At 35.1% G+C, this 70,295-nt stretch overlaps 8 protein-coding genes and 3 pseudogenes across 12 annotated transcripts; 6 read left to right on the top strand and 5 right to left on the bottom strand.

Annotated features, from left to right (window-relative positions):
• Positions 1-1,855: 1,855 nt before the first annotated feature.
• On the top strand, positions 1,856-1,956 carry LOC147918644 (small nucleolar RNA R71; annotated as a pseudogene).
• Positions 1,957-14,932: 12,976 nt separating this feature from the next.
• LOC104772364 (heavy metal-associated isoprenylated plant protein 33) lies at positions 14,933-17,836 on the bottom strand. Of its 2 annotated transcripts, none has more exons than XM_087504339.1 (4): positions 17,530-17,836; positions 17,195-17,318; positions 17,016-17,091; positions 14,933-16,892 (listed from the first exon to the last, which is right to left on the bottom strand). In XM_087504339.1, the coding sequence occupies exons 2-4, from the start codon at positions 17,222-17,224 to the stop codon at positions 15,169-15,171; spliced, it is 1,830 nt and encodes a 609-aa protein (XP_087360465.1). In that variant the 5' UTR covers positions 17,225-17,318; positions 17,530-17,836; the 3' UTR covers positions 14,933-15,168. The 2 variants fall into 2 exon arrangements, with proteins under 2 accessions (XP_087360465.1, XP_087360466.1); XM_087504340.1 differs by having other exon boundaries at positions 17,396-17,695.
• An 8,623-nt stretch (positions 17,837-26,459) lies between these two features.
• On the bottom strand, positions 26,460-28,697 carry LOC104770245 (putative E3 ubiquitin-protein ligase LUL3). The gene is made up of 3 exons (XM_010494646.3): positions 28,006-28,697; positions 27,027-27,498; positions 26,460-26,801 (listed from the first exon to the last, which is right to left on the bottom strand). The coding sequence occupies exons 1-3, from the start codon at positions 28,548-28,550 to the stop codon at positions 26,682-26,684; spliced, it is 1,137 nt and encodes a 378-aa protein (XP_010492948.1). The 5' UTR covers positions 28,551-28,697; the 3' UTR covers positions 26,460-26,681.
• A 269-nt stretch (positions 28,698-28,966) lies between these two features.
• On the bottom strand, positions 28,967-31,452 carry LOC104770244 (uncharacterized). Its single transcript, XM_010494645.3, has 9 exons — positions 30,974-31,452; positions 30,595-30,656; positions 30,321-30,375; positions 30,095-30,193; positions 29,915-30,001; positions 29,716-29,832; positions 29,527-29,619; positions 29,415-29,445; positions 28,967-29,296 (listed from the first exon to the last, which is right to left on the bottom strand). The coding sequence occupies exons 1-9, from the start codon at positions 31,067-31,069 to the stop codon at positions 29,088-29,090; spliced, it is 849 nt and encodes a 282-aa protein (XP_010492947.2). The 5' UTR covers positions 31,070-31,452; the 3' UTR covers positions 28,967-29,087.
• A 535-nt stretch (positions 31,453-31,987) lies between these two features.
• Positions 31,988-34,121, bottom strand: LOC104770243 (uncharacterized). Its single transcript, XM_010494644.3, has one exon. It carries the CDS (start codon positions 33,815-33,817, stop codon positions 32,141-32,143), a length of 1,677 nt encoding a protein of 558 aa, XP_010492946.1. The 5' UTR covers positions 33,818-34,121; the 3' UTR covers positions 31,988-32,140.
• Positions 34,122-36,309: 2,188 nt separating this feature from the next.
• Positions 36,310-39,196, bottom strand: LOC104770242 (UPF0613 protein PB24D3.06c). Its single transcript, XM_010494643.2, has 9 exons — positions 38,552-39,196; positions 38,156-38,232; positions 37,951-38,056; positions 37,735-37,827; positions 37,581-37,646; positions 37,295-37,440; positions 37,073-37,181; positions 36,891-36,955; positions 36,310-36,677 (listed from the first exon to the last, which is right to left on the bottom strand). Exons 1-9 carry the CDS (start codon positions 38,840-38,842, stop codon positions 36,530-36,532), a joined length of 1,101 nt encoding a protein of 366 aa, XP_010492945.2. The 5' UTR covers positions 38,843-39,196; the 3' UTR covers positions 36,310-36,529.
• A 6,343-nt stretch (positions 39,197-45,539) lies between these two features.
• On the top strand, positions 45,540-48,200 carry LOC147918643 (uncharacterized). Its single transcript, XM_087506516.1, has one exon. The coding sequence runs from the start codon at positions 45,637-45,639 to the stop codon at positions 47,938-47,940; it is 2,304 nt and encodes a 767-aa protein (XP_087362642.1). The 5' UTR covers positions 45,540-45,636; the 3' UTR covers positions 47,941-48,200.
• Positions 48,201-54,131: 5,931 nt separating this feature from the next.
• LOC104770241 (adenylate isopentenyltransferase 5, chloroplastic pseudogene) lies at positions 54,132-56,153 on the top strand (annotated as a pseudogene). 2 transcript variants are annotated; one of them, XR_015592069.1, is made up of 2 exons: positions 54,132-54,404; positions 54,538-56,153. The product of XR_015592069.1 is annotated as an adenylate isopentenyltransferase 5, chloroplastic pseudogene, transcript variant X1 (transcript). The 2 variants fall into 2 exon arrangements; XR_015592070.1 differs by having other exon boundaries at positions 54,133-54,404; positions 54,535-56,153.
• Positions 56,154-59,008: 2,855 nt separating this feature from the next.
• LOC104770240 (organelle RRM domain-containing protein 2, mitochondrial) lies at positions 59,009-60,506 on the top strand. The gene is made up of 4 exons (XM_010494638.3): positions 59,009-59,377; positions 59,456-59,524; positions 59,810-59,916; positions 60,163-60,506. Exons 1-4 carry the CDS (start codon positions 59,131-59,133, stop codon positions 60,262-60,264), a joined length of 525 nt encoding a protein of 174 aa, XP_010492940.1. The 5' UTR covers positions 59,009-59,130; the 3' UTR covers positions 60,265-60,506.
• Positions 60,507-60,635: 129 nt separating this feature from the next.
• LOC104770239 (uncharacterized protein At5g19025) lies at positions 60,636-63,034 on the top strand. Its single transcript, XM_010494637.3, has 2 exons — positions 60,636-61,779; positions 62,777-63,034. Exons 1-2 carry the CDS (start codon positions 61,061-61,063, stop codon positions 62,820-62,822), a joined length of 765 nt encoding a protein of 254 aa, XP_010492939.2. The 5' UTR covers positions 60,636-61,060; the 3' UTR covers positions 62,823-63,034.
• On the top strand, positions 63,013-65,391 carry LOC104770238 (pentatricopeptide repeat-containing protein At5g19020, mitochondrial pseudogene; annotated as a pseudogene). The gene has a single exon (XR_015593717.1). The product of XR_015593717.1 is annotated as a pentatricopeptide repeat-containing protein At5g19020, mitochondrial pseudogene (transcript).
• The last annotated feature ends 4,904 nt before the right edge of the window (positions 65,392-70,295 follow it).

Raw genomic sequence — 70,295 nt, 5'->3', positions numbered from 1 at the left:
AGCAATGTCATCTAGATGCTCAGCTTTTTCAGCAGAAGCAACCAATGCTCTCTCTAAAGGATCCTCAGGATGCAGCTCCTGGAATATCTCCTCAGCCAGATTAGACAATGTGTCTACATAGAATGTCTGGCCATCAATGGTTGGCCTTTTAACCAGCTTCTCCATGTCAAAGCGCATTTGTAAATCACCAATGTTGAGACCAATCTGACCCTTCTTGACATCAATTATAGCTCCAGCAATAGCTAAGAATGATCTTCCCAGAATAAGAGGGTCCTTGGGTTCCTCCTCATACTTTAACACCACAAAATCAGTAGGTATCAAGCACTCACCAATCTTAATTGGAACATCTTCAAGAACACCATCTGGAATACGAACGGACCGGTCAGCAAGGATGAGAGTGAGCTTAGTAGGCTGGAAGTCTGTCATTCCCAGGCTGAGTGCTATTGATCTTGGCATGAGGTTGACACTAGAACCAAGATCACACAAAGATCTAGCAAATCTGTCAGTGAAGATAGTGCAATCAAGAACAAAGCTCCCTGGATCAGGAAGTTTTTCTGGGATCTTGTTCTGAATGATGGCACTGACTTGGGCTGATATCATCATAACTCCTTGCTCAGCATTAAAATCCTTGGTTACCATCCTCTTGAAATATCTCCTAAGCATTGGAGAAGTCTTAACAGCATCAACCAAAGGCACTCAAGAATAAGCTTATCCATCATGGCTTTGCACTTGGCATCATCTAGCTCTTGTTTAGACTTCCTTGGATTCTTGGGGAATGGAACCTTAGGTGTGTAAACTCTTTCTACAACTGGAGTAGAAGACTTCACATTCGCAGTTTCTGTCCGTGGTTGGCGTCGATCGATGCCACCTGGTTGGTGTCGATCGGCGCTTTGTTCTGGGATTTTGTCCGAAACTTCGCATGGTTTGGGTGTCGACCGATGCCTATGTGTGTCGGTCGATACTGGCTCAGCAGAAACATCCTCTTCGTCGTCTATATCAATCAACTCCTGTAGATCATCAGTTTGATTCTTATGGGGTATAGGATGGAGTTGTTTGCCACTTCTCAAAATCACTGCATTGCAAGAATGTTTAGGATTTGATTCAGTTCTTGAAGGGAGATAACCTTCTTGCCTTTTTACAGACCCAGCAGTCTGCGCAACCTGACTTTCCAGCTTCTTGACATGGATGTTCAAAGCTTCAAACTTCCCATTAAGATCAGTGTAGACATTATCCAGCTTCCCATTGAAAGTCACTGTCATCTGCTCTTGGCCTTGCAAAAGCTGCTCAAGCATAGCTTCCATCTTACTAGTTTCAGCTGACTTAGGAGGTGGAGACTGATATGAGTTGTTTCCATAAGTCCTTGTGAATCCACTGTTTTTGTTGCCGCTTCTGATATTCAGGTTTGGGTGTGAAACCAGAAGAGTTGCCCTGAAAGTTACTGCGCTGGCTGTTTCCACTGTAAGGCCTACTACCTTGCTGATTTCCAAACATCTGCCCCTGATTCCCACAGACATAGTTCACCTCCTCTTCCTCATGATTTCCTTGATCAGATTCTGGCTCATATGACTCAACTTCAGCAGCAAAATGAACAGATTTCTTACCCACAAGGAGATTATGCACAGAATCCAGCTTAGCATTAACAGAAGCTAACTGGTGTGAGTCATATCCTCCATGTAATCTCTTCCTTTCAGCATCTGCTCTCTTAGTACTATTGCTAGCAGCTAAGTTCTCAATCAACAATTCAGCATCTTCTGGCATTCTTGTCTTGAAATTCCCATGACTTGCAGCATCTAAAGCCAACTGATACTCCCAGTCACACCCTCTGAAGAAGATACTTAGCAATTGAACTCTTGAGAAACCATGGTGTGGACAGTCCCTTTGGTAAGCCTTGAATCTCACCCAAGCTGCTTTGAAAGCTTCATCTGGTCTCTGCTTGAAGGAAGACAACTTGATTCTCAACTCATCTAACATTGCATCATCATAGAAGTGGTTGAGGGCCACCTTGACATCACGCCAGCTTGTCAATGATCCAGCAGGCAGCTGTTTCAACCATTGAGATGCCTCTCCTGCAAGTGAGTAAGGGAAGAGTTTGCAGAAGATGTAGTCCTCAGTTACCCCATTAGCCTTGATGCTAGTCACCAGATCCTCAAAATGCTCAATGTGATCCAAGGGCTTCTCATTAGGCAAAGCAGAGAAAAGTCTCTGCCCAACTAGTTGAAAGTATGCAGGTTTCAACTCAAAATCATTCCTCTGAAAAGGGGGAGGAACAATAGCAGACCGGTTCTCATACACCAGATCAGCCCGATTGTAGTCAGCAATAGTCCTGATCAGATCCCGGTTGTTCTCCTGTCGTCGAACTGGGTTCTGTACGTGGTTGGCAGCTCCACGCACGTCTGCAGGTGGGTGTCGATCGATGCCACCTGGTTGGTGTCGATCGACACCAAGATCCGGATCATCAACGACACCAGCTTGCTGGTTCACGACAGCCTGTTCGTTGACAACAGGTTCAGGAATCACGTTTCCTTCTGCATCAAGCTTTTGGCCCTGCTCATTGCGCAAGTGGCCCTCTTGATCCCTCAAAACACCAGCCTCATCACGCATCAGAATGATCGTATTAACCATCTTCAGAGATTTAGCTGCTTTTCTGTTCTCACGCTCAAGTTTTCCCAACTCTTGGTTTGACAAATTCACAGTAGGACCAGACTTATTGCTCCTTGTTCGAGGTCTAGGAGGCATGCACCTGAAACACCAAAGAGAAGAAAAACAAAAACGTGTAAGTAGAAAATAAAAAGGAAAACTTTAGACGAAATTAAAAACTTAAATCTAATGGTGGATCAGAGAGTCCCCAGCAACGGCGCCAAAATTTGATAAGCTCAAATTAATCCCTAGAGCTACTCTCTCAAACAAGAGATCACTGCAGTACTTAGGGGTTGAATCCACAGAGACTCAAAATCAAACACAATAGATTGTAAAGTTTTGTAAATTATGCTAAACAAGTTAAATTGAATTAAAATTAAAGCAATGCAAAAATTTAAAAGAAAGTGTTGTAGATCCAGAAAATAAAAAAAGTTAAGCCTAGGGAATTTCTCAGGAAATTATGAAATATTAAATCAGATAAATTAATTAAGGTTCAAGCAATAAAGATCAGATCTAGAACTCTAAACTTTTGGTAAATTAAATCAGTTCTCACTGCAAATAATATCTAAATTTAAAACCAGAAAATCCAAATCTCTTTGTAAAATTCTAAGTAATAAATCAGCTTTAAAAACAGGTTTAGATAAGTTCACAGAATTATTAATTCAAATCTCTTTGTAATAAACAATTCTGTTCATCAATGGTTTAATCAGGAAAACAATTATATTCTCATATCAATTTATTTCCCTAAGATAACAATTCTAGGTGATCAATCAAGAATTATTGTGAAGAACAACCAAGGATGAAGATCATAAAAGATTAAGAACCCTAAAAATCTCAGATCTAATAAATCATAAAAACCCTATGAAAAACCCTAAACTTAACAGGCAAATTACTCAGACATGTTAAATAAAACACAAATCATAATTCTGAATAACATGAATAGATATTAAAAGTAAAAGAGGGAGTTCAAGAAATCTTCTCTCTACAAAGAATTCAGATCTATCTCTCCCAAAAGCTCTCAATATCCTTTCTCTCAAAAACTGCTGGAAGATAACTTAAGGGTTTCTAAAATCCAAAAACAATATATATACATCCTAAAATATGTCCAGGGGTTTATGTTGCAATTATAGAAGACTTTGGGCAAATTTGTAAAACTTCCAATTTCTTGTTCTCTCGTCGGGTAAACATTAGTGTCGATCTATGCTCCTTTATGTGGTGTCGATCGATGCTAGTACTCTGATCCGACTCCAACTTGATTTCCTTCGGTAAAGTGCTCCAAAATGATCCAAATTGTTCCATATTGCTCCATCCGTGCCAAATTCCTAGATAACCTGTAAAGACTCACAAATAACCTAGAGACAAATCAAAAGACTCAAAAAGCACACTTATATCACGGTTAAAAACCGTAAAAACCATGATATATCAGTCCCCATAATCACGCAACTTACCAATTTCTTTAAAATGATCATATACTACAAAACCACTAAACGGAAAACATTTCTTAAAATTGAACAATCATATTAAATAGGGACATAGACTAAGGAACTATTCCAAATTTATGTTCTTCTTTCAATAAAATCGTTAATGATGGATAACTTAATTATCGATAATTAATTACAAGAAAATTCAGGAACTTAATACAATTCATGTATGCTCATTTATTTGCAAAAGATTTGATAAAAATGTTACCTATATTAACGATAGAAAAATTTACAAAATCTCATGAACTTACCATATTCCAGTTTGATAATCTATTTGCAAAATATATTCTAGGTCTATTCTAAATAAATGGGTCTCGAACTATAAATAGATGGCCATGCGATTATCAGTATAGCGTACAACAATATACTCCATACATATTCGGACCTTTAAAAAAATGGCTGCAAATAATGGAATCACGAGCCTCACCAACATTAAGCCTTTCAAAACGACTTGGATCGGAAGATTCAAGTGCGGATTATTCATTCGTGGAGGCAGTATACTAATCTCACCGGAGAAACCTTAGAAATGTCTTAGCAGATGTTAAGGTAAGCTTATATTCATCTATATTAATCATTTATCTATATATTTATAATTGTTTGACACATTGATGATTAGTCTGATTAACCAAGTTACTATGTGATTGTAGGGAACTCTTATCCATGCGACTGTAAAAGAATATCAAATTAACAAGTTCCACAAAATGATCGTGGATGGGGAATGGAGATTTATGGAGAATTTCCAGTTGACTAAATCGATGGGAAAGTTTAAGGCAACAAACCATGTTTTCAAGATGTCTCTCACTAACACAACAATCATCATTTTGTTGTCTATTTTTTATAAAAGATAGTATGATAACTCATGGTATTTGTATTGTACACTGCTATACAAAATGTAGGGAATTAATGAAGTGATCGTGAACGTATAATATTAGCAATGATTATGATGTGTAGTGTAACATCCTCGATCTATTTAGAGGATATCACATCACATGCACTTCCACGACATATATTATATAACTATTCTAAATTAATAAGTCACTTCAACAGATATTTCAGAACAAATCCGTTATTCCGAGTTTCCGACTGTTATATTAAAAAGTTATTACGATTATGTTTAACATCATATTTATCAATAGACCATAATCATGCTGAGATTGTAGTGTGAAGAAGTGACTCAGCATTTCATTATGGAGGAAGATGTATAATTTTAAAATATTTTCTTAATATATGTCTACTTATTAAAAATGCTTCCATTATCATAATATCTTTTAAAAAGAAAATTAAAATAAAATAAAATAATTTTAGAAAACAACCCTGCACGTACGTGCGGGTCTGAATCTAGTAATATATAATTGAGAAGCTTAAGTATGAATATATCTAAATACTTAAGCTTTTTTTTTTAATGAATGTGAAATTTATTCAACCAAAAAACTCTTTGTTACAAAATATGCATCTTTAGATCAAGATTTTATTTGAAATATATTTTTAGAAGTTTTAGATAAGAATTATAGAATGATTAAGTCTCTCGAAACAAAGTTGTTCATGCATGTATATAATAATTCAATTACAAAATGAAAAACCTATGTGAAGTATTAAAAAATCAACGTCAAAATTATATTTTTCAAAATTTTTACAATTTAAAAAAATAAAGATAAACTCGACACAAAAAAAAACAAATTAATAGCACAATTGCTTAGAAATTGGTAAACCATAAGCCCGCGCATAGCGCGGGTAATCATCTAGTTTATACAAATAATTTATAAACTTCATCTTGAAGTCTAAAATCGAGTTTGACATACATAATTGTTAAAACTAAACAATTTTTTAGTGCACACAAAATCAGGATTTGCTTCTTCAATTTCTATCACCAAAATATTTATATGGAATTTCAATGTAGAAAGTAATACAATATTTGGACAACCCTTTATGCTAGATACAATATATGGATTTAATACACAATAAAATCAACTTAAACGAAAATGAATACAATCCAACTAGTTTGAGTTATATGAATTATGTTATAATTAAATTAAAATCAATATGATTTTTTCCATTTTTGTTTATATTCATCCAGAAACAAACCAGTTGTTCTACATAAAAAAAAATAAAAAAAATCGAACAGTATCGGGTTTTGATGGAACCAATACAAATTGAGGAAGTTTTTCAGAAACTATAATGGCAGCATTTCTCCGACTACGGACTGTTGGACATCCATACAGAACATGAGCTACATGTGTCTAACAGCGCATTATGTGGATGAAAATTGGAAGCTGCAAAAAAAGATCATCAATTTCTGCATAGTCGATAATCATTCTGGTGATACAATTGGTAAAATGGTTGAGAAGTATTTGGTTTTCTGGGGAATCAGAAAGGTTTTCACCATTACAGTAGATAATGCAAGTTCTAATGATCTTGCATTAAAATACTTGAAAAGAAAGTTGACATCATGGGGAACAACTATCTTGGATGGAGAATTTCTGCATATGCGATGTGGAGCACATATTTTAGGTTTGATTGTGGGAGATGGTCTTAAGGAGCAACATGATTCAATCTGTAGGATTAGATCAGCTGTTAGGTATGTTCGATCTTCACCTAGTAGGCTGAAAAGGTTTAAGGAGTGTTTAGAGATTCAAAAGGTTGAATCAAAAGCTGGTCTTTGTTTAGATGTTGAAACAAGGTGGAATTCCACATACATGATGCTACAAGCTGCTGTTGCTCTTAAGAAAGAGTTTGATATGCTTGAGATGGAAGATGAGAAGTATGTTTCAGAGCTTACAAGAATCTGCGAAGCTGTACCAAGTGAAAGTGATTGGTCTTATGCAAGTTCATTGTCTGATATATTGCAATATTTTTATGATGCAACTGTGAATATCTCTGGATCTAAATATGTTACTGGTAATACATACATGAAAGAGATATTCGGAGTGGGCTGGATGATTGTGAAGATGAATGCTATGGAGGATGAGAACAAGAAAGCTATGGCCGAAAAAATGAAGCTGAAGTTTTATAAGTATTGGGGAAATTTTGACAACTCAAATATGATGATCTATGTTGTTGCAGTTCTTGATCCGAGATACAAGATGAGATGGGTAAAGTGGATGATTGAAGGTACGTATCCTTCTTATGAGGCTAAGTGTTTGATTGCCAAGATCACAAATGCTATGGATAGATTATTTGAATATTATTCATCTTTGCAATCTCAAGATCCAATATTTTCCCAAAGTAAAGGAGGTTCAGAGCCACATTCTAAGCACAAAGATAAGAAACATAGACTCATGGAGGAAATGTTTGATGATGCTGAGGAAAGTGAAGAGGCTGATGTTGTGAAATCAAAGATAGAGTATTATTTAGATGATATTCGGGAGGATAGAAAGAATCCAAGTTTTAAGATCTTAGATTGATGGAAGATAACCGGTTCTAAGTATAAGGTTTTGTCACTAATGGCAAGAGACTTGTTGGCCATACCTGTGTCAACTGTTGCATCTGAATCTGCATTTAGTGCAGGGAGTCAAGTACTTGATCGGTTTTGTAGCTCCCTAACACCAAGAACTGTTGAAGCTCTTATTTGTACTCAAGATTGGTATCGTGCTGATGATGCAGATTTAAGAGTAGAAGAACATCTTGCCGAGCTTGAGAATATTGAATTAGGTTAGTACCTTTTTACTCTTCCACTTTTATGAATTTGTTATAGTTTTCAAATACTAATAGTTAATTGTTATCTTATACAGAGGTGGAGTCTCTAAGTATACATCCATGATCATATTTGAGGATTGGTAAGTGTTCACTTCACTTGCTTTAAATTTCTACGAACTTGTGTGGAAGATGAGAAGAATCAAGAGAAAATCTAACGAGTACTAATCATAATTGATTGTTGAAGTTTCCATGGTTACACTTAGTCATTTGAATTTGATTTTATACTTGATTCTATTAGGATTATGCAGCAATGTGTGTTCAGTTTTGTTCTTTGGTTTGGAAAATGATTAATCTTTCTCTCTTTCTTTTGTCAGATTATAAGACGGATTTAAGAAAAGAAATGAAAGATGTCACTTGAACTTTTGTATTTTGTATTTTTCATCAATTTTAAGCTACGTTATGAACTTTTTAAGCTTATTATGTATGATATTAATGAATTTAGGATTTAAAGACTATATTTTTTAGATATTCGCGAAACGAATATCCGAATATCGGATATCCGAAATTTCGGATTCTAATACGAATACTAAATACACGAATACCTGAAACACGGATACGAATACAGATACCTGAAAAAAATCCGGATATTCGCTCCGTTTACAGGACTAAATATAATATATTTGTCTACAATTCAATAAAATACTCCAAATAAGGAATTTAAGTTATAAAAAAAAAAAGGATAACTCAAATAATAATAAAACCAAAGAATAAAAAGAAAAAGTGAATGTCTACTTGTAGGCATGAAAATATAACGGTGAAATAGAGAAACGACCTCGGAAAATAAACAATCACACAATTATGTCCAAACACATGACATTAAATTGCGTAATTTTGTTTAGCTTTTGCCGGTCATTCGATGGGAGGAGGAAAAATGTTTAGCCGTTGAAAGATTTGGTGAAAGGATAAACCGCAAGCAGCCGATGAATGGACATTGCCATGTGAACATCACTGACACTAGACCGTATTGGGTCTTGAGCCATCTCTACTTCGAACTCTTCACTTTGACTCTTACAAGTCTTACTCTTCTTTTTAACTCACTTTATCATTTAATTACCTTTAAACACCTTCACTAATTTCTTCTTCTGTCTTTTCTATATATATAAGTTTCCCTACACCCTCCGGTACTGAACTCATTTTATTCTGATTATATCATACAGTTGTCTATTTTTTAATCTTCGTCGTACGTTTTTAATATTCTTGCAGTTGAATTACCAACATGTGATTTTTAGTCTAGTCTTTGTAAAATCCACACGAAGGACTAAAACAGAGAATATTTTAATCTAAAGATTTGACCGCAACTTGAGTTGACCATTTTAAACTTTTTTTGCCTTACTTTTTTTTTTATGGTTTCATTAAGAACCCTAGATTAAAATCTATTTTATATTTGTATAACAGGAAATAAAATAACATACTACTATTTTTAAGATTTTCCCCCGAATTTACATGCAGGCAAACAAAATGTGCCTACAATAAAAAAAATCTTAGTTAAAAAAATCATAAGAATTGTTATTTAATATTTTTTAGATTTTAAGAATAAATAAGTTATATATCTCATAAGGAATGGCTAAAAAGGCAGGAGTGGGGTGAGAAAATTAATAAAACAAAATAAATAATCTATTTAAAATGCAAGATATTTGATGGGAATTGGGTGAAGTGAACTCTGACCTGTTTTGTTTAGTTATATAAATGTTATCCTATCTTTCACGTGGTGCTACCAGAAACATGTCTGGGGTTCGATTATGACAATTTCAACTCATATACATGTAACAATATTACATATAAGAAATAAAAAAAATCCATACTAATATATAAATTATACGAAAAAAACACAAAAATGAAAGGATTGGTATCGACCCATTAAAAGCCCACTCACAAAGTTGAATCAATCATATGCATTACAAGGACAAGTCTTTTCTGATTAGCTTTTTTTTGGATCATATGATAATTGATAGTGTGTGTGTTGTGTGTGTGCACTATTACATTAATTTGCATATATTTATACATAAAGAATGCATGTTAATACATAAAAATCAAATTATGATTAGTATAGAGAAAAAAAAGGCTGTTGCAACATTCTGGGCTCTCAAATGAGCAATATCTATATCTCCATATTGACCCACCAAAAAATCTCACTGTCCTCTCATTATTATATATTTCATGTATATATTCTTATCTAAATTGTTTGCTAGTATTTTAATTTTTTTCCCTTTTGCCCGTGACCCGTTCGTGTCCTGTTGCTTTGATTCCCTCAGCTCTCTTACTTACACACATACATGCATACTTAAAGTCGACCATTACGAAATGCACGTTAATGAGTAATAATAATGTACTACATGTATGAAGATATTGTAGTACAGTCTTGAGACCATCTATTTTCACATTGATATAGTCAAATATAATTTCTCGTATTAGTAGATTACAGAGGCGACTGAGATATCGAATATTAACGTGCATTGATGAGACTGACATTGACCGAGAGCTTGAACAAACTATAATACAGTTCTGTTTTGTGTTTTCCTAAATAAATTCGGTTTTGGTTTTGTCTTATTTATAACAACTTGCTAAAATACTTGTCTTAATATTTATTTTCTTCAAACGAATGAGATCTTGAAATGTGAACTCAAACAAAAACTAATGTAAAAAATCCAAAGTTTCTAAAGAGGTTTAAGTTTTGTAAATGGTTTAACATAAAGTTATAGTTCTGTATTCATCATTATTCTGTTTGTCTTAAATCAAAACATCGATTTTAGGCGGGCACATATTTTGGCTAATAGTAGTAATACATGACATTGTCGGTCCACCGTTTTCGAATGTACTACTAATCAAAAGAACAAAAAAATTATCTATTTTCAAATATATATAATTTTATTTATTATTTATCCCCAAATATATTTGAAGCACGAAGATCATAACTTCTTTTACCTATAGGCCCTATACCATGGACCGAACGGCTACATGAACTACGTCAGGATTATAAATGTCATAGGTTTTTTTTTCCTATTTGGATGGATTTTATATACACCATATTTTATTTTATTTTTATAACATGGCTTTTCTTATATTCGTTTAGCTTATTTTGAGTAATTGGATACTATTCCGTTAATCTGTGTATAGTTTTCTTTTGCCGTTAGAATTCATTTTCCCGCGCTATCGACTTGCACTCTATGAATTGTGAGTCCACCATGTTAAGCGAAAACTCGGGAGTGCAAAATTCTTACTCAGCTTTTAGCTAGTGTTAGTGTGCATTTACATAATCAGACAACATTTAAAAGCTATTCTTGTTATTTTTTTTAATAAATCGCAAACATAAAGAGAAAACAATACAGAGTTACAGACCCTAAAAAAGATAATTGAAACAGTCAATAAGTAGTAAAGTACATTAACAAAATACTAATTTAATTGAGATTAATAAAGAAAAAAATTGTAAGAAAGCGTGTGGTTCAATTATTAATAGTCAAAGACTTTTTAGCATACTTGCTTAGTTGTTTGTCAAAGTGGTCTCTGCTTTGCTTCTTATATCAGCTTCACGTGATCCATTTAATTTTTCTCTTTTTTTCTTTTTTTCCTTCTGTCCGAAGAAAGTCAACATATTAATAACTTTTATAATGGGAGGGGGTAAGTATATGTAAAAGCTGTCCAAATTTGAGAAACCAAAAAAGAAAACAAAAAAAAGAAAGCAGGAGGTGGAGAGTGCACTAAAAATTTAGATGTTATTTCAGCGAATAATTGATTTTTATTTTGTTAGGTTTTGATACGACAACATTTTGCGATAATGCGTTTACGAAAACAGAAGTATGCACTGACCATTTTGGGATGGTTAGAGAATATTGACGAATGCTAGTAACATGTCAAGGAGAAGAAGTTAGCTTTGATAAAAGGAAGGTTTGAACTTTTGCGCAAACTATATAAATTATGGCAAACTCGAATCCAAATCCAACTTACACAAGTTTGTTAATCATTATGTATATAACCACAAAATCAAATTCAGACTAATTTAAAAAAAAAAAAAATTCTGCTGTTACTTTTGTTAATCATATTTGTATGTTTTTTTTCCAGAAAAGAGTGAATTTTTTTTTTTTCATAATATTCGGCAGAGTGTCCCGATTGATTTGTTGTCAAAACGATTTACAGATCCTTGAGTTTCCAAATAAGACAGATTTGACTTTTGTTGGTTTGTAATATTCCCTTCTTACATCATCGGAAACACAAATGAGCCTCTCCATGTGCTCACTTCCCTTCTCCAATAATCTCTTTTCGGGGCTCTCAATATCACACACGCTCTTTCTGTTTCTGTCACATCCATCTCTATTTTTTAATGTCTGTGTACCCACAAAAACAAAATTAACTTATTGCATGTCCTTTTTTATTATCTCGTTCGTATACATTATTTACATGCATGCCAAAAAGGTCTAGTATATATGATGATCAATAAAAAGAACTGATGTAAGTTTTGATCAGACATGTTAGAAATCTTCTACGTTTTGCATTTTTTTTTTTCAGTCTTGACATTTGACGAGGTAATTGGAGCTATTGAAAAAGATGTTTACTTGTTCAGGTTTCTGATAATATAATTGGTTAGAACTTACGAACCATGTAAAATGGGGAAAAAGAATGACTATTTATTTCAAAAACAAATGATCAAATTTAGGTTAATTAACGAATAGGTGGAATTGGCTATTGCCCGCAATTCGATTGGTCTGCAGGTTTTCATGGTACGACTAGGGAACATTTGCGTTATTTCACAAAAGCTCCTTTTCTCTTTTCTCTTTTTTTTTTTTTTCATTCTGTGATTGTAATTATGAAATATACCAACTTTATAAATTACGTGGCCCCTCTTTTCTTAAAGAGTAGTAGTAGTATATACTAGTACTATATATTTACATATACAATACTATAATCAAAATGTCCTTATTTATACTTTACATGTGACATGACAATTATGGCATTTTAACGGCGTTAACCAACAACACATGACACATCAGGTCATCATTCGCGGTTCGAGCGGTTTCGTAACCGGCAGTGAGGGAGAGGAGCCAAATGTAGGGTCCTACAACGTACGCGTCTCCTCGACAGCCGAGCCCTTCCCCTCTCTGGCTCCATCTGAGAGGTCTTCAATCGAACGGCTGTGATTGCAGACGTTATAACTCTTCAAATAATTTAATCGATGATGACTTGGCTTTTTCCTTATTGGACGGTTCCGAACCGACTAGATCAGCTTGTAGCAGAAGCTGAACCACGTTGGTTTCATTTACTCTTAGTTATAATAAAAGTATTGCCATAACTTCATTAACAAGTTAATTGATGACAAAACTATGCTGATTAATTATACCTTTTTGTGACCAAACATAACATTTGAAGTAATTCTAACATTTTGTGATATTTTGAAAGTTAAACTCACAGCTGTATCGCTACAACTTCATTCTTTTGTGATATTTTGATATTTTTAATTTAGACCAAGTTTCCTAAAGAGCCGATTTAACTAAACATTCTTATTGTAACATGTGAACACTCGGAAGATTCACTTTTTTCGCTTTTGGCCATGGCTAAACAATGAAATGAAATAATACCAAGGGACAAACTAAAAACTATGGGACCCAAAGAGAAAACAGGGAGAAAAAGATGGGTTGTTTTGTCAATATCCGTAACGGATTTTTTAGTTGGTAAATAAAAGTGGTAACGCTAACGCAGTTTTTACGGAGTAGTATGGTAAACTAGTAAGTAAATCGCCGTGAGGATAGTGTTTGGAACTGCAAACAAACAAAGGGATGATGAAACAAGTGTCGGACCTCGAGCAGCCTGTTTCTGATGATGCCTCAACTTGTCTTCTCATTTCAACACTCTTCTTCTTCTTTTTTTTTTGGTCCATAAATTACTACGTACTAAGAAAACAAACCAGTGTTAATATGCTTTCCCATTCTAGATATGCAAATTGCGGTGTACGAGAGTTATATTTTTTTTTTGGGAAAACAATAAAATAACTTTAAATGGAAAGATTAAAAAAAAAGAAGAATACGTATGAAAGAAGCAAAATCTGGACGAATCCAAAGCGTCTTCTTAAATAAGTTTTGTGTGTAACTGTCACGTTAATAAAAACATAAAAAGCATAAGAAAGAAGAAGAAGAAGGATAAGAAACGTGTGCTGAGTCTGTGTCTCGGTGACGCCAATTACTACATAGCTGCCGCAAGCACATTAAATCTCACTTCTCTAGGTCCCACTCATCGTCCATCATCATCATGTTGATCATTCAGTCATACATCATCATAGTCCTAACATATGATGATGATCATCTTTTGTTTTCATTCGTAAATTATAAGCTTTGACTTGCTAAGAGATTAAAACCGGCAAACACAAAAGATTGGCTTATTAATATACGTAGACATCATCAACCTAACGTTTCCAAACGCATCCTTGTGCCACGACCAAAACTTAACACGTCCCTTTTGCGGTGTGGTGTATATATAGCGAGTAATGCAAATATGAGGAGGGCTAAAATGGCAAAAATGTATTATTACTACTTTTAAAAAATAAATTTACTTAAACAAAACAGTCTTGAAAAGCAAAGGTTGCCATCCTATTCCTCTCACAATCAGCGTTTCATATTGTCTCCTTTATTTTTATTTAAATGCAACTGATCTGTTTACTTTTGTCCTTGTAATCTTTTTTCTTTTTAGAAATCTATTCAAACCTAATAATAAAAGTGAAAAAATATTAAAGCCAATTGGACAAAATGATCTAAAATAAGAGTGGGTGGGACACAAGTCCAATTCCATTATTATTTTTTTGCTCAGTTTGAATAAGGGAAGTAAATAATTAATTAATTTAAATAGTTATTCAAAAGCGTCAATATCACTAATTGCAGTCGGATTTTATTTTCTGAAAGGGTTTGGTATCTAGTAGTATCTACCAAACTTGTTCATCGCAATTGTGTATATTCTTTATAATTTAAGAAAAAAACCAAATATCATGACGAGTCACAGAACTTTAGATAAAAAAAATATCATTCCAGTATGGCTTTTATTTTTCTATTTTATTTTTCTGAAACATATAAACAACATATGAACACACTAGGATCTCATTAAGAAAGTAAGAACCCAGAGAAAAAAAATAAACAAGTACTGAATATAAAATATTCGTTTGATTTTATATTATGATTCTATAAACTTACTTAAGAACTATCACAAATTAAAAGAAAAAAAAAAATCCTAATATAACTTAGGATCGATCCGTTGGAGGAAAAAAAGAAGGATTCTAAGAAACCCCCAATGATTATGAAAAAAAAGAAAAAAAAACCATTTCCATGTATAATCACAGACCGGACACAAACTATGGAAAGTTTTTTGTTGTAGTTGTTCACATTCACATGATATTGCAGCTTGATGTGTTCTCATCACTGAAGTAATCAGAATACTGGTCACCATTGTGAGGCGGATACGGGTGTTGTTGTGGATACGGGTATGGATACGGGTATGGATGTTGTTGGTGCGGTTGAGGTGGCATATAGTTTACAGCTGGCGGTGGTCGAGCGTACATCATCGGCTGGAACCGCTCATTGCCCATGGCTCGTTGCTGGTTCATAACAGCGGCTAAGTATTGTTGTTGTTGCTGCTGTTGCTGTTGTTGCAAGTAGGGATTTCCCGCCGGCATTGGGTCTTGTCCACCTCCGCCGTTGCCAGGGACTTGACCTTGGAAATATCCTGGTGGTGCTCCTCCGGATGGACCGCCGCCGCCACCACCGCCTGGACCCATTGCCGGTAATCCTTGAACTGCCTGCATATTATTACCCATTGGACCAGGACCAGGACCACCACCCATTTGTGGTAGACTACCCATTGCTCCGCCCATTGGACCACCCATTGCACCGCCCATTGGCATACTCATTGCCGGAGGTCCTCCATTGCCACCACCGCCTTCCATTGGACGGAAACCCGGCGGGAGTCCTCCACCCATGGGTCCTCCTCCGCCGCCACCTCCTCCACCGCCTTTCTTACCACCGTTAGGGCCGGCATTCATCTGACCACCTCCGCCACCTCCTTTGTTACCGTTAGGACCGCCGCCGCCACCTCCGACCATTTTTCCATCTAAGGGATGTCCACCACCGCCGCCTTTACCACCGTTCTTCCCTCCGCCTTGGTTCTGATTAACCATATTACCACCGCCACCGCCTCCTCCACCAGGACCTCCCTTCTTACTACCGTTTCCTCCGCCACCGCCAGGCATTTGAACAGGGAAAGGCATACCTTTACCTTCAATTTTACCACCGGCGGGTCCAGGACCACCACCGTTTTTATGAGCGTTTAACATCTGCTGAGCGTTAGGCATCATCATGTTCGGCATCATGTTATTAGGCATCATCATGTTACCACCAGGACCACCGCCCCCACCACCCATCATAGGCTTCATCTTGTTAGGCGGAGGTGGGTGGTCGTCAAACTCATCATCCTCCAAATCGTCATCAAACTCGTCGTCATCTTCATCAAACTCATCATCGAACTCGTCACTGAAATCATCCTCCTCATCATCATCTTCAGGAACATTGAACTTCACAGCCTTCTGATTAGGATTAACAGGCATCTGAGGATTCTTGTTCATAGGAACAGGGCCAGGACCAGGACCTGGACCACCCTTTAACTGAGGAGGAAGCTTCAGATCTTGAAACCCTTTCATCTGCTGAAGTTGTTGTAGCTGCTGAAGCTGCTGAGGATTCAACTGCTGCATCTGTTGTGGAGTTAACTGCGGAAGAACCATCTTCGGTGGCCCACCACCACCACCGCCTCCGCCTCCTCCTCCTCCACCTCCTCCGCCACCCCCACCACCGTTCTTTGGTGCTTTGTTGTTATTGTTACCACCGGGGGGATTACCACCACCGCCTTTGCCGCCGTGATCAATCTGCATGCCTTTGAACTGATTGGCCAAGTTGGGTTGGTTCTGATTGTTGTTGTTGTTATTCGCCTTTGGAGCTCCTCCCCAGACTTCGGCATATTTACCAGACTTCAAGAGCTTCTTGATTAGAACTGATGGGTCTACGTTTCCAGATACAGTCACTTTCCCTTGCTCTGCGTCTATCTTTGTCGTGAAAACACCTAAAGATCATCATCAACAAAGGACTTTGGAGTGTTAAAGTCAAATCTTGATGACATAAGATTTGGTTTTTCAAATTTAAAAGTCAAAATTTTTGGAAGATTATGTTTTTCTTGTTTTCTCACCTTCAATTTTCTGCAAGATTTTCTTCACTTTCTGCTTACAACCATCACAGTGAATGTTCACTTTGAGAACACAAGTCTACACAACAACCAACAACAAGAAAAAGAAACAGAGTAAATTATCATGTTACTTGTAAGAATATACTATAAAACATCAAAAGAAGTAAAGGTAATGAGCAAACCTGGATCTTCATAAACTCTTCTTTACTCATTTTTTTTCTTGTAACTAGTAACGAAAATTCAAATATATCTTACTGTTGTTACTAGATCTGAGACAAATCCTCTGGTTTCTTGAACGTTTTTAATCTGCAAGAACAGAGAAAATGTTACTAAAAGATGACAGATTTAGGAAGAAAGAAGTAAAACATCACACATGTTTATACATTTTCTGAGAGGAAACGAATATGCTTTTTGAGAGAAAGAAGTCTACTTTTCTTATTGGCTATTTGCTATAATGCTATGTAAAGAAGACCAACTATGCAGAGAGAAGATTTTCAGAAAAACAGAGGAGACTTACTTGAATGAAGCAAAGAAGAAGAAGAAGAAGAAGGAAGAAAGAGTTTCAGACTTTACAGTAAGTTTGGTGAACATTAACTTCTCTACTTCATCTATTTCAGAATGAGAGGGAGAGAAGAGAGAGAGATAAAGAGAGGGATGATGGCAAAGTTTGCTACTTCGCTCTCTATCTTTTTTAAGATGGGCTTTTAATTTATTAGTAGGAGAAATGAAGTGAGTGCAGTACTCTTATTTTGGTGTTTATATATTTTTTTTATTTTTTGGTCATTATTATAATTTAATGGTAAGAGATGTGAAAAGTAATTGTCAAACTAGATTAGGAGTATGTGTCATTTAAAGTAACTAGTTTAGGAGTTATTATTGATTGGTATCACCGTTTTTTTAATGTTCTAAATCCGTATATATTAAATATATCTTCTTTTTCACTTACACAAATTTTAAGATTCCGAATATAGTATAGAGCCTTCTTTAATTTCAGAAACTTAAAACATGGATTTTATGATTTTAGTTCGTTCAGTGTTAGTCAAAATTAGTAACTGAGTGCATATGAAATATAGTGATACAATTAGAGAGTGAAAATAAACTATAACGGACAAAGGAAACGTTGGAACTTGGGGCTAAGAACATTATGTGAATATTCATAACATCTCCTATATAAGAATGTGCTGTTTAATTTAATTTTTCACTTTATTGGAATATTAGCTCGGCTTATGTGGCTCGGCTTGGCCTCAACTAAATAAATAGTAATTGTTTATTTGGCATTAAATTATAAATATTTAGATTAATTGGATTTCTTGATCACGACAATAAGCCGGTTAATTTGACGTTACTATGTGATGAAAAACGTGAACTTGTTTCCCTTTATTCCTTCCGTATAAACCGGTCCTAGGAATTTTGCTACATTAAATTTTGGAATGATCTTTTTATTCTTTCTACCACAATAAATTAATTTCGAAACTTTCATAAAAAGTTTTTTAAAAACCAATTATTCCTAACAGTCTAATTAAATATTTATATTTCATTTTTAGTTTTCAAAAGTTTAATTAATTAAAACGATTTAAAAATCTAAACCAGAAACGGCATGTATGATCAACTATAAAAATGTTCCGATCTTTTGTGATAACATATCCGTTTTAACATTCTTTCGACAAGAAACAAATAAAACAAAAATATGTTCCGACATTGTGTGATAGCGTATCCGTTTTAACATTCTTTCGACAAGAAACAAACAAAACAAAAATATGTTCCGACATTGTGTGATAACGTATCCATTTTAACATTGTTTCGGCGATAAACAAACAAACAAAAATATGTTCCGTTATCTTGTGATAACATATCTGTTTTAATATTATTTCAGCGATAAACAAAAAGACAAAAATATGTTCCGTTAGTTTGTGATAACATATCTGTTTTAACATTCTTTCGACAAGAAACAAACAAAACAAAAATATGTTCCGACATTGTGTGATAACATATCCATTTTAAATTCTTTCAACAAGAAACAAACAAAATAAAAATATGTTCCGACATTGTGTGATAATGTATCCGTTTTAACATTGTTTCGGTGATAAACAAACAAACAAAAATATGTTCCGTTATCTTGTGATAACGTATCTGTTTTAATATTATTTCAGCGATAAACAAAAAGACAAAAATATGTCCCGTTAGTTTGTGATAACATATCCGCTTTAACATTATTTCGGCGATAAACAAACAAACAAAAATATTTTCTGTTATTTTGTGATAATGTATCCGTTTTAACATTATTTTGGTATGTTTGTTATTTTGTGATAACGTATCTGTTTTAACATTCTTTCGGCGATAAACAAACAAACAAAAATATGTTCCGTTATTTTGTGATAACGTATCCGTTTTAACATTATTTTAGCGAGAAACAAACAAAATAAAAAGAAAAAAACATGAAAAACCTTTTTAAAATCTTTTAGACTTCTCTAATTATTTTAAATAACATAAATTAAATTCTAAAATTTGTTATCTGATTATTAATACATAAGATTTTTTTAAAAAAATAATGAGAGAAAAAACGTGTAAATAAAACGTTATGAACAAACAACAAAATTTGGCTAACACACCGTCCCAAGCAATGTTTCTAGAAATGATAAATGTACAGGCAACTTTTAACTTATAACACATCACATAGACACCATTCATCAATATTGATACATTTAATACCTAGAAAAATTATAAGATAATAATATGGTAACTATATAGGCTTAATATAATCAAACAAGTCATTTAAACCATTTTTTTTATAATATTAATTATGGTTTTATAATATATACTAATATGTTTTTACATATATATATTTTTTTTTGTCGGCTATCTATTCTCATTGATTAACCCAATGTTGGGCATAATTTTATTACCATAATTAAATAAATATAATGTATTTATTCAATGCATATTTTGCTGGATAAAGTCAACATAAACATGAATTTATCTTGGCTAAAGAGAATCTTCTTGATTGGTTCAACGAACTGAGAATCTCGCGACTGACTCTACCACGAGACCGAGAATCTCGCGACTGACTCTACCACGAGACCGAGAATCTCGTGACTAACTTCATCAGTAGACCAAGAATCTAGCGACCGACATCGTTAATGGACCGAGAGCCTAGTGACCGATTTATTGAGGATAGGGTCGGAAAGCCCCAAGAGAGATCCTAAGGGATTAGGGTAAAAGAATCTCTATATAAAAGAAGAGCAGCCTCCACGAGAGGATCCATCGAGAGCAAAGCAAGAGACCTAAAACACAAGACACACGACTCAACTCTAGAACACATCTAGGGTTTATAGATTGATTCGCTGTGCCTTGAATTCTTGTATTGGAGCTCGAGACCTTGATTAATAAAAGCAACTATTCAACATTTGTTTTTTGTTTCCGTAGTCTTTAAACGAATCGATTAATTTTGCCCAAACACCCAACATGGGTAAATTACAACAGAGATATAATGTGAATTTTCAGAGTCCAAACCCAAATACAAAGCCCATAACATAAACCCATACAAATAATACAGCAGATAAGAACTTAGGTTTAGAGTGGACACGTGGTAGATACGTGTTAAACGCAAGGATGTGGTGGAAAACAACCGACTCGAAAGTCCGCACCGTTGTTCCACCGGAGCTAAAATCCAATCGAATCTGAAAATTTTCTAATGAGAGAATCATCCTTTTTACCTCAAGATTCCAGCAGATTTCAGCATCTCACTCCGAATTTCACCAAAAACTTTTGCAGTTTTCTTCTGAATATGAAGAAACAGAGGTCCAAAAATCTTCAGATCCGTTAACTCTGGAAGACGCGAGAAGATGAAATTGCCAAATTAGTCGCAAACTTCGCTCTCCTAATTTGTTCTTCACCAGCCACGAATTCCCCTCATCACGATTCACAAACCGAAGGAGAAACCATCATCCAAAGCCGATAAAACGGCTACCAATATATGGTATGAGGATTTACTCTCCCTAAGAATGAGATCGAGCAATCAGAAGATCCAGAAACTCCGATCCATTTCTCAGCTTTTGCCTCTTCAACTGGTAAAAGAGGTTTAATAAGATCTGCAAAAGGAGAAAAAACAAAGAAAAAACTAAAAAAAGATAGCCACAAAAGCTAAAATACAACTCGCACAAAGGCGAAAAAGAGAAACCGGATTTAGCCGGTGATAAAAGACCGACGAACAGAATCGCCGGAAGTATAAAACAGAGCTTTCTCTCTCTGAAAGATGTTAGAGAGAGAAGAGAGAGATATGTTTTTATATATATTATATTAATTATAATTTTAACCTAATATGTTTTTTTTGGGTGCAAAATACCTAATATGTATGGTAACGATGTAATTATGTTTTAAAAAAACATAGTAGGTGTTGAATTGGATCACGCTCAGTCCATCACATATTTTTTGTCAACAAGATACAAAATTGACACAAACTAATCAATGCTAAAGAATATTATCTACATATGTAACTAAACGCGATACATAGCGAACACGCTTTATTTCTGGTCATTTTAAAATTCTGTTATTATTAATAGGTATAAAAGTATATTTAAACAAAATAAAAATGTACTAAAAATAGATATATGTAAATATATGATTTCTATATGGGGTTGCAAGAAATTCATTTTCCTGCAAAAATTAACCTCCGTTATGAAAGAATCATGAGAAACTCTTGACGTTTTAGTCCTTTGATTTGGTTTTCATCCGGTTTGATTTATGGTCGAACTATATATATTTGGATTAAAATTATATAACACATGGACTTTTCAGACCGGCTCAAAACATGGAGTGTCATGCAGAAAAAGGTGGAGAAAATAAAATGAAAAATTAAAGCAAACAGAAAAAACAACATAAGAGTTCTTATCTTTCTGGTTTGATTTATATGACTGTATGCCCCAATCATGATTAATTTATTTTTACGATTCAAAGAAACTATTGACCATATCGATTCACATACTCTTAATAATTTGTCGCAATTATATCATATCGCGCATGGCTTGTTTTTTCAATCATTAACAATATACTCGATTTGTGTATTTATTTCGTTTCATATAAAAATCACCACGGATCAGGTTTGGTAATAATAGAAACTAGCCAATACATTTACTCTATCTAAAAATCTAAACAACACCCATAATTGGAGGGCACTATAAATCTCTAATGCTTATCCAGTTTTGTAATGATATATAAGATCTATCTATAAGAAATAGAAGGAGTAACATAAAAAACTACAATAGACGATTTAACTACGATATATATATGATAGTTTCCCTTTCCCACACGAAAACTATGTCTGAATTTTAATTTTTAGTCTATCAGTACGTAGAGCAGCAATAACATTTTGGTCGACAATGTATATCTTCAATAATTTAGTAAAAGTTAAAACATGAAATAGTGGGACCAACTAGATGAAAAAATGACAAAATTAGTTAAAGAAAGAGACACGTTAAGACTTAAGAGAGATTTGGGCATAAGAATATGGGGGGTTTAAATTTACTATTTTTTGTCTTAATGGGAAAAAAGAGATTAACCTTAAATAATGAATTCAAAAATGCTACTATATATATATATATATGTTGTTAGAAAGTAATAATGACTAAAAAGAGAGAAAATAGTGGAAAGAAAAACATAACAAAAAAAGGTAGGGTTGGGTAAATGATGAAGGCCTCACCCTTACGAGTTAACATAATCACGTTTTCGGCCGCATCAGATTTTCTTAATTTTGGTGTTATTAAGCATTTATTTTTACTAAGTTTACTCACTTTTCTTCTACGCATATATCATTATTGCCCTTTGTCTCAAAAGCCTAAATTATGTAAACATGGCATGAAACACTCTCCCCTTATTTTAGTTTTCCTTTTGGCTTTTAATTAAAATAACACTATAATTATACTCTTTTCTTCCTTTAAAGATTTAACTGTTTGACGAAAAAAAGAAAAATTCACTAGTGATACCTGTCAATTAGTAAAGTGAATAAAACCAAAAATTAGTAAATAGAAAAGAAAGGTTATGCACACACATGCATACTAAAATTTACAAATTTCATGATTTTTTTTTCTTTCTAATTCATATTTAATTTCCAAACGCCTAAACACGGACTGATATCAGATATGAGCATGTTCTTTGGTCTCATAACTATACATTTTTTTGGCAAGTCCACCACGAATTAGTTGTTTTGGCCAAATCCCAAACCACCAAGTGGTTCATGTAGAACGAATTTGTTCGTAGTAAAAACCAAAAATTGAAGCATTGAACATGTGTGAACCTGAACTTACGTCCTAACCCAATTCTAACAAGTAACTACCACAATAATGCTACCAACGCATGGGTTCATTTTAACTTTGATAATTTTATCATACTTGCTTATTGAATATACATTTTTAATTAATGATACTTATCATATATACTTGCTTATTGAATAATGAATATACATTTTTAATTAATGTACATTTGTGAAAATATCGTGTCGTGTGCGTGGTAGAAAAATGGTAAAACCAACAAAATTTATTTTGCGGAATATCTATTAAACGGGACTAAAACTTAAAGCTTTTCTCAGTTTGAGTATCTAAAGTACTTTTCTAATTTTCTCATTGGAAAATTTTCCCGTAAGTATTATGGTCAAAGACAAAGAAATAATAACACCACGTACATAATAAAAACTCAAATCCTAAGAGTGGAAACTATAAGATGTTAACTAGTAGTAGTTGTTAGCATGCGATTAATATGATCGTACCATTAGCTAACATAAATGCATATTACATGGAAATGATCATAAACCCAAATTAATTTTGTAATTAGGTTGCTCACGCATTTTAATTATATCCGACGATTTTCTTACACGTAAACTATAGGTTTAACGTAAACTATAGTTTGTATGGAATATAGTCATATATGTTTTATATATTCCAACGGACGAGATACAAGGCATGTTAGGGGGGGGTGTAAAGCAAACAACAAAAATGTGAAAACGTTACTCGTAAAAAATCTAGTAGATATTTCAGTGAGAGTAATTTGTAGTTTTGTACCATATAATTGGATAGGACAAAAACTAAAGTTAACTCGCATATCTATTGTATGATATAGGCCAAGTCTTTTATAACGAAAGGACATGGTACAATTTGACATTTATGATAAAGTTTTACGATGGCTGGGGAATTATTTGATTAAAACGTTACGACATTATTGAACTGTTTGAAAAATTTCTTGGGTAAATATAGTCTTGCCTAATTCAACATTATTTGACTGGGAACGAAAAAAGACTTTGATCTGAAGAAAAAAAAATCTCAAAGACTTGAATTCGACAACATGAACACAACTTATCAGCTAACCATCAACGTTTGAGTTAATAAATTTTGGGTTTTATTGCGATAAAACTTGTAGCTGCATATTTGCCTAAAATGATAGGATTGAGTCACATGAGTCTCCAATGTTCACATGGGGTCATCTTCTTCTTATTGACAAAATGACATTAATTGGTGTTTTGTCTCTATTCTCTCCTCTTGTTACCATCTTTTCCTTATAGATTCGTTTTCTTTTATCTTTTCTTTAAACGAATCTTATCACAATACGTTTCCGAAGTGAATTGTTATATTTTAGGATGGAAAATGTTATGTACATATTGGCTATTAATCCATATATAGTCGAATGTTGATAGAGTGAATGATAACAAAGGGTTTCTATAGTTTTGGTAATTATATATGGTTGAGAATTGACAGTGTGAACTGACGCAAATGATAATATCTTTGACGGTGGTACAAGATTCGTATTAGGCTCTTCAGAGCTAAACTAACACTGAACTAAACTACCGAACCTAGACTTCAACATTTGCAACACCTATAATACCAAAAAAAAAAAGAAAAAAAACCTATAATACTAATAACTCTGGCGCATCCGTCTTACATCAACAGTTCAAAACACCAAATAGAACTTCAACTAAGTCATCATGTGCCACAAACATCTATGCGCTATCTCACATTGAATCCCTAACATGTATCCGAAAGTTATGAGCGACTCCCTTTATATATTACAAATAACAAAAAACCCTAGGAGATTTACTTAAACATATCTACTGAATCTTCTTGATTATCCAAAAAGCACATTTAAAAAAAAAGTCACATTATCTTGTGTGTTGTTTGAGCTGCATCAGTTATGTTCCACTAATCTTTCACTTTAGTTACGTTCTTGAATCATAGTTATCTTCATTTTTGAGTTTTTATCTCAGCCAAAATTACACTTTTAAAACTAGTCTCGCTTGGATATTTAATTGCAAAATATCCCATTGAGGAACATCACTGTTCATTTTTTATACGGGCTAATGAATACAATTGTGGAGTTAGTTAAAACTTAAAACATCTTGATAGAACCCTATTAACTGTAAATTTAAATCTAAGAAAAAGAAGGGTTGGTCTAAAATAATTCATATATAGGAAAGTGAAAAAAAAAAAAAAAATTGTTGATACAGGGAAATAGGTGGTAAATGAGATTCGTTGAGGAACTTTGATTAAACATCATGGTATGACTAGTAAAAATTGTCATAGGCAGAAAGGGAAATATATCACTTCGAATCCAATATATATAGTCCAGTCCAAAACAAGACAGAGACAATCACACATAGACCTCTCACCTAGGGTTTTCAATTTTCATTGTTCAAAAACTTCAAAATTGTATGTGTTGCGTTTTTACAGTGTTATGTTTATGTGTTTTTTTTTAATAAAAAACTATCAAAGAAACATCATGTCTTAGACCTCTGATACCACCTGGTTCTCGAATAGGTACTATATGTAAAAATGATTTTTGCTTGTGAAGAGGGTCACTTCACTACTATCAAATGAAGACTTTTTTGTATATTTAATATCTTCCTCAATTCAAAAGTTTGAACATTCTGTCAAAAAGAATGAACTCAAACTTCACTTTTCTAACTTTTTCTTTCTTTCTCAGGCTTAACTTCAATAGGAAACATTCTCCATCTCCAAACCAGCTTTTCCTTTTCTTTTAGCCTTTTTTATAGACAAAAGAGCAAAAAGGAGAGAGGAAAAAAAAAAAAAAAAGATTACTTCTTTGAATGTTCTTCATCAACTTCAGTTCCATCTCTCCTTTATTATCTTTTGAATTTCTGTAATTATCAAGGTCCCCTTTTTTTGTCTTCTACACAAACTTTTACTTTCTAGAGAAGAAAGAGTTGAAAGAAAGCTAAATAAGGGACATATAGAGGTATCCATAACTCTTTGCAGAACTTTTTCTGTCTATCTTAACATAGAAGTGGTCACTAGGAGGTTCGGTGTCTAGAGAGTATGACTCGATCCATTACTATAACCAACATATGGTTGCAAGTTCTATCCAAGAGGTAAGCAAACAAAGAAATAGTATTCAATAACACATCAAAGAGATTGATGAGTATTTCAAGCAGAGAGACACAACGAGAACTTCTCTAGAATCATTAGAGAGCTATATATATGTTACATTACTGATGTTTTCGTATTTTCTTCCAAATTTCCGAAACTAAGAGCAACAAATATGTACAGAGTATAAAATGAGGTTTGTTTAACAAAACAGAGAATAAGAAATTTGCTTCAAGGGTTTCGGAAAAAAAAAAGAAAAAGAACCAAACTTGGTGTTTAAGTGAAGGGAACAAAACAAACCTCTCTTTCAGTGTTGTTCATCACTACTTTCCACTTTCATCTTTACAAGTCTTTCGATAGGTTTTCGACAAATGGGACATTTGTTTGACTGAAACGGGAGTTCTTTTGCGCAGTCACTGCATAAACACTGCAAGAGGCAACACAGCATGATTTAGTCTTGATGACAATGCAACCAAAAAATTATGTTCTTGTAAAAGATTGATGCAGATTTAGAGACAATAACAGCAAAGTGAAGTAAGTCTAAAATGACAGGATCTGCATGTTCATGTTCGAAACTGCGGTTAATAAGTCTACCTACTAAATGCAAACTTGTGTTTGGAAGAGGAGAAAGAAAATTGATAAAAGCTTTTACCAAATGTCTACAAGGCATGACGGCGGTGTCCTTAGGTTCAGTCAAGCATATGACACATTCTTTGCCACCAGTATCCTCTAAGCCCGACGCAGCAGTACCTTGTGTGGTCGAGTTCTCGATACCATACAACTGATGTAGTTCATATCGTTCTCCTTCAACCCATAGGAGCTGTTTCATAACTTTCACTTTGAAAGAGCTATCGTTAGTCTTCTCCAAACAGGCTAGTGTGATTTGCTTATTTGGTGGGGTTACTGTCTCGGCTGATATTACAAGTGGGTACACTTCTTCTGTTGTTGGTTTGGATAGATCATCCAGTGAAAAGAACCCCAAGTCAGTTCCTGTCCCTGAAGGTTGTAGAAACTTCTGCGCAGTACCTTTTAGGAAAGGGACTTTGGTTGGTGGGTAAGCTTCTGGTAAATGCGGAACCATTGTGCACTTTGATTCCTCCTTTGCAAAAAATATGACAGTGAAACTGAAATGAGACAAGTAAACACATCAATCAGACTCACTCTTGGTAATCTTAATAATGTTCACAAAAGCCTTAACCTTGGTATGCAACACACACAGAGTTATAATAAGATTGATATAGTAGCTAAACTAGCTTAGTGTAGCAAACAATTACTTGACAACCGCAACTGCAATTAGCCAATCTAGTCCCCTGTTCAGGTTATAATAATCACTAAAATTGGATCAATTGAACCAAATTGATCCTAAAAGAAAAAAGAAAAAAACCTAAATTCCAGTAACTACAAGCAAGTAAGGGTTTTGAGTCACATCATGTAAAGTTTAAACCTTTTTGATCCAAATATGAGATTCATCATGTAAAGTTTAAACCTTTCTGATCCAAATATGAGATTCAGTATAAATTCGAAGTTCCATCAACCCTAATTAGCCAATCTCATCCCAATTCCGAATTCTAAAGTCGGGAACTTTCACACAAATTCCGATTTGTAAAATCATCAAATTAAGAGTTAAATACCTGCCATCGAACACGGCATCGAAGACGAAGGAAACAAGATGATGACCAGGGTTAAGATCGTCTGGTTCGAGCTTCACCGTAGCTTTATTCACATTGACAGCATTCTTCACCTTCTTCGCGTTCTGGTGCTCCACAGAAGGCAGAGGTACCTGAACCGTAGGCGGACCGAAGTAAACCGGTCTCATCATAGTATTCCAACCATTGTGATGGTAACCGGTGAAATACGGAGGACCTTGTTGCGGGTAATACTGGTTTTGATAATAGTTTTGACCGTATGGTCCGTGATTAATCTGCGGCGGCGGAGGAGGCTGAGAAGACGGTGGTTGTGGTGGTGGAGGAGCAGGAAGAGCGAGCTGTGGAGTTGAAACGAGGTTGTTGTTGTGAGTGTAGCTGTAGTCGTTTTGAGGCGGCGGTTGTTGCGAGGGAGGATCGGTAGGGTTATTATAGTACGGCGGACGAGAAGGAAGAAGAGGAGGAGGAGAGTGATTGTGGTTGTGACGGTGGTGGTTGTTGTCACGTCGACGGTTGCTGAAGGAGATCCCCATAGATAGACAGACTCTGAAGACAATAGAGATTTGTAAGACAAGAGAAGAAGTCAGATCAAAGATTTGTCTATGTTAGAAACTTAGAACATGTACTAATTACCTTTTTTTTTTTTTTTAACTTTGCACAGTTAAATTATGAGTTAAGATATCTTTACCGCTAGATTCACTGCCATTTTTGTATTTAAAAGTCAACGCGTTGTAACTTTTTTTAATCGTACTTGACCGAAAGAGACATGACTATATTTCTTCTTCCAATTTTAGCTTTGAATATTATGTTCATAAAATATTATATTTTAGATATTTGGAGCTGTAGGAAAACCAAAGAAAAACTACATCACGAAACCCGTTTAATTTCTTTCTTTTTTATTCATTTAATACTTTAACACCCTATGAACTAAATAATTACATCTCAGAAGAAGAAAAAAAAACTTTTTTGAAAATAATTTTTAATCTATGTTATTATACAAACCAAGAAAAAACTATGCTTTGTAAGTTGAAGATAAAAAATATTATTATACAAAGTATTCAGTAGCGTTTTTATTTAAGGACTATGGTTGTCTCTTGTTCCTGAGGTTGTTGAGCATCTATCTTTATTAAGAGAGGCTCGTTTAGATCCGTAGGAGCATCGTCAGTAACGGCCAGCTCCGGTGAGGCTGCAACCGCGCCGTTCATGTCTCCTCCGTGCTCTGCTAAAGCTTTTCTTAACGCGTCCTTTGCCACTTTTGTAACACAGACCATTAATATCACTGCAAATAAATAGAACAGATAAAAAGAAGAAACTATAATTAGTGATTCTATACATTAGGCAGGTTGATAAAGGATTCTATTGTGGAGAAACTGAATTCTAGGAATTGTCCAACTAACCGGATATTACAAGGCTTGAAATCAAGATGGCCTGCAAAAGGCAGAACACAGGTTAGAAGAGAGATTGAAACAAGAAGCTGAGAATGTCGTTAAATTTGTGCAAAAATATTACCCAGCGACTTAGTGAGAATTCCCTCCACTTGTGAGTCACATCAGAAAGGTCTTTTAGTGTTGTTCCAACATACACTAGTGCAAGCGTTATTGGCTGCGAATTAATAAAGTATCAAGATGTTAATTCTTTTGATCTTACGATTTAAAACATTCAACAGTGGTTACAGAGAGGTGAAGTTGGTTAGATTACCATCATCCCTAGCCAAGAAGAAAGTAAGTATGGGCCTAGCCGAATTGGAGTTACAGATAAGAGGTAGTTTAACATGCTGAAGGGGAGAAGCGGAGCTAGCCGGAGCAGCAAGCATATCTACATTCAGTTTTGCATATTCATAAGTAATAAAAGGAGTGTCAAAAAAAGGATTCAAACTTCGTAGGTTTAAAGTGCAAACCTTGAAACCAGATTTCTGAATCGCGAGTGCGACCGATTGAAACTGAGGATAATCCTTCAATTTTGCAACTACGAAAGGTTTTCCAATCTGCATAAGAGCATTTACCATGTAAGTTCCAAACAATAAGGATAACGTCTGTCTGCATATCTTCTAACTACATAAGAACTTTGAGACACTTACTGTACGGCCTAGAAGAAATGCTGCTCCTGAGCCAAGTGTAGCACCGACTGAGTCCGCAACAAAACCAATTGGCAGCCCAAAAAGGTAGCCACCACCGATCTGAATATCACAAACTTCAACCAAATAAGATTTTTTCACAAATTTATAGGTAAAACCTGTGACTCTCAAAGTGGATAAAAGCCATAATATATCACAAACAAAAGAAAAAGAATCAAGATGTATATACCGTGAGAACCGAGGCAGGAACAGCCAAAACAGTTAGAGGAATATATGCAACAGCTCTGCAAACATTACAAGAGAAAGAAAAGGTCAGTACAAAGGTAAACAACCAGCGGAAAAAGGCATCCTAACTCTTATGTTCCTAAATTTCTAGAAGTTTTATGTGCATAGACTTGTATTAACATTAGTAATGAAACAGATTACTGTTACTGTAGGTCATCACACAAAATAAGCTTCAAATCCAAAAAAAAACAAGAAGAAGAAGAAGAAGAGTCACTTACAGGACAAAAGGTCCCCAAGGCCCTAGATCTTGTTCAACCCATAACAAAAAATCCTTCAAAAGCTGAAAAAACAAAATACAAAGAATTAGTTTCAGACCATAAACTAGCTGACAAATCAATAATACTCCAAAATGAGACGAATTCAAAAAGGAAAGATAACATCCAGAGACAAATCTATTAGCTTTACTACCACATTTGCTTCTACTAACCAATTCAGCCACACATAAACACATCTCATGCCCACAAATGCAAAGGGTAAAAAATAAGAATAAAAGCTCAATCCTTTCATTGCTACGAAACACCTCAAATGAGATGAATTGTGAGAATTGGCAGAGATGATCCAACAAAAACAAAAACCCTAATTTAGCCAATTACGGACCTTCTCAACGGGGAGAAAATAGCAAGCCAAGACAATTGCAGCTATAAGGATAAGGAGAACACAAATCCGAAGACCAGATCCCCACGTTAACGCCATACGACGCCTCCGGCGACTATTACACGGCGTTGTCGGGATTGATTCTATTTGACAAGCAGCGAACTATTATTGAGAGAATTACGACAAAAGCAAAGAATCTTTACGAAATCCTCCTCCTTTGTGTGTGTGTGAGCGCTTTGGCTTTGGCTTGGCTTGGAGATGATCTAATCTCTGAAACGGAAAAGGACAAGACTTTTGAGGATTTTAATTGGGGGAGGTTTCGTGAGAGAGGGATGATAGGGATTTTGGATTCAATTCAATTGTTGTTGATTTGGTTTTGAGAGAGTTCCATGTTTAGCGTGAGAGAGATGGCATATTATCAGAACTGTGTGACTGGTTACATTAAACCGCGTGGCCCGTACCGACTCTTTTATTCGATTTTCAATAATACTCAGTAATATATCTTAAACTAAATTCGTTTTTGTTTTATTAAAATTAAATATAATGAAATTTTGTTACTCTCTTATTTAGATAGCCAAAAGTTTTGTTTTTTTTGTGTGTGTTAATTCACAAACAAGTATTATTATCCCCTATGTATAAATTAGTGACCGCGTATATGCCGTTTGGTTTGTTCGTTTTATGCTTTTTTTTTTTTTTTTTTAATATGTGGATATATATAAAAATTAAATTAAATACATTAGAAAAGAAGATCTTTGACCAAAAAATAAATAATGGAAAAAAAAAAATTGTGACAATAAGTGACACGATGCCACGAGATGCATATTTCATTTTAATTATTCAGAAAGACTCCTTCATTAATTACAAACGGATGGTCAATCATTTATTTATAGTATTTGCATACAATATGATAAATATACACATTAAAAATGTTATATTAGAAATATTTTATTCCAGTGACGAATTCTTTTCAAAAGGAAAAAAACATAGGAGTGATCGGATGATTATTGAATTTTCAGCTGTGACTAAAATTACCAAATTTTATACTAGCTAACAACCAATATAATCAACAAAGTCTACACAATACAAATAAAAGAATATCTATCTCCCAAGTCCTAAAACCTAGTACTATAACTTAAATCAGCTCTCTCTAGTCTCTCTTACTCTGCTCTTTTATCTTACACAAACTGCATTTAACAAGACATGAACAAGCATGAGATCCACAAAGTACTGATGTCCCATCTCGCCGTCTCTCCACCGCATCTTGGCCGGAGCTTTCCCATAGTGAACCCCGTCGTTACAACGGTTATCAAAATGCCACGGATACGTCATATCGAAGTTATCAACCACACCCGAGACCAAGCCTAGCTCCTTCATTTTTTCCAAAAACACACCATTGTACACTTCCATCTTGCTCGGGTTAAACGCGAGCGTCCTCGCGTAACCTCCCGTCGCAATAGTGTTCCTAAAAACCAATTCCGGCGGGCGGAATCCTCGAGCTTTCACTGAGTCAAAAACGTTTCTCCAGAAGGCAGCCGCGGTTTTAGCTCCTTTTGTGAACGCTCTAAGGTTAGACCAATGAACACCGTCATGTAAACCCGAGTTCACGATCATCACGTCTGGTACACCAGTCTCTTCGACGAAATAGCTTTTAAGCAACTCTCTAAAGGTCTCATCTTTAAGTGAATCAAGACCTTGATAGTTTTGAGTCTCGTTCCAGTGTCCATTAAAAACACTCGTGATCCTAACTGTTTCGGATGAGTTCTTTGGATTCGAGAACTTCGAATCAAACCTCCTCGGCACAGCACCAATCTCCGGATGACCCAATACAAAGTTCAACAAGTTCCTAATCGAATCAACATGGTTCGAGTCACCCCAGAAGAAGATCCATTTGTTCTTCAAACAATCCCAAGCCGAATCCTCTGAGAAGAGCTTAAACGAGCAATGGCTAGAGTAAACCCAACCATTGCTCTCTAACTCAGCTAAAGCTCCATCGCACCATGGTTCATGGCAAGGGAAACCATCCGGTAAACAACGGTAACGGCCGTCGTTGCTGATCTCGCATTCTTCATTCTTACCAAGCCTAACCCACCGACCAGACCAAACGTCTCTGTCGAAATCAGACCGAACACATCTACGAAGCTCCGGCAAAACAACGTCAGGTTTCTTGATAAACCGTAATCTGAAACTACGTAGCTTTCTGTCGAAAGCGAAACGAGATGGGCTTAGTTTAAGACCATGGAAGCGACGAAAGAGCAAAACAACGGTGAGATTGTAATCTCCGGCGAAATCAGGATGAACCTGAAGAGATAAAGAGTAAGTTCCGTTTCCTAAATCTTTAACCGGCGGTCTAGATTTCCAGTTTTCGCCGGAGAGATCAGTCTCGAAGTAATCTCCACCGACGCAAACCCGTTTCCCAGAATCGTCTAAAGATTGAAACTTGAATTCGTGAATCTTACCAGCCGTCAACTCTACTGAACCCCTACCGTCGATTCCCGGAACTGAAATCTCGACGGTCTTTGCTTCTCTGCACTTCTCTCCTCCAGGAGGAGCCAACCAGTTTCTTAAAACATTCGCTGTAAAGTTCTGCTCTTGCTCGACGGAGATCCAAGAAAGCTTCTTCACCCGGGTCGGATCCAGATCCAGAGAAGGAGGAGAAGTGAGCCGACGCATGGAGTAAGAGTTGAGTCTCCACGAGTTTTCGATGAAGGTTTTGAGTGTACAACTGTCGATGGTCCATACGACAACCATTAGGAAGAAGACGAGTGATGTTAGAGCGCCTAATCTCCATTGAGGAAGATGATGATGATTACTCAGCGATGGAGACGGAATCACTAGTTTCTCTGGCATCTGAAGAACTCTTGACGACAATAGGAAAGAACCCTTGTTTTTATCAGTTTTGATTAACTCGAGAAAGGAAAAAAAGTAATTACAGAGTAGGTAAGAATTTTTAGAGATTGGTCGGCAGGAGAGAACTCCTGTGGAGTGCGGAAGAGTAAAGGATATGACAATTTTATGTACAGACGATTATACCCTCGTGAATAAGCGGAAACTACCATTAGGCTCCGAACCGGTGTGTGTGATCGCGCCGCCAACCAAGGAAGCGTGTGTTTTTAGAAGTCGCGTCGGCGTGACGTCTGGTTAAACATGAATCTGCCGTGTAATGTACGGTGGGATTTTAGGGACAATGTTGGCGTCCAGAGCCGTCTCTAAATTATTAAAGGCCACAATCAAATTAAAATAAAAAGGATGTTTTGCTATTAGTCAGAACCCATGAACTCATTCCCATTAACAAAGACAAATGCCACTAGACTAAACACATTTTTTAGAAAATAAAGCCGAAAGTTATATATAAGGAAAAAAGATGGCTAGCTACACGAAGTATTGGTGAATACATGGTCACACATGCCAAGTATACTATTGTATATTCAACTACACAGAGTATATGTATTACATGACCACATGCATGAACTATATGACGTTATGCGGTCAACATCATAGACATATAATCCAGTACACCGGTCAATTAACTCCGGCAAAGACCGGCGTTGACTCCAGTGTTGACCAACACTTAAAAAGAAAATTCTAAATTAAAAAAAAATTATTATAGTAAATTATTTATGGGTTTTCATGATTAAAAGATATTTTCTATTCAATATCCAAATATTTTTTATATATCCCTAATATATTCATCTTATAATTAATTACTTTTTATTTTTCAAGCTAAAGTAAATAGTTAAATAAAAATCATTTATAATTATTTTCAAGATATAAAAATTCATTTATAATAATCTTCAAAATATAAAATCATTTATAATTATGTTCAAGATATAAAAATTTCTAATTATTTTCAAGATATATATATATATATATATATATATAAATCTCTCATAATCAGATTATTTAATTACTACAAAATCAATAAAATCAAATTCAACTACTTTCATTAGAAAATAATATGCAAAAGATTGAGTATATGACTCTTTACTCTAAATTTTGCATGGTAATTGTTATAAAAAAATTTAGACACTCTTTTCTTTAAAATTTACATACTCAAAATAACATATAAACAACAAAAAGTTAACAATATTTACTTTTAACATATGAACATTTTCATTTTTACTCTCTTTTACACAATTACAATATGTTAAATTAATTTTTAGAAATTTTTTTTCAAGTTTGGGTTCTCTATATTACATTTAGGATATATTTAAGAAATATATTAAAAATATCTTTAGATATTGAATTAACATATAAACAACAACAAAAAATTCACAATATCTATTTTTAACATATGAACATTTTCATTTTTACCCTCTTTTACACAATTACAATATGTTAAATTAATTTTTAGAAATTTTTTTAAGGTTTGGGTTCTCTATTTTACATTTAAGATATATTTAGGAAATATATAAAAAATATTTAGATATTGAATAGAATATTTTTTAATTAATAAAACCATAAATGATTTAATATAATAACTTATTATTTTTTATTTTTTATTTTTTATTTTAGAAATTTTTGTTGGTCAACGCCGGAGTCAACACTGGTTTTCACCGGAATTAATCAATCAGTGTACCAGATTGTATGTCTATGGTGTTGAACACATGACGTCATATAGCTCATGCATATGGCCATGTAATACATATACTTTGTGTAGTTGAATATACAATAGTATAGTTGGTATGTGTGACCATGTATTCACCTATACTTCATGTAGCTAGCCATCTTTTTTCCTATATATAAAATACACAGCAAAAAATAAGGCCATAAGCTCATGCTTCATGGACTTGGCCTTTGGGTCGGCTCTGCTGACGTCACGTGTCTTGTTTGTTTTCTCTCATTGTCGCACCGCCGCTTACAAAAATATCTTTTTCCGGGATAATATTTCATAACTAACGGAAGAAAAAACAAACAGATATTGAGATAAAAGAGAACGGTTAGGTGTGAGATTAATTCACAGTTTAGTTTTGTTTGGCTGCTAATAATGATCATCCATCTTAATCCTTTTGCTTAACTGAAAAGTCAACAATTTTTGGTAAACAAGAAAATCTATCTTTTAGTTAGGAAGATATTGGTATAATAAGTATGATGTTGATTGTTTTTTAGGAGAAAACAGTTTTATCTGCAATAATGGAAATATCTGTTATTAACCTAGCCTTTGACAGTTTGACTTGACACAACTCAACGTCTATTTGGTGAAGTTTGGTGATAGTTTCTTCTCTTGGGATATGTTCTATCATCTTACTTTCTACTTTTGGTTGCTTACCCATTCAGGTTTTTCATGTTTATGAAGCATCTCTGTTCAAAATGAACTTATGGACTCAGCAATACAAGGCACATTGAAAATTGAAGATTATATAACAAGAAAACAATTTTTGGTTAACGACAAAACAAAGCAACAAAAGAAATTGAGGTTGATTATAACAACAGAAGGAAAAGAAGAAAAAATTTACTTTTCAAGGGGTAATGATTATGAATCAGCCAAGAAGTGAATTAATTCATGAGATTCAGATTTGAATTTAAGTTTCCATCCACATACTGTATATGGATAAAGCAGATTTAGCTCCAAGGATCATCCCAACCACTGGGTCCTTCCCTTTTGACAAATCCCATAATGGCTTGAACAGCTTCATGAACTCTATTGGAGAGAGAATGATTCCCATGCTCTATCTCCACTTTCTCTGCTCCACCCATTGCTTTACTTAATCTGTAATCACACAGCTCAAATCATTCCTCTATCATTGGGTTTGTTCGTGACTTCGTGTGCAATCATTTCTATATCATTTTCATCCAAAGTTTGCATCTATAGTTCTCCATATCTACCTATTTTAACTAAGATTCCAAACAGATGAACACAAAGAGGACATCCTTGTATACTCAGTTCTAGATTCGAACTGTTACTTAAGTTTAATGGCCTCACCTATTAACCAATGCCTTTTTGTCGACATATTCCGGTACATACTCATCACCCATGGAGAAAATCACCTGTAAGAACCAGGACATAGATGATATAATAACCTAATCAGTGCCCAATTGGCCACCAAAAGAAACAATTATGTTCATCCGGACTGGAAATGTTTTACAAGGTTGGTTTTGTTTTACCTGACAAGGTGTGTTAGCCATATGCCCAAGTCTAGTTTTCAACTGATCATCACTAAGGTCAGAACTAAACATATCGTCATCCCCCATGTAAGCGCAGAGGGAGTGATATCTGCAGGACGCAAGCGAAATTTTTTTTTTTGGTTTTGTATCTAGACATGTTTAAAACACAATGTTTCCAATTTTAAGGCTGCGATTATGGTACAGAGACATATAGAGATTTACCTATACGCAGAGATTGGAGCACAAGGATCAGCTTCTCTAGGCATTAGCTCCTCCCCTTTACCTTCTTCTATCATGTTTGCAGCCAAGTCTATCATAGTTGGTGTTTCAGGAAGCGTTGCTTTGTACTCTCTATCGCTGACCGGTGCCTACATAAATATTGCAATAAGCAATATGAACTAAAGTCAAAACATATGATATAGCAAACAAAGGCCTCCTTTCACATAAGAGAATGAGTAGCTTTAAGAGAATAACGGAATGTACAAGTCAAAGAATCTAGAACTAGCACCTGCAAAATTGCAGCTCGTACAGCTCGGGAGCATGCAGCATTTGTTCCCATATAATACACAATATCCTGTTTCAAAAGTGCGAGACGAAAGAGTTCATGTCATAACTTTCTTACAGAATCATGAGGAAAACTGTTTGGGAGCATAACCAATAACCTGGCAGCCAGTGCTATGACCAAGCAGAACAACACCCTCGGAGTTCTCTTTGTTGATGAGATAGTTTATTAGCTGGTCGATCTCTTGAGCATCCTTCATCAAAAGGAACAAGGATATATTGTTAAGTAAATTGCTGAATGGAGAAATTCTTAGCTTTTCCCCACAGTCTAACAATATAACAAGGCAAGAAGAAATCCAAATCAAGTAAATCATTACTTGTTTCAAGCTGGAAGTGCCAAATCCAGAATACGAAGACGACATCAATAGTTGAACAAGTGACCATTTCTCTTTATCCAAAGCAATTGCAAGAGGTTCCAAGTAACTGAAACAGCCAAATTTATGAATGTTCTATCAATTAATATACATGAAATTTTCATAGGCCAATTCATGCCAAAAGATAAAGATGGGAGAAGCCACATACTCAGTAGCTAAAAGTCCATCGGTTAATCCACCGATAAATACCACTTGTTGTTTATACTCTCCGGTCTTAAAAGCCACCTAGAGAAGTAGAGAAACACATGAATGAAACAGACAAGCAAAGCTGTTGTTTACTACCAGAACCTAACCATGAAAACTCATAAACAACAATCCCAAGTAACATCCAATCCTGAGTTTTTTTTCATAAAGGAACCATCTTTGTAAACTTGGTTGATGATCACTGCTGCTATATAAACTAGTCAACTCAATTGACGCAAAACATGAATTCAAAGGTCTCTCACATGGGCTTGGAAACGTTAACCTTAAGCAACCCAATAAAAGGAACCAAAAAGGTTTCGCCTTTAATTTAAACAAATCGAAATTGGAGAAGGAAGAGAACCTGAATAGATTTGGGACCGTATTTGAACAAAACACCACGAAATTGATTCTTCCCTTTGATCGGTCCACCGTAATCTCCGCTTCCGCTTCCGCTTCCACCTCCAGCCATGGAAGAGCTTTTAGATAGCTTCGCGGTGCCGGATTTATCACCACGGCCACGAACGATTCCGGAGAACCAGGACGTCGTCGTGGAGGGTGAAGAAACTGTCGCCGTGGAAGACGATGATCCCGATGTCGACGCCGCCGCAGTAGCAGCAGCGGCGGCGGAAGAAGAGGGAAGGGAGAGAGACATTTTTATTGGTTTTTGGCGACTGTGTGTGGCGGTTTCAGATTTCGTTTGTGGGACAAAATGAAACTTTTAGAGAGTGAAAGCACGCTCCGTCATGCGCGTGGCTGAGAGACAAAGTCGTTGGTATTACATGTAACCAGTGTTCAAGAAAGTGGTTTAGGCGGCCGCTAAGCGCTCAATAGACGTCTAGATGACCGCCTAAACCGCTTAAAATTACATTAATTTAATTTTAATATTTATTTTTGATTTTTAACTATATAGATTTAAATTATTAAGTTTTATATTTGTATACGTAATTATAAATATTTATATGTTGTTAATATAACTTAAATAAATGTATTTTTGTTAATTTTGTTTATAATTTATAATTTTTTTTATTTTCTAACATATATTTGTACATAATTTTATATATATAATGTTTTATGTTGTAAACGTCTAAACCGCTTAAAAACCGTCTAGACCCCGATTAGGCGTTCTAGGCGCTAGGCGCTGGGTCACCGCCCAGATACCGCCTAGCGCTTTACACTGCATGTAACGTCTTAAACTCTTTAATGACATTAATTAGTCTACTCTCTCAACTCTATTTAGACAATTACGATGGCTCATAATGATAAAATTATAGTAATATACTCTGTTGTCTGATGTGATGTGTATATAATTAATAATTTTTGTTTGACGATTTAATAGAAAAGTTCTTAGGATCTTAAATGCCCAATTTTGAGATGTATGAATCCTTGAGTAGAGCCCAATAAAAAAAAAAAAAATTAGGCCCATCTATTGACATATATTGATGTCTCGTAAATGATACGTTTCCCAGTAGTGTGACTTTCTTAGCTAGCTTACAATATAATCGTTTGGATTACTTTTTTTTTTTTTTTTTTTCTCATCATTTTTTAAATGTAAAAACGGTCTATAGTTGATCCGTTGCGGTTGTGTCTATGTTTTCTATGGACCGCACCACTGCGAATTACGCTTGATGAATAGTAAATAAAGAACAGTCTGATCCACAAACAGATTTATCCGCCTCAACCACTGCAACCATTCATACTCTTACTGTATTTAAAAAGAAAACTTCTAACCGTTCATAATCATAACAATTGTAGAAAATAAGATTTTTTTTTTGTCGTGCGTTTCTTTTATTCTTCTTTTTTTGTAAAACAAAAATGGGATATTTTTACCATTTAAACATTCTATGGTAAATAAACAAGTTTGGTCTAAGAAGAAAGAAAAAACGAAAAAAGGTTTTTGGACCAAAGCTATGGAACTCTTTTTAATAATTTAGAAATATTCGTTGAAACACGAATGGGAGTGAAGATGAATGCTACGTGCGTCCGAATCTAACTATGTACATAATGTATTCTTCTAATTAATATGAACGTCCATTATATCGAATACTCTATCAAATCCGAAATAATGGGTGTGTAATTTATCTATTTACAAAACTGTTAGAAAGAGGGAGTGCGTGATACTAAAAGCAACCGTGTGTGGTCGATTAATCATTTGCAAATGACTACACATGTCTAATCTTAATTTTAAATATCACCATCTTCGTATCATTTTTTTCTTGTCACCACTAAATATAACACTATTAACTAAAACGCGAGACTTTGAATTATTCTATAACTTATCTTTATTTCTCTCTTGCATTCGTGTGGCGGAGTCAACACTTGCAAGCTTTGTCCTAAAAACTATGGTTTAGCAATGGAAATTCTGGATATTGTTAAGCTTGCTAGGATTGGCTAAGTTTTTGTTTTTTTGGTCAAAATTTGGCTAAGTTATACGACTTTGATTTTAATGAAAGAAGTTATATTATGTTTAGTTATAATTTCAAATGTTTTGTTTCAAAAATTGGAATTTAAAAAAATTTATAAAACCATTATCCTTTCAATTAATTAATTTGTATTTTCTGAAGAGAAAACTTGCAAAACATTTTTTTCTTCAAAGTCACAGTTACATACACGCATACTTTATGATTGATGAATTTAACGGGTCTCATATGTTTTTCTGAGAATAAATGGGTTTATATATATCTATATATATAAAGTTAACTTTGCTCACTTCTCCTTCCTCTACATCAGCATCTACGTAATTAAAAAATTTTGTGTAAAAAATACTATTTTAATATTCATTTATGGCATATTTATTACTTATAATTAATAATAGTAAAAATAAATAAAAATTAATTAATTAAAATTAATTAAATTTTAAAATAGTATAAACTATAATATAATTTTTTAGTAAATAATAAAATAATAACTATCTAAAAATGAATTAAGTAAAATAAATGAAAATTTTAAAATAGTAAAAATAATATTATAAATTTGTTTTAGTAATAATGTTATTATTAAGATAATAACCAAAAATGATTATATTCCAAATTTTAGAATGGGTTAATGAGTTTTAGAATGTAAGTAAGATTTTAAAGCATGGTAGAGTAAAAAAACAAGTTATGTAATTGTATTTATAAAAATCTAAACATGAAAATAAAATTGAAGTGAAATATTAGTTTCTAAGAAACATATACCATAAAGATTTATTATTAAATTTTACTTATAAGAAAAAAAAATAATTACTTAAATTAACTTAACTTAAAAGTTTTGATCTAAAATAAAGATATTGTAAGGGGGCACACTTTTTTTGGGGAAAACTATGAAAAAGAATTTTGAAAAAATAATCTATATAAAAAAATAAAATCAATGGTCAGGAAATATAGATAAAATGATATGTAAACCGTTACAAAAAATGGCATGTGATTTGTGTAGCATATCTTCTAAGGTATATTATCAACTGGAGCTACAATTTTATAACATGATATAAAAGATATATAACATATATTATCAAATACTTATAACCCAAAACATTGGCAAAAACAACATATTTAAAGTACACTATGTTTTTTTTTGAGAAAACGAAGCTGGGATTGCATCACAAAATTAACATCTGCAAATAACATATGAGATTTTAGAAAAATATGTAATTTGGATTAGTGAATATATATTTATTGTGGGGTTTAAACGTTTCATCATTTAAGCATTCTTGACTTAGTTGGAAATTTTATTATGGCAGATGATGCATTTGGACAACTTCATTGTAGCGACATAACACTAAAATTATTTACGAAACTTTGTATATTCGCATTTCATGTAGGATATCGATATGTTTAAATGGTCTCTATAATTAGGTCAACGATCGATATTGACATTAGAACTTTTAAAATTATGTTTTCATGGGATATGAATATGGAATGAACTCTTTTAAAGATAAAAAGGTCAGAAGATTATCGACAATATTATTGCGATACTAGACAATATATATATTATATATATATTAGTAAAATAAGTACGGCATTTATATAGATTTATCTTTTAATCATCAAATTATATTCATATTCAATGATTCTTATTGATTAAAAAAAATTAACTAAAATTCCACATAAAATCGCAAATAGATATAACAAAGAAATATTATCTTCAAAAATATATATGTTATATATCACTGAGTAAAGTAAGTTTAGTATTTATATAGATTTATACTCAAAAGTTGGAATGATTATATTTGAGCTCAACAATTTCTATTGATAAAAAATATTTTAATTAAAATCCTGTGCGTGCTGCGGGTTCAAATTCTAGTATATATATATATATATATATATTGCCGTCATGGTATGACTTCGATTTTAATGCCAGAAGATCTATCATTGTTTGGCTATAAATTCAAATGTTTTGTTCTAAAAATTCTAATTTTTAGAAATTATAGACCATTCTCTTTTCCATTTTATTGAATAAATTGTCTTTTATTATGAGAAAACTTACAAAACATATTTTTTTCACCATAGTCAGAATTTCATTCACTTATATTTACCTTATGATTGATGAACTTAACGGGTTTTATATGTTGGTAAACGATAACCTCAATCTCTTGCTCAATATACATAATAATATAGTATATGTGTTGTAAATGTTTGCTTCATATGGGCTTATTTGGTCTGAACCATGAACTGGGCCTATATTGATGTGAATTCCATACAGGATCTGGGTTATGTAGTCTGCAAGAGTAAACCGACATAAGCTCTACGGTTTCACTATAAAAGAGAAACTAGAATTGAAGAAACAGATATGCTGTAGGAAGCCATAGAGCACGCACATAAGAAGCTGGTGGTATGTTGGTGGCGGCTGCAGGGCATAGCGCAGGACGCTGTGCAGAGCAGATGCAGAGACGCAGGACGCAATGCAGAGAGCATGTGTAGGGCATCGTACATGGAGCTTGAAGCTGTGCACAGAACCATGGTAAAAGAGCAGAAGCTTGGCTGGGGTCGAAGAGCTGAGATCCGGACATAACCTTGTCTAGGTTTAAGGTGTCTTCAGGACACTCTGATGAGAGACGAAGGTGGAGCTGCTTCTTTGGGTTTTTAGAGGTGTTTCAAGGTTATACATGGAGAGGAGAGCTGAACAAGAGACAAAGAGAGGAGAAGAAGAAAAGCTAGATCTATCATGTGTTTTTTTCTTTAGGTTTCTTTGTAGTTAGTAATTCTCTAAGCTTGTATATGAAACACTGTGTGTAAATCTTGGTTGATTGATAGTGGATGTTTGTGGGTGAAGGTTCCCATACGAGATGTACCCTCTGCATGAGAGGAATTCGTTAAATCTATGTGTTATGTTTATGTTATGCAAACTGATATGTGAAGTAGACGAGTAGTAGGGGCAGAGTCGCGGTATGCGGTTCACTACAGAGGTGAATCGGAGTCTGCGATCTCAACAATATGCATACAACCAAAATATATTTTCACAGCAAATTCACAATTATCTAAACCACCTACAATAAAATTCAAACCATTTTTCTGTATATACAAGATCCATAGCTAGACTCCTAGTAGCTTCCTAAGAAATGTTTTATAATGACAATTTTGTTCATTCTGTTCTTAATCTGTTTATTACTTAATTTGTCTGCTTGTATATGTATTTATTCTTATTCTTCATAGGTCCAAATGGATTCCAGAAAATTGTTATAAAATATGAGAAAGTGAAACCCTATCTCCACTTTGGACCATGATAACATTGTTAATTTTAAAAGGGGCACTCTAATTTAATAATAATTAAAATTTTGATAGTTGTAATATTACTATTGTTGAACCGAATAAAACTCGATTCTTATTTCTAAAATAATAAAGGGTCATGGTAAGTCCTCGACATAGGCCCCTTACCGAAGAAGAAGAAGAAGAAGAAAACTAAAAGAGTAGGGAAAAGAAAATTCGAAGAGAATAAATTATCTATCAATGTCAAATCTCTATGTGTACGGACACCTTTTCTTACGGAAATATAAGTATAATAATCTATGTGTAAGGTTTAATTCAAATAATCTGGTCAATCAATGTATGGTATGGGAGTGTAAAAGAGTGAAGAACTGAAGATGGTTGCTCAGTTGTTCTATTACGATAGAATGTTAATACTGAATTAAAATACTACAAAACCTTTTTTTTAACTAGTTTCATTAAAGTAATTTTTTTTATACATTTCGTTTTTTTTTGGGCAAAAGGTTCTCTTTTTGTATAGATGACAATAGACATTAGCAACTTATTCTCAGTACCATAACAACTTTAATTATCTACTGTCTTGTTATGTCAATCGATGTTAACAGTGATTAATTAAGCATCAAACAAATTTGTTTTTTTCTTCAGAGAAAAGCAAATTCCATTGCTCGTAGCTTTGTTGAAAATAAACAGATCCCCCATATTGTTGTCACCTCGTGATTGCTACCCTTTTTTATGATGGATGATTAAACATAGGCCCGTAACACTAAAATAAACTATAACTATTAATTTTAAAAATTGATTTTAACCAAATATTTTTTTATATATGCAGGAATCCATTAGCCATTTCTTTAGCTAAAGTTGACTATACCCATTTTGTATTTTTGAATACTTTAGTCTGCAACTATACCATCATAATTATTTTTATTATATCATTCATTAGTATTTATTTGTTAAAATGTTATATAATTGCTTCATGAAAGCTATATCATATTACCCTCCATAAACAGCCCCACTTCTGTTTGGAATTATATACTTGTGTCAATTAGTTTTTTTTGTTTTTTTTTTTTGTCAACCGATAGAAATTTATTAAAAATCTATTTCAACCTTACGTCAACCCCTACTTCGACCATGCATGTCATTTTTTCGATTGTTTTGTGCAATAATCTTATTGCTTTAACAATTAGCACTATGCATATTTATAATTTCATTGTGCAAAATAAGATATTATCTATATTGCGTTATATGTATAGAACTGGTACATAAAGATGATTAATATATATACAATATAATATGCACAGATGAATTTGTGTTGATTTTTTGTTACTTACTTTCTTTTAGTTTTTGTTAGTTACTTTCTTTTAGTTTTTAAAAATATTATTTCATTTAATCGTCTGTATAATTTGTGATGCATTACGAAACATTTTCATTGTAATATTTTGCACAACAGCCATCAATATTTTATATTATATGTTATTATCTATATTCTCTTATAGTGGTGACCCACGTGAGGGCCTTCTTCGGAAAAAAAACCTCGACGTGGTCAATGGCCAATCAAATCTCAAAGTCTGACATTAGAGGCTTTTGGTTGGTCTTTGAGGCCATAGAAAATGGAATATATATATATATATATATATATATATATATATATATTTTGATGTTATTTTGTATATAGAACAAGCGTGCATTCTTTTTCGGAGATATGGAGTTTGGTCTCTAGGATTCCTAAGGTTGTCGTTTTGGTTTGTGATTCGGTTTCGATTGGGTTTTTATGAGGGTGGATCTCGCCTTGCGATCCTTTTTCGTTGATTTAGTTTTGCTGGAAGAAGATCTTTTAGATCTGCAATGGAGATTTCCGGTATCTGGGTTTTCCTCGCTGAGGGTCTACTGTTTGTTTCCATACCTCTGTCTGCATGTACGGGGAGGATTCATGGCGAAGGTTTCAGCTTTTAATTTCCTTGATGTCTTGTGTCGTTCTCGCATTGATTTCCGTTTTGTTGATTTGGTATGGATTCGTTTTGATTGGTGTAAGTGGGTGTTGTCTATGCGGATTGATGACTCTGTCTCCGGAAATCTTCCTTCTTTCCTTGTCTTGGAGATTAATTGCTACTGGGCTGTAATTCAGGGTCGAGGTTTGGGGGATTTCGGTAGCGGCTATTACGGGATGAAGATTTTCTACCCATTTGTGGTTTATGCTCTACGGTACGGGGGATTCTGCTATTCTCACCCAGACTATAAAGAGTCTCCTCGGTCTGTGCTTATTCCTCATTCTCTCTTGTTTACTCAGGCTTTTTTCATTAGCTTTCTTTGTCTCTTGTCTCGGTGTTACTGGGTTTGCTTTCCCTGTTTAAAGAGGTGTTTTTTTCGTGTTTGCTTATCAACGCAAGTCATGTCTCAGAGTTCTCTCTTGCTTCAGGGTATGAAGGGGGTTTCGTCGGGATCAGGGGGCAAGTTAAAGATAAAGGTTCCACAGTTTGATAATACGGCTCTCATTGAAGGTTATGCTAACACCCTAATTGGGAGATGCATGAACCCAATGATGCAAGATATGAAGGCGCTGCTTTTTATGCTGCCTCGGATTTGGAAGATGGAGGACCGTGTGGTTGGGGCTGATCTGGGTTTGGGAAGATTCCAATTTGACTTCGATCGAGAGGAGGACATTCAGGAGGTCCTGAAGATGGAGCCCTATCACTTTGATCATTGGATGCTTTCCTTGGTCCGATGGGAGCCGGTGGTAGATCCGCGATACCCTTACCTCATCAAGTTTTGGGTTCGTGTGATGGGGGTTCCGTTGCACTTCTGGGCTGATGAAACGTTTCGTACCATCGGTGCTGATTTGGGTGAGGTTCAGGAAGTGGATTTGGACAATGGACGGGTGAAGATTCTATTGGATGGTTTTAAGCCTTTGATCTTTGACGCTACAGTCGAGTTTCACAGTGGTGAGGAGACGATAATATCTCTCAGGTATGAGCGGTTATTTGGATACTGTAGGCGGTGCAACAGTCTTTGTCACGACGTCTCCCGTTGTCCACTCTTCGGTGACAAGGGGAAGCAACGGGTGGAGGAGGGTTTCGAGCCTCGGCCAGAGGATAAGCTCCAGAGTTACAAGGGAGCAACGGTGAACGGTATGCCTGTTGGGAGTGGTTCGGGTTTGAGTGGTGGTAGTTCAGGGGGGACAAATCAAGGCTCTGTTAATGGGAATGGGCGTGGTGTGGGTTCTCAGGCCGTTAATCATCGATCTGGTCAAGGTTTCAGTGGTAAGTGGAGGAAGGCAAAACGGGGTGCCCCTGTGGATGAGCGGTATGTGAAGAAGGCAGTGCCTGTCGCCCCTGTTTCTGCTTCAATTTCTCAGGCTCCTGTCTTGGGGAGGGATGAAGTTCAGCATAGTACAAGTGAGGGTGGGCTTACCTTTACTGCAGAGGAACAGAAGATGCTTGATGATTTTCTGGGTCCTAATGTTGAGGAGGCTGTTGCTATGACAGAATCTTCGGTGGATTCTTTGTCAGCTCTTGCACAAGGTGCTGACATGAGGGTGTGTAAGGCTCTGTTTCCTGTTTCGGGTGATGCGAGTGTAACGAAGCCCGGGTCCATGGCCTTGGCGCAGCAGGAGGAACTTTTTTCTGATGATCTCAGTGCCTTGCTAGGTCCGGAATTTCCTGTCAAGGATGCTCACACCTTGGGATTTATGGATGCCATAATGGAGGAGCACGGTGCAGTGTCAGAGGGGCTTTCCCAAGAGGATATCTTACCAGAGGATCAGGCTGTGGAAGAGAGCTCTGCTGAGGTGGATCTCTCTGATCAGGCGGCAAGTGACACGGTAACTGACAAGGCTAGTGCGGCGGTGGACGAGGTTTCTGGGGATAAGTCTTGTAGTGACGAAGCGGAAGGAATAGTGCCTCCCCTACGGGTTAAACAGGTTAAACAAAAGGGAGTTCTCCCAGGGGCTAGTACTAAGAAACGGAACTTGTGCTCCTTGACATCTCCGCGCAAGAAGGTTGTTACAAAGGGTGCTGGACTGACTGGGAAACTTGGTTCTCACCAAGGAGGAAAGCCTCCCACCCCATCGGTTGATTAATGTGGTCAGTACGTCAAGGCCTGCAAGTGTTTGAGGATTCTGGTCTCCTCTCTGGGTTTTTCTCTCTGCAGAAAGTTTTGTTTTTTCTAGTTAATTGGTTTTCTCCAATGTCTATTTTACGGAATAAGTTGTTCACGGCAACTATGCTTGGTTGTGCTTGTTCTCCGCTTTCTTTAAGTTTTTTGATTTTCGTTTGTGCTGTTCAGGGTTGTACCCGATATCTCTCTTTTCCCCGAGTAATAATATTTTCTTGCTGGCCTTTTTCTCGGTGTATTTTTGCTTCTAAATGCTTGATCTCTTTTTGGGATCTTAATATTTGTATTCAGCTCTCGGTTTCGGAATGGATGTGGGAATTTAGTCTCGGGCTTTTATTGGGCCTGCTGTGTTTTCCACAACGGTTAATGGTTCTTTATAATTTACGCAGAACAAAAATTTTAATAACTTGGAATTTTGTTTGTCGGCTGTCCTTTTCGGGGATGGACTATTTTCCCTTTTTGGGCCTTGGCCATCTCGGGTTTTTATTGAGGCCTGTTTTAATGTTTGTTTCTTCTGGTTATATAATACATATGCCGTTTGTTTTTTTCGGTTGTATTAAAATTTATGTGGACCTGGTAAGCATGGACCTTGTGGAAATTGCTAGTGTGTGGTTCCTTTTTACTATTTCCTTAAGGGCAGGGGGAGATGTAGTTGGAGTTTTTAACTCCTTTTTTTACATTTAATTTTATGAATATTGTGAGTTGGAATTGTCAAGGCCTAGGTAATAAGGCCACCATTGGTAATCTTCGGGATTTATGGTCTAAGCATCGACCGGATTTTTTGTTCCTCATGGAAACTAAACAACCATCCCCTATTCTCGAAAAGTTTGTTGGTCATTTTGGGTATAAGAATTTAAAAACAATAGATCCTATTGGTTGTAGTGGTGGTATGGCTCTGTTTTATAATCAGGATGATTTTCAGGTCTCGATTTTATTTGAGTCTAACAGGTTAATCGACATTGAAGCGGTTTTCAAAGGGCGGATAATTCACTTATCTTTCGTTTATGGAGATCCCGTCCCCAACAAACGGGATCTGGTGTGGGAACGTATTTTAAGAATAAGTACTAATCGGTCTACCCCTTGGTTTTTGGTTGGAGATTTTAACGAGCTGACAGGAAACCATGAAAAAAGGGGGGGGAAGTTACGTCATCCTTCATCTTTTCTCGCTTTTAATGGGATGATTCGGGATTGTGGTTTTTTGGATTTTCCTTATATTGGTGATTGTTTGTCTTGGAGGGGTTGGCGGGATAAAAAACCTATTCGATGTCGGCTGGATAGGGCTATAGGGAATGAGGATTGGCATGATTTGTTTCCAGACACGGTGACGGAGTACTTACCAATGATAGCCTCTGATCATAAGCCTCTAGTGGTTAATATTGGGGCTAAAAGGCCTCGGGGGAACAGGAGTTTTATGTTTGATCGCCGCTGGATTGGTAAGACGGGGCTGATGGATGCAATCGCATCAGGGTGGGACGGGGGTTTGGATCAGGTTTCAGATACATTCACCCATAAAATTGTGAATTGTAGAAAGGCAATTTCTCAGTGGCGTAAAACACAAGTTCCATACGGTCGGGAAACCATTGATGATTTAAAGAGACAGTTGGAGGTGGCTCTAGCGGATGATTCAATTCCCCCTGCTGAAATTTCAGATTTACAGAGTCGGTTACGTCAGGCTTATGGGGATGAAGAGATTTACTGGTATCAAAAAAGTCGGAGTAAATGGATGCGATTGGGGGATAAAAACTCAAAGTATTTTCATGCTTTAACAAAGCAGAGACGGGCTCGAAATCGGATTACTGGTTTGTTTAATAAGGATGACATCTGGTCAACTGAGGATGTGGATATTTGTAATACGGCGGTATCATATTTTGAGGATTTGTTTACTTCAACAAACCCGACCAATTTTGAGGAGGTTCTACGGGAGGTCCAGACGGTGATTACAGCTGAGGATAATGAGCGGTTGACAAGACCCGCAACGGAGGCTGAGGTCAAGTCTGCCTTGTTTATGATGCATCCGGATAAAGCACCTGGCTCAGATGGAATGACATCTCTATTTTTTCAAAAATCATGGGGTATAGTTAAGACGGACCTTGTAGATTTGGTTAATAGATTTCTGGTGGAAGGAGTTTTTGACAAGAGTCTAAATCGAACTCATATTTGTCTCATCCCGAAGGTGGCCAAGCCAACTCGGATGGCAGAATTACGTCCGATTAGTCTGTGTAATGTTGGCTATAAGATCATTTCTAAGGTTTTATGTCAGCGGCTAAAAGGGGTTTTACCTGGTCTTATATCGGAAACTCAATCGGCTTTTGTCCCAGGTCGACTGATTTCTGATAATATCCTTATTGCTCAAGAGATGTTTCACGGCTTACGCACAAACCCGTCTTGTAAAGGGAAATTTATGGCCATCAAAACAGATATGAGTAAGGCATACGATAGGGTTGAATGGGATTTTGTGGCAGCTTTGCTAAGAAAGATGGGTTTTGTAGAGTCATGGGTTTCATGGATAATGGTTTGTATCACTTCGGTAGAGTACCGGGTTCTTATTAATGGCCAGCCAAATGGTTTGATAGTTCCAGAGAGAGGGTTGCGTCAGGGGGATCCTCTCTCCCCTTATTTGTTTATCTTATGCACAGAAGTTTTAATTGCTAATATACGGAAAGCAGAGAGGGATAAACTTATTACAGGGATAAAAGTGGCGAACAAATGCCCGCCCATTACGCATTTGTTATTTGCCGATGATAGTCTTTTCTTCTGTAAGGCGGACAGAGAACAATGTCGGGCTATTTTAGATATTCTGAAACAGTATGAGTTGGTTTCGGGTCAACAAATTAATTTCTCAAAATCTTCTGTCCAATTTGGGCACAAGATTGATGATCAGACCAAAAACGAGCTCCAGGGTGTCCTTGGGATCATGACTTTGGGTGGCATGGGGTCATACCTGGGCTTACCCGAAAGTTTGGGTGGGGCAAAGACAAAGATTTTCTCTTTTGTTCGGGAACGGATTCAGAGTCGGACAAATGGTTGGACGGCAAATTTGCTGTCCAAAGGGGGAAGGGAAGTGATGATAAAATCTGTTGCTACTGCTGTTCCAACGTTTGTGATGTCGTGTTTTCGTTTACCAAAAACAATTACATCAAAGCTTACCAGTGCGGTGGCAAACTTTTGGTGGAGTACTAATGGTCAGTCAGGGGGAATGCATTGGCTTGCCTGGGAGAAATTATGTGTAAGCAAACAGTTGGGAGGTTTGGGTTTTAGGAATGTGGATGACTTTAATTCGGCATTACTGGCTAAGCAGTTATGGCATCTCATAGACGCTCCAGAATCGCTGTTTGCCAGGGTGTTTAAAAGTAGGTATTATCGGAATACGAATCCTTTGGATCCGATTAGATCATACTCTCCCTCCTATGGATGGAGGAGTATATGTTCTGCTCGCTCTCTGGTAAATAAAGGGCTTATTAAACGGGTTGGCTCTGGGGACACCATTTCTATATGGTCTGATCCTTGGGTACCAGCTCAATTCCCGAGACCAGCTGTCAGTAAGGGTCTGTTAAAGGACCCTTATCTTCAAATGAATCATTTAATTGACCGACACACTAATACTTGGCGTATGGATATGCTTAATGAGCATTTTGATCCACTTGATGTTGCATTGATAAGGGCTATACCATTGGGTGGTAACTCAAAGGATGATCCTTTCGGTTGGCATTTCACAAAAACAGGGAAGTACACAGTCAAGTCAGGCTATCACACTGCACGTCATGATGTGGTGCGGACTTTTGCAGCCACTGGTTCAGGCCCGGACATTACCCCTCTACTCGCTAGTGTGTGGAGGGCCCGTTGCCCGCCCAAGATTCAACATTTTATGTGGCAGGTTTTATCTGGTTGTATTTCGGTTTCGGCAAATTTGGGACGACGGGGAATTGCTTGTGATTTACGGTGTGTACGATGTGGTGCGGATATGGAGACTATTAATCATGCCATCTTTGTGTGTCCTCCGGCCCGCCAGGTTTGGGCCCTAGCACATGTACCGGTGGGAACAATTTCCTTCCCGACAGAATCTGTTTATGCGAATGTAGATCATTTTCTAGGGAAACAGAACCCTGGGGCTCATGTTACGGCTTTCCCATGGCTTATGTGGTTTATTTGGAAAGCAAGGAATGCACGTGTTTATGACAATATTGTCGATCGGCCGGAGGATATTGTAAAGGTAGCAGAGTGTGAAGCTGCCGCGTGGCAGCAGGCTCAGGAAGAAGACGCTCCACTGACAACTGTCCCCGCAGTTTCGGGGATACCAGTTTGGGTGGCTTCTGCTTCCCTCCCTTCGGTTTTTTCAGGATACCGCTGTTTCACAGATGGATCTTGGAAAGCAGGGGATTTGTATGCAGGTGCAGGATGGTGTTGTACCTCGGCCCAGACAGCGTTGCCGTTTTTGGGAGCAAAGAATTTCCGGCAGAGTCTATCTCCATTACATGCTGAAGTTGAAGCGTTCCTATGGGCGATGCGCTGCATGATCGGCCATGATTTCAGAGATGTGGCTTTCTATACCGACTGCTCAGACTTGGTGAAGATGGTGTCTTCCCCTTCTGACTGGCCAGCTTTCTCGGCGTACCTTGACGACATCAAGACAGATAGGGAAGAATTTTCTTCTTTCTCTTTATCTTTAATATCTAGAAATGCAAATGTAAGGGCGGATTCTTTGGCACGCCAAGCGCGTACATCTCCGCACCAAGTTTTGTTTGTAAACAATTTCCCTACCAATTGGCTCGTTTGAGCTGATCTTTTGTTGACAAAAAAAAAAAAAAAAAACAAGCGTGCATGTACTATTAAAATTTTGAATTCGATAAACATTGTTTCTGAAAATTGAACGACATTATACATCATCAATGTTATCGTTAGAGGTTAACCCAATATGATATCTTAATTTATTCATTCACTAAACGTCAAATCAATATAAATTTTATAAGTCAGACCCACTATAACTTGGATTCATCATATATGATATAATCTGTGTTTGTACAAGCAAGTTATAATTTTATATGATTTATTTCTCTTATCATAAGAATTGTATCAGATTATTAAGTTTTGAACGGTAGTAATCTTTCTAGGTATCCAATGTTTGGTTGGTTTTATTTCTGTAGAAAATATATGAAGTTAATTGCAAACGAATCTTGTACTATATGATTCATTTTTTGCATGGTCACATTCAGTTTCCTAACAAAACACATCTTTATACGTTTAAATTAAATAACTTTAGAATAAAGTTTTCACTAATTTTTATGATTCTAGGCCTTTATTATTACGATTACTACTTGACAGCATAGGATCAAAATGATCATTATATTACTTTCTATAAATTTCAATCAAATATATTGGAATATTTTTCAGGTCCTTCAGCTTTTAGGTTTGAAAGGCTATTGATGTGATTAAGAAGAGTTATCTAAACAGCAAACATTTATAATAATTAGTGTATGTAATTAAGAAGAGTTAGTGGCAATATAACAACAACAAAATGGGTGTTTAGGAATAAGCCAAATAGGAAAAAGCTAAAAACCGAAAGCCAACAATTATAAAAGAGCTTCGAGACCTTAATTTATTCGAGTCAGAAATCGCATAACCAAATATAGTTTTAGTTGATTCCACTAACTTTGAAATCAAATTTCTATATTTGTATGATAATAAGGTCCGATCAAACATGCAAAAGAATTTGATGCATCAAAAATCTCATAACCTTTCTTATATGAAACATGAATAGCATTTGATGCATTCATACCACTGACTGTATTCAACCCGATCAAGCATTTATTTTCTCGAAAAAAATAGAAAATAGTTTAGCTAGGAAAGAAAAAAACTTGCCTGATGGTTATTCAACAAGCGATAGATTCACTGCTGTAGTTGCTAAACAGTTAAGATGTTTTCCAACAAGCACCATAAGCAGAATTGTTTGGACGATAGAAAACTGCTTAAACAAAGTTTAACTCATTTTTGTTTCTTTCGTTATACTAATTGGTGACAGAACCAATCACACTTCATGATTCTTTAGTGAAGTTGTAGTGATATATGAATGTATCATTTTGAGACACGTGTTATATGGAGCAAGTGTCTGCAAAATATATTTAAAACAAACAGCATGTCACTGTTACATTCCAGCGCCACTATAAATTCTCGAAGCCCCGATCATGCTTCATCAACATATGCTCGTTGAGAGCCAGATAGTTTCAGTATATATCTCTATATATGTATATTTAAACTATCACATACCTGAGCTAGAATCTGTAACTTGCCTTCATCTGATCTCATTTATTTTCAGGATTTTCTAAGTACCAAGAAAAATAGAAGATTATTGTTATGTTTTTTTCTTGTAGAAATTTATAACAATTTGACAGGGAAGAGACAGTGCTCCGGGAAACAAGCCACTTCAAGTTCAAGGTTAGTAATATACGGGAACGGTGTCTCTACTTTGACCCCAAACGAATCTATTGCATGTTATTATGCCTTTGTTATATTATGCTTCTAATTAGATCTGTCTTTAAAATATTAATTATATAATTTTATCCAGCAGGGGAAGTTTTTATAAGAATGAAGCCATGCATGACGGCTCTAAGACAAGTGATCATTCAACCATTGTTGAACTTCAAAGGAAACATGGTCGACGGTCCGTTTTTCCGGCGAAAAGACAAGGTCGTTTTCGTCATGGGAGCCACCGGAACCGGGAAATCCCGTCTTGCAATCGACTTGGCCACTCGTTTTCCGGCGGAGATCGTGAACTCCGACAAGATCCAAGTCTATAAAGGTCTCGACATAGTCACCAACAAAGTCACTACAGAGGAAAGCCTCGGTGTTCCTCACCACCTTCTCGGCACCGTCCACGACACTTACGAAGATTTCACGGCGGAGGATTTCCAAAGGGAAGCGATCAGGGCCGTTGAGTCAATTGTCCAGAGAGACCGTGTCCCCATCATAGCCGGTGGTTCAAATTCTTACATCGAGGCTTTGGTCAACAATTGCGTTGACTTCCGGTTAAGGTACAATTGTTGTTTCTTGTGGGTTGACGTCTCTAGACCGGTTCTACACTCGTTTGTCTCGGAGCGAGTTGATAAAATGGTTGAGATGGGACTAGTCGACGAGGTTCGCCGCATCTTTGATCCGTCTTCGTCGGATTACTCCGCAGGGATCCGCCGTGCCATCGGAGTTCCGGAGCTAGACGAATTTCTCCGGTCGGAGATGCGGAACTATCCGGCGGAGACAACGGAGAGACTTCTTGAAACAGCGATCAAGAAGATTAAAGAAAACACGTGTTTGCTTGCGTGCCGTCAGTTACAGAAGATTCAGAGGCTTTACAAGCAGTGGAAATGGAACATGCACCGCGTCGACGCGACGGAGGTTTTCCTCCGGCGAGGAGAAGAAGCCGACGAGGCTTGGGAAAACGCTGTGGCTCGCCCGAGCGCACTCGCCGTCGACAGGTTCTTAAATTACAACGAAGACCTCCATTTGGACGGTACAGATATTCTCCTTCCGGAGATCTCCGCCGTCCCGCCGCTCCCCGCCGCCGTGGCAGCGATTTCACGGTGAAGAAAAAGAACGGATGGACATATATATATTAGACAAAAAAGGAAGTTTAAAGTTTAAACCACAATAAATGACACGTGGCGAGACTTGTTGGAAAGAGGATATAGTCATGATAATGCCACGTGGCGAGATGGGTCGTCGCTGTCTCGAAGAAGATGATGACGTTTTCATTACAAGTATGTAACTAAAAAAAAAAAAGGTGTGTTACGGCTTAAAGGAGAAAAAAAAAAAAGACCAGTTTGGAGGGGAACTGAAGCGGACGCGCGGGGCGGACGCAGACAGTTGTTCCTTTGTTCTTTTTTTTTTTTTGTCTTTTTCTTTCCGGTATAGTGTACTTTAGGGCTAGGATCTGGTCCGGAATAGTGTACGGTTTATACGGTGGATTAGGCTAGGCTTAAGACAAAAAGAGCTCGTTGGTCAACGCGGTTTGGCTCGGAAAAAAAGAAAGAATAAAGGGATCCAACGGACTAAAAAAGGAGTTTTGTTTGGAAACACAGACCCCACTTTTGACGGCGTGTTGCCGTCCGATACGTGTGTGTTTGGGTCCTCCAGTTGTGACGTGATGTGGTTATAAATAATTCAATCAAACGGCTCTCAAGTGATTATTTATGATTTGTGTCTCTGTCCATTTATAGTTTTTTTTTTTTACTTTTTTTTTTGGCTGGTTTGGTTTGCTGCTAGTTAAACAATTCATGTTTCATGGATAAGTTTTTTTAGCCTTTAAAAAGACGAATGGAGGAATTTTAATTACGATTAATTAACACATTGGAAAAGAAAATTACATATGTAATAAATAACATTTGTACACTACTACTTAATAACATAAGTAAGGAGAGATTCTTGTGTTAGTTGATGCCCACTACCCACCGCCACACCTCTTTTCTCCATCTCTTACCCAAACTATGAAAAATTGCTTGCCTTTTTTGTCTAACAAATTGGCATGACTTTCTTTTCTAAATCTAATCCTTACATGTATAATTTATAATGTAGAATATCTGTACGGAAAACAAAAACTTATACATATGTTTTTTGGGGGATTTTCAAAAATACTATTTTTTCTATGTCACTTTTCAAAAATACCATTTTATAGTGTCAATTTTCAAAAATACATTTTTAATATATAAATTGATTAATTTCTAAATCCTAAACCCTAAATATTAAACACTACCTCCTAAAAACTATATCCTAAATATAAAATAGAGAACCCAAACTAAAAAAAAATTTAAAAATTAATTTAACATATTGTAATTGTGTAAAAAAAGAATGAAATGAAATTGTTCAAAAAAATGTATTTTTGAAAAGAGGTATGTCAAAAGAGGTAATTATAACAAATTCTCATGTTGTTTTAGTTATTTATTTATTTATATTATATATATATATATATATATATATATATATATTTATATATTTTTTAAACAGAATTTTTTTAAAAAAGACCGTCTATATTGTTAGAACTTAGAATTATTCGATCCCATACCTATATATAAAAACAATTTGTTTACTACTATTCTAAGTCCATCACTAAAGTACTATGCACATATCTATTATTGTTAATTGTCTTTTTACATCCTTTGCTATTTAAACATAATTAATGTATTTATAATTGTTGAATGCGTGAAGGTGTAGTTAAAAAAATAATATATATGTGTATATTTATCTGCTTTTCTAAATAAAAGCCGAAATAATTTCTGATAATACTTTATTTTGGGGATTTAATCCTCCCTCTCAAGATCAAACTGGTGGGAAGAAACCTGAGGACCTCCTTTTAGATGACTTTTTCCACATATCATTACATCACCTTCGGTTTGATTGTTTTCTTTTTCCTTCTCCGAACTTGGTTTATTAATCTGTTACTTACCTACCCTGCTTAGCAGTTGCATGCATATTATTTTTGGTATATGATGTATATACAAATATAATCATACTAGAACATGTAAATTGTTAATTTTGCTAGCGATAGATATTGTCTACCAATACGCGTTAGTTCCAAACTTCCAATATATAGACAAATGATTATTACTTTTTTTTTTCTTAACTACATATAACATTTGTTGAGGTATAAATATTCTAAGAAAAAATTAATAATTGGACCAAAATGTGGGAGTGGATGTCAAAAACTATTCCCATTAGCCAAGTTGCCTTAAGAGAGTTTTGAATGCCTCAATTATTAGCTTCGTCTAACACGTTAGTCGTTAGATGTATTCGATCGAGCCACAAGCTGTTTTTCATAACATATACTGATATATATATTTGTTTTCCAACATTTCAATTATTACTTAATTTATCTTACAGCTTTTGTATCAATGCGTGTCGTCAAAGAAAACAACTCGATATCAATGGGCATTCTTGAATTATTTTCATTTTCTTATAGCGATTCCAAGTTTTAATTCTGTATTTGTTTTATTAGTGATTTGACTAACTCAGTTTTATTTAGGTCCAAGTAAAGTGTGTTCCACTTCTACGTACCTTCAAATCAGTCATTATATAAAGTTATACTTTTATACTATATGAATTATTTAAGGAAGAATAATAATTTACACGAAGAAACTGTTATTTGGAAAGGTGCATGCATTAGTCAGTTAAGTCTCATCATCTTTGAAATTTGAGGACAAAGTTATGGGCAATGATTAATTAATGATTAACTATGTTTATATGACAAATTGTTAATCTTTATTCTCGTGTGGTATTGGTGGAATTATGCATTTATAGTGTAGTTATGAAAACTATCGCGAATTAGGGGAGCTAATATAGCAAGTTACGAATCTTAATTTTCGAAAAGATTATACCCTTTTTTGTCGAGAGGAAGATTGGTATATGGATGCGTACGTTTACTTTAAACTTACAACTATACACACTCGATTCGTTTTTGTTTGTTTTGTCTTATGATTTTGACATATAACTCAGTAAATTAATATTCTATAAAATTATAAATTAATAAATTTTATTGGTTCCAAATCAAACTAGTATAAAAATTAATTTTTTTTTTTTTAAATTTCAATTTCTAGATATACATAATTTTTATTTTGATAGTTTTATAAACTAATAAAATACGATAACTGATATAATTATTCATAAATTTCAATTTAAGTATGTCATATGTAGTATAAGTAAATTTGTCAATAGTATTTGTAATTTTTTGTCAATAATATTTTTTAAGTTAAAAATTCAATTTCAAAACTAGAAAATTTATAACATCCAAAAGTCTAAACTTATTGGAATAAAATTTTCTTAATTTTTTTTAAGAATTTAAACAATTGAAAATACATCTATTAATTTACATTTTAAATAATAAATATTATTTTAGAAATAAATTAATATCACTTTAAATTATTAATATATCATGGTTCTAAAATTATTAATTTATATATATTTTACTGTACACTAATTAGTTATATTAAAAAAGAGAATTTTATACTCAAATACACTAATTGTTAATAAAGTGCATACAGTTTACACTACAACCCACTTTAAATGGGCCGAGATATTAGGCCCACGTTTCTAGTTAAGGCCATGTGAGATAAATCAGAACAAGTTCGTCGTTTCCTCCTTTAAGGAATTTGTCGTCGGCGACTTACTCGACGGAGAGATGGCTCTGTGTCAGTCGATTGCACTCCCGGCTTTATACAAACACCAATCTATCGGGACATCTCAAAATCGGAAATTATTCATTCTACCAACGACGGTAACTTCCAGATATCGTTTGGTTTCTTCATTTCATACGGCGCGAAGCAAACCCTGTTCTCCTCTACGGACCATCAGCTGCGTCGCCGGAGCTAATTCAGACGATGGAATTAGAGAAGCGTCTTCTCCCTCTACTTCGGTTTTCGTGAAAGGTATGTCTAATTTGATACTCTCATTTTTGATTGGTGGTTCTATGTAGTCCTAGGGTTTAATACGAAAATAATGAACAGGGCTTCCAGATTCAGTTAGCGAAGGTCGTTTAAAGAGAGTCTTCTCGGAGTTTGGACATGTTAGCAATGGTGAGTCCCTCTTTGTCTCTGTTTCTTATGTATGTTTTATGTTTTCAGCTTCGGATATGTATGATTGAGTTAGGGAGGTTTAAGTCGTCATTTTTGATTGAATTGTAACTGTTATTTTTGTGGTTTCTTGGTGTTCTTGTTAAACATGCATTATTAGGGTTGATTAGACTAAAGCATTAAGAGGATCAATCATTAGGTTAGTTTTGGTTTAAGGAAATTGCCATGTCTGAAACCAGTGAAATCATGTTTTGTTACCGTATGACACTATTTTTTTTTTTGTGGCAGTGAAAATCATTGTAAATGAAAGGACTCGGCAGTCTTTAGGATATGGATATGTTTGGTTCAACAGAAAAGAGGATGCACAGTTGGCTGTGGAAGCTATGAACGGAAAGGTATAAAAAGCTTCTTTGAAATTCAGTTTATTTCTCTGTTGGTTTGGGTTTCTTGCTTTGGTGGCTCTTCAAGATCTTTTTTTGACAAAAGCTTCTTGTTGACTTGATCCCGAGACTCAAAGCTCTCGAAGGTGTCCACCAAAACCCACCCGGGAGTAGCCCATGTTCTTGATTCCGGATTGGTTATGAGACTTGAACAAATAACCTGAAATTGTTGTTGACACCAGTTTATTTTTTTTGGTTCAGTTCTTTGATGGCAGGTTCATTCTCGTTAAATTTGGTCAGCCTGGATTGTCCCGTCGCCGGAAACCACATTCCGATTTCCTTTTTGTAAATAAACGATCTTAAAAATTTATGTTTATGGGAACGCTCCGATTTCCCAATCATCTGCGAATCTTGTCTCGGTGACAACCCCTACGTTCGAATGGTAAATTCACTTCCTCGATTCCCATCTAATGGATTTGCCTGTCTCTTGTAGGTCGTAATTATCAAGTATCAATCACATTGAATTCAAAGTTCTGCTTTATGCAATTTGTATGGCTTTTTGTTTTTCTTCTTCTATACAGAAATTTCATTCAAAGAAAAACAAATGACATTAAATACTACAAAGGAAACAAACAAAATACATTAAACCGAAGACTTATGAGTTATGACTTCGACTGTCTTATAATAACTTCCACTGTCTTATTATTATGAACAATTGAACATCTAAACAGTTCATCATCCGTGACTAGTAATAATAAGACATAAATTTGACAAATTCCCAAAACCACTGATCTAAACAAGCATCTACAATATATGTTAATGTTTACATTTTAACATAAAATTTTTGGAATTTCCTAGAGAAACATAACAACAGATTCGTTTGTAAAAAATTCGTACTACATTTCTCTATCGGTCGACCTGTGTCGGCAAAACTTTATTCTCGTTTTATCATTTAAAATTGTTTTCCCAGTATGTTGTTTCTCTATCTAATTTTGTATAATTGCTTCTCTCGTGACTTATTTTTTTCTATTATTTATTAGTAATACACAAAGAATTCTCAAAAATAAAATTTATTGCCCCAAACCCAAAACCTATACATACACAAAAAAACTTATATGTAAATAAAAAAACCGGCCATCGTCGTCGTCCTCCTCCTAACATGCTCCATCTCCTCCTCGTCTCCTCCTCCTCCACCACCACCACCATGCCACCTTCCTCCTCCGCCTCCTCTAGATCCGCCGCTAAACACAGCTCCTCCTCTTCCTCTCTCAACCTCTGCAAACATTCACCGTCGGCGACTCTCGACCTCTTAATCCTAATCCTCGTCCTCTTCTCCGGCACATTCCTCCTCTCCTCTTACTTGTCTTACATAATCCACTCCTTATCTCTCCTCTCCTCTCATTTCCCTTCAATCGCTCTCTCTTTCTCCTCTCTCCTCCCTCCTCTCATCTTCTTTCATCACGATTCCGACGAGGAAGACGATCATCATCATCTCTCCGGGATAGCCACTCCTCCGGCGTCGTTCTTCTTCGCGTTCGCTGTCTTCTTCGCCGCGTCGATTGCGTTTCTAGACCTGTGTTGCGGATCAAGATCGAGGAAATGCCGTAACCCTAAGTGTAAAGGGTTAAAGAAAGCTATGGAGTTTGATTTGCAGTTACAGACAGAGGAATGTGTTAAATCCGGTTCGGTTAAGGAGATTGATCGGTTGCCTTGGAAAGGAGGTAGTGAGAGCAATCCTGATTACGAGTGTTTGAGAGCTGAGCTGAGGAAGATGGCTCCGGTTAATGGTAGAGCTGTTTTGATTTTTCAATCGAAGTGTGGTTGCTCTGTTGCTAAGCTTGAAGGTTGGGGTCCTAAGAGAGCTCGGCGTCTTAAAAAGTATGTGCCTTTCTAACTCAATGTTGTAGTTTTGTTTGTTTTTGGTATAAAACTTAAGTCTTGACTGAGTCATGTTCTTGCATTGGTTTGTGAATTTGGGCTACATTGGTTAGTTGGAACTTGGTGGCTAGTGAATGTGTAGGTTTGGTGCCATTTGATCAATTTGAGACCAGTTTCAAGTGAAATTGATAGGTTTATGTAATCCTCATTGGCTACGGATTTTAGAACAAACCCTCAACTCCTTAATGCTTTGATACTCCTTATGGTGCTTTATTCCAGTTGTTATGATGAACGGAATTGTCAATTTATGGATAGATTAGTAGTTTTATGGTTACGCTATTTCAAAGGTATGGTGTGATCTTTTAGCAGATTGAATCTTCTTTATTGACAGATAATATAGAAACAATTGAACATGACTCTCTAGTTGTTTGATGTAGTGTTTGTCTGGTATGAAAGAGTTAGCGCACATGCAGCCATAATCATGGAACATGTGCTCTGTGCATCATATACCAGATGTGATTTGAAATCTCCCCAATTTCACTTTTAAGTAGTTGTGTAAAAGTTCATCATCTTCAGTTTGGGGAACTTATGTAGCTAAACCGTAACGAGATGCTAAAAAAATTCAAGCTATAGAGTTTAGAGCATGAAGTAATGGGTGAGTCAAAATTGCGAATAAAGCGGGAAATGTTAATTCTAAATTTGCCATGAACATGTCCCTTGTCTGTTGAGAAGTGGTTCCACTAGCTAGGCAGCTTACATTTTTACAATATGGATAGCTTCTGTCTAGCTTTTTGCCTACCAAAGAGGAAACACTCCATTTATTTTTGTAATCATCTGTCTAGCTCTTTGCTTTCCTGTTTTCTTGGTGATTCCTGAATTCATCATAATAGCTCCTAATGATTCTTGATTTATAGACAAAAGCTTTTAATTAAGGATTCCATTTTGACTTAAAATCTTCTGCTGTGTCTCTTACTTTGTTTGCACTTATTCTTTGCAGATCGCCGGCTAAATTAGCTGTAAAGGGATGTGTAGACAATCACTGATCCGGAAACTCTCCAGTTTTATACTTACAGATTGTCACATTAAAAATTAGGAGGCAAATATAAATTATTTCCCCATTTCCTATAGAGTTAAATCCCTGAAACTCAAACATGTCTTCTTATTGATCTTGAACACTTCCTCTGTGGAACTATATATAGTCAGAAAATTTCAATGCCACAATGATCAAATCAAATGTATTTTTCGTTGTATTTAATATTTATAGTCTTTTATATTTACATAAAAAAAAATATACTTTTTGTTCCTGATCAAACCACAAGCTATATAAAGAGGACAAGAGAGCTTTTTAATACAAAAACTGGAACTTTAAAGGGTTTAGTTTTGTTGCTCTCATGGTCTCTTATGATCAAATCGATTCAAATTCTCCAGTCTCGTCGCTGTTGGGTCTTGTCTCCTCAGCAGGCGAGATGTTTCTCTGCTCCAAGTCTGACCCAATTCGATTTCTCCGGAGAGAGTCCCGATAGTGAACGAGCACTCGTCTCTGCTCTTGGATCATGCGCTTCCAGTAAAAACATATCTTGTGGCCGACGAATCCATGGCCGTGTCTTGAAATCAGGACTTGATTCCAATGGATTCATCTGCAATAGCGTTCTCAACATGTACGCTAAATGCCGTCTCTTGGCTGATGCGGAATCTGTTTTCCGAACTCACGCGAAGCTTGATTCTGCTTCGTTTAATATAATGGTTGATGGGTATGTTAGGTCTCGTCGACTTGGGGACGCGCTTAAGTTGTTCGACGTAATGCCTGAGAGAAGCTGTGTCTCGTATACTACTTTGATTAAGGGTTACGCTCAAAAGGATCGGTGGTTTGAAGCTATGGAGCTTTTCAGAGAGATGAGACATTTGGGAATTACGCTAAATGAAGTGACTTTGGCCACTGTTATATCAGCTTGTTCACATTTGGGTGGGATTAGGGATTGCAGGATGTTGCAGTGTTTAGCTATAAAGCTGAAGCTTGTTGATCGGGTCTTTGTTTCGACGAATTTGCTGCATATGTATTGTGTTTGCTCATCTTTGAAGGATGCACGGAATTTGTTCGATGAAATGCCTGAGAGGAATTTAGTAACGTGGAACGTGATGTTAAATGGGTACTCAAAAGCTGGACTTATCGAAAAAGCTAAGGAGTTGTTTGATCAGATTACTGAAAAAGATATTGTCTCGTGGGGAACCATGATTGATGGGTGTCTTAAAAAGAATCAGCTTGATGAAGCTCTTGTTTTCTACAACGAGATGTTGCGCTGTGGCATGAAGCCTAGTGAGGTTATGATGGTGGACCTTCTCTCTGCTTCAGCTCGATCATCAGTCAGTTCCATTGGTTTGCAACTTCATGGTAACATCGTGAAAATGGGTTTTGATTGTTATGATTTCATACAAGCAACGATCATACATTTCTACGCTGTCTCTAATGACATGAAACTCGCTCTTCAGCAGTTTGAAGCGAGCGTTAAGGATCACATTGCTTCGAGAAACGCTTTGATTGCAGGATTTGTGAAGAATGGAATGGTTGAGCAGGCAAGAGAAGTATTTAATCAGACTCGTGACAAAGACATCTTTTCATGGAATGCTATGGTATCAGGTTACACGCAGAGTCTAACGCCTCAGTTAGCTCTTCATCTCTTTAGCGAAATGATCAATAGTAGCCAAGTGAAACCAGATGCAATCACAATGGTGAGTGTTTTCTCTGCAATTTCATCTCTAGGCGCATTGGAAGAAGGGATAAGAGCACATGAGTATCTAACTCGTAGCTTAATTCCTCCCAACAACAATCTTACCGCTGCTATAATCGACATGTACGCTAAATGCGGTAGCATCGAAACGGCTCTAAACGTTTTCCGCCAAACAAAGAACATTTCTTCGTCAGTCTCTCCCTGGAACGCAATCATTTGCGGGTCTGCGACACATGGTCATGCAAAGCTAGCTCTTGATCTCTACTCTGATCTCCAATCTCTCCCAATCAAACCGAACAGCATCACATTTGTTGGTGTCTTGAGCGCATGCTGCCATGCAGGCCAAGTGGAGTTAGGCAAAACGTATTTCGAAAGCATGAAGAGGGATCACGGGATCGAGCCTGACATAAAGCATTACGGATGTATGGTTGATTTATTGGGAAAAGCTGGGAGATTAGAGGAAGCAAAAGAAATGATCAAGAAGATGCCTGTAAAGGCGGATGTGATGATCTGGGGGATGTTATTATCGGCTTCACGGACTCACGGGAACGTCGAGATCGCCGAGCTTGCGGCTACTGAGCTAGCGGCGATGGATCCATCTCACGGAGGATGCAAAGTTATGCTTTCGAACGTTTATGCAGACGCAGGGAGATGGGATGATGTAGCTTCGGTCAGAGAAGAGATGCGGACGAAAGATGTTGAGTGGTCACGTGCCTTCAGTGGTGTTGTCTGAATTGTTCCTGTCTAATAGAGGTATTTAATGAAGGTGTCTATTTTTCTTATTTTATTTTGATTTCGCAATATTTAAGAAGTTCATAAGCAAATTATTTTGTGAATTTCCAAGTACCTCAATTTCATTAATTAATTAACAAAAAATCTTCAACTATCATTTATAGTTTTATATCGTCAATCGAAAACAGAGGAACGTTAACTCTTTTTATTTGGTATGTTAACTTAAAAAAAAAAACTATGGTGAGTAAAGCATGGATAAGGGGACTAACTGCTGTCTGTTTTGAAGGAGATTGTGAACAACTCACAAACATTGTAAATGGAAAGGCATATGATATATCTATCCATGGAATTTATCAAGATATCATGCTTTGGGCCTCCAAATATCAATATATTAAATTCATTTTTGCTAAACGCAGTTGTAATAAAGTAGCACATCTACCGGCAAAGAATGGTTGTCTTTTATCTCCATTTTACACCGACTGTTTTTCACCACCTATGTGGCTATCAGACCAATTGTATAATGATTTTTTTAATTTATAAATAAATTTCTTATTTGACGAAAAAAAAAAAACGATGGTTAAGAGAAACGGATGATAATTAATTTAATATTTCGGTTCACATATATGTCATAGAAAACGTATCATACATGATACAACACCTTAAAAAAAACACACTGTAATCAACCATATATGAGTGTAATAACTGATTAGTCAAAGACGATCATGGTCCTGTTCGTTTGACCATTTGTGTGATTCATTCAAATGATCCATTCAAAAGCTTCATCCAAATGAGTCATTTGAATGTCAAATGACTCAACAAACAAAAATAAAAAAGGTTCATTTGAAGGATGCATTTTAATGGAGATGTGTTTGTTTGCTTTATTTACATTCTCATCTAAATGGATTTGATTAGAATAATGACTAAAATACCCATGTTTTGATCTAACAATTTTTTAATCTTAATTTTAACCATATTAATTTTAAATATTGATCTAAAGTATATATTCATATATTTTCATTCAAAACCAAACAAATGTGATTTTACGTTTTTGGCGGGAAAAAGTAATTTTGTGTGTTGTTTTTTTTTTTTTGCAGAAAAAGTGAAACGTTTTTGCCGGGAAAATGTGAATTTATGTTTTTGGCGGGAAAATGTGATTTTGTGTTTTTGGCGGGAAATTGTGAATTTACGTTTTTGGTGGGAAAATGTGAATTTACGGTTTTGCCGGGAAAATGTGATTTTACGTTTTTGGCGGGAAAATATGATTTTGCGTTTTTGGTGGAAAATTGTGAATTTACGTTTTTGGCGGGAAAATATGATTTTGCGTTTTTGGCGGGAAATTGTGAATTTACGTTTTTGGCGGAAAATGAGATTTTACGTTTTTGGCCGGAAAATGTGATTTTACGTTTTTGGCGGGAAAATGTGATATTGTAGGTTTAGCGGAAAATTAGTTTATGCATTTTTGGCGGGAAAATGTGATTTTAGGTTTTTTGGCGGGAAAATGTGATTTTATGTTTTTGGCGGGAAAATGTAATTTTACGTTTTTGGCGAGAAAATGTGATTTTGTGTTTTTTTTTTTGCGGAAAAGTGAATTTTTGTTGTTGGCAAATTTTTTTGACTTTATGATTTTGGTCCAAACATTGTGATTTTAGTTTCGGCGGAAAATTTATCATGTGTTTTTGACATTTTGTAAGAATTGTAAAAATATTATTTATAATTTTGTAGATAAATAGATTTTTTATATAATAAAGATACATTTGTAATTTGTTATTTTTGGATGAAACATTTCCATCCAAATGGTTCAACTAGAATCGGCGGAAAATGTGTCTGTAGCTCCTTCGATAATTTCCTTCCACTTTCGAGCAAGACTGATAGTTTTAAATTTTCTCCACCTTTGACAGCATCGATTTCTTCAAAGATGTTGTAAAAGTTGTCCGTGTTAGACTTTTTGTAACCGCCAAGCATACTCATGTGTGCTGTGGCCTTGTTGAGTTTTCTTCTGCTAACGAAGCAAAGAAGGTAAGACTAGTTTATAGTTATGACTTTTGATGAATAACAGAAACAAAAAGAAAAATTATTTAAGTAAGTCATTTGAAAAAACATACGAATGCTGATTACATCTCTTCTTACTGTAGGCGGTGGAAAAGAAGAATGGTGAATATTTGCATGATTATCGGATTCATCTTAAAGTGTATAAAAAAAATCCAAACATTGGACGACCTAAGTAAATTGACTTTCCATGTTTTGGAGATTTGTTTTCTCTAACTTATTTGCTAGAGTTGTTTTGATGCCATTACACAAGACTTAACACTTCTGTTTTTTTTGGTTAATTGTAGGTTTTGCATAGATCACACGGTTTGGTTAATTGTTAGGGCTCTTGCTGTGTACATGTTTTTTCTTCTTATGTTTTATAATTATAGTTTATAATTTAAAGTGTGTTTATTTTTTTTAACAAATTTCTTGTTGGATAATATCTGATTTTAGATTTTTTTTTTTTTTTTTTTTGTAGAACAATATAGAGATGTAGTGTATTTTTGTTTCTTTGATGAATATACAAATTAAATATATATATGTTTAGAAATTTATCATTTAAAATTGGTTATTTTAGAAGAACGAAGGTGTTAATATGTATAATATTTTGTAGCTTATATAATAAATATGGATATAATTTGTAATTTAATTAATTCTAAAACATGATCGATAATATTTTATTATATAAAGTTGGGTTTTGAAAATTAGTCAATAACAAGATTTTGACATGTGTCAATTTATCAATCTCAGATTTTTGACATGTGTAAAAGTTAATATTTAATAAGAGAACTATGATTACAACAAAAATAAATTATTTTGTTTTAAAAATATTAATAATGTAAAAAGATAATTATCAGAAATTACAGATTTTATAAAAAAAATACAAAGGTTTTTTAAACAATAATAAGAAGATTATATATATATATATATCATAAAATTCGAAATTATAATATTATTTACTTATTTTAATTTTAAATTATTAATTTTACAAAAAAGGACTAAGGATATTATACAGTTAATTATTAATTCTAAAATTTTGTAAATACTCACTTTTATATAAAGATATATCGTCTCATAATTAAATAATTTATTCAAAAACACTGCTTTCAATTTTATTTAATTATAATTTTTTTTAATGGGAAGTTAATTTTTTCTTATTCTTTTAAACCAAAATTTTCTCCTACTTTCTCTTTTTTCAGATGGGAAATGGTAAGATTAATATGTTAACCCAAGAAAAATATTAATAAATGCATCTTCTTTTCCTAATACTGTATTTTAAAATTTATTGTAGCATTTTTTGATTATTTTATTTAATTTATATTTTCATCTTTGAATTATTTAAGATTCATATATTACCGTATTTATAATATTATATTGTTTCTTTAATTATATCAAATTATTTGTTTTAATTTCTCAACCTTGATTGGTTGGTCATAAAGCCTTTCTTATTTTGCAAACATAATTGTTACTATTATTCATTCAATCCCAAAGGGAGATAACGAGTAGAAGCTCATCAACCTAATGGATGGATAAAATAGGCTAATCAAACACAAGCTTACAACAAATATAGATAGATAGATTGTTGTTGATAGATCCATATGAGCTCAAAGACTGTGACATCCTGATTTGCGGAAAAGGTATAAAAGAATTGATTTAGCCACATATGTCACCAAAATGCACTTATTTTTTTGGTCAAGGATCCTGAGAGAATTTTATGATTGGTGACCTTCCTGGAAGTGATTGTCGGAACTGTGCGAGTGAGGACAAAACACAAGAAAAGATCATTTGTAGATTTGTAGGGTCGGTAAACAAGTTTTTAAAGTCTCTCCCACATAACAAACCGGCCATCAAATATGGGTGGGTCCATGGGCCGGGAAAGATATAGGGCCCACTTAGGAAGGCGGGCCTATGGACTGAGAGTGGACATGGGCTCACTAAGCAAGGTGGTGGTTGAGGCGTTACAGAGACAAAGCTACATCATGGTGTGTCAAAGACACTTCCACGAATACATTGGGAAATTTAATATTAGTTACTATCAAAAGATTTTGTGACGTCAAAATTTTTTTTTTTTACTTTCATTAGTTGTCGGAGCAAGCCATTTTGAGATAGCAAAAAAATGTGAACATATTCTCTCTACACAGGAGGAGGGCAGAGCCAAAGTTCTTTCTATAGTGGAGAAAGTTGCACATAAGGTTATCTTCCCTAGGGAGGAAGATGGAGGAGGTTGGACGCAATGTTATCTCTCCAAGGGAGGAAGGCAGAGCCAAGGTTTTCTCTATGGTGGAGGAAGTAAGACGCAAGGTTCTCTCTATAAGGAATGAGGGCGGAGCCGAGGTTTTCTCCATGGTGGTCATACATTATTGTGATGATACATAATTGATTAGTATATTATGTAATATATTTTTTTATTCAAAATATGTTTTGAGCCAACAATTTTTGTAATTAAAAGACTATGAAGAAGTGAAAGTAAAATAGTTGACTTAATGTGTTCATATAGACATTTTCTAGGTGGTGATAAAGAATAAATTTGTAACATAGAATATAGTTAGGTTTCAAAAAGTAAACTTTTAATAGTACACATACATTAAATATTTGTAAATGGATATAAATCCGTGTATTATAACAAAAATAAAATTTGTAAATAACGTACAACACATTTTAATATATTTTTTGTTAAATTTAATTTAATTTATAAAACTTTAAACCCGCACATCGGGCGGGTCCTCATCTAGTATGAAATAAGTTAATATTTTTAATGTTGGTTTAATAGTTCACACCCGGTATGCTAGGTCCATACTGCAACGAGTTAAAGAATTCTATCTGCAAAAAATTATCCTTCGAAACCGTAGAAGTATATAATATGTCATCATCGCTGCTTAAGTTGACATGACTTGCAAACAATTAGCTAAATCAATTTTTCATATTTGTTTTTAATGGTATCACCCTTGTTATTTATAAAATATATTTGAGGCAAAATAATTAATATTAATAATGAATAATGTTCTTTAAGAAAAATTTGAATTTTGATAA

Source organism: Camelina sativa, chromosome 20 (genome assembly GCF_030686135.1).
Source record: "Camelina sativa cultivar CO46 ecotype springtype chromosome 20, ASM3068613v1".
Lineage (NCBI taxonomy): Eukaryota > Viridiplantae > Streptophyta > Magnoliopsida > Brassicales > Brassicaceae > Camelina > Camelina sativa.
This window is presented reverse-complemented; position numbering and strand designations above follow the sequence as displayed.

Excerpts from the sequence above, each read along its gene's own strand:
- LOC104770242 (XM_010494643.2), bottom strand. The coding sequence starts at position 38,842 with ATGTCTCTCTCCCTTCCCTCTTCTTCCGCCGCCGCTGCTGCTACTGCG. Across the intron at positions 37,647-37,734 it reads GTCATAGCACTGGCTGCCAG|GATATTGTGTATTATATGGG; the intron begins GTTATTGGTTAT and ends CTTTTGAAACAG. Across the intron at positions 37,441-37,580 it reads TACGAGCTGCAATTTTGCAG|GCACCGGTCAGCGATAGAGA; the intron begins GTGCTAGTTCTA and ends ATATTTATGTAG.
- LOC104770243 (XM_010494644.3), bottom strand. The coding sequence starts at position 33,817 with ATGCCAGAGAAACTAGTGATTCCGTCTCCATCGCTGAGTAATCATCAT.
- LOC104770240 (XM_010494638.3), top strand. The coding sequence starts at position 59,131 with ATGGCTCTGTGTCAGTCGATTGCACTCCCGGCTTTATACAAACACCAA. Across the intron at positions 59,378-59,455 it reads TACTTCGGTTTTCGTGAAAG|GGCTTCCAGATTCAGTTAGC; the intron begins GTATGTCTAATT and ends AATAATGAACAG. Across the intron at positions 59,917-60,162 it reads TGGAAGCTATGAACGGAAAG|TTCTTTGATGGCAGGTTCAT; the intron begins GTATAAAAAGCT and ends TTTTTGGTTCAG.
- LOC104770245 (XM_010494646.3), bottom strand. The coding sequence starts at position 28,550 with ATGGGGATCTCCTTCAGCAACCGTCGACGTGACAACAACCACCACCGT. Across the intron at positions 27,499-28,005 it reads GATGCCGTGTTCGATGGCAG|TTTCACTGTCATATTTTTTG; the intron begins GTATTTAACTCT and ends GTCTCATTTCAG. Across the intron at positions 26,802-27,026 it reads TCATGCCTTGTAGACATTTG|TGTTTATGCAGTGACTGCGC; the intron begins GTAAAAGCTTTT and ends TGCCTCTTGCAG.
- LOC104770239 (XM_010494637.3), top strand. The coding sequence starts at position 61,061 with ATGCTCCATCTCCTCCTCGTCTCCTCCTCCTCCACCACCACCACCATG. Across the intron at positions 61,780-62,776 it reads AGAGCTCGGCGTCTTAAAAA|ATCGCCGGCTAAATTAGCTG; the intron begins GTATGTGCCTTT and ends TATTCTTTGCAG.
- LOC147918643 (XM_087506516.1), top strand. The coding sequence starts at position 45,637 with ATGAGGGTGGATCTCGCCTTGCGATCCTTTTTCGTTGATTTAGTTTTG.
- LOC104772364 (XM_087504339.1), bottom strand. The coding sequence starts at position 17,224 with ATGAGTAAAGAAGAGTTTATGAAGATCCAG. Across the intron at positions 17,092-17,194 it reads AAGAGTTTATGAAGATCCAG|ACTTGTGTTCTCAAAGTGAA; the intron begins GTTTGCTCATTA and ends GTTGTTGTGTAG. Across the intron at positions 16,893-17,015 it reads AATCTTGCAGAAAATTGAAG|GTGTTTTCACGACAAAGATA; the intron begins GTGAGAAAACAA and ends GATGATCTTTAG.
- LOC104770244 (XM_010494645.3), bottom strand. The coding sequence starts at position 31,069 with ATGGCGTTAACGTGGGGATCTGGTCTTCGGATTTGTGTTCTCCTTATC. Across the intron at positions 30,194-30,320 it reads TTCCTGCCTCGGTTCTCACG|ATCGGTGGTGGCTACCTTTT; the intron begins GTATATACATCT and ends TGTGATATTCAG. Across the intron at positions 29,620-29,715 it reads CTTCTTGGCTAGGGATGATG|CCAATAACGCTTGCACTAGT; the intron begins GTAATCTAACCA and ends ATTAATTCGCAG.